The sequence below is a fragment of the Cibotium barometz genome, chromosome 24, assembly GCF_041138505.1.
Source record: "Cibotium barometz isolate CiBa-2024 chromosome 24, ASM4113850v1, whole genome shotgun sequence".
Lineage (NCBI taxonomy): Eukaryota > Viridiplantae > Streptophyta > Polypodiopsida > Cyatheales > Cibotiaceae > Cibotium > Cibotium barometz.
In genome coordinates, this window is record NC_141069.1 from 30,515,698 (window position 1) to 30,587,786 (window position 72,089).

The following is a 72,089-nucleotide window of genomic DNA, read 5'->3' on the forward strand; positions in this document are numbered from 1 at the left end:
AGGTCTTCTAAATCATTTTTAATTAATTTCAATTGCACCTTGGAAAATCTATTTTGATTTTTTGTTTCAGGGAAACATTCTTTTGATATTTGTAGAATTTATTTATCCAAAAATATCCCAATATTGATTTACCACTCTCTAGAAATTTTTATCTCACTAGGCAAAACAAGGAAAAATAATATTTTCTTGTATTCAGAAACATAGAATGATTACAAGGGATTGAAGTAGAGGCTTAATCAATATTCAGACTGAGGAGGAATCTTACAGATCTCAATGGCTGAAAGATGTTAGGTTCAATGAGAATGTCGGCCCACGTAGTCCCTCTATTGTTGTCATGTGTGTCTGACGCAGTCAATTGCTCTTTAATAAGCAAGCACACTTGTTTTTTTTTAAAGATTTTCTCATAGCTCGTTACAGCCTCAGGAAGCCTGGCGTACTCTTCGTTGGGTTAAATGAGTGTCCGTTTGCCCTCTATAGCTTAGGTGCTACATGCACGTGAATGACCTCTTTGAGATATTTTTCGGAAAAGGTGCATGCTAATAACATCACAAATGAAAGAGAAGGTCCTAAAACCTATTTTCCATCACTGTCTCAAGATGGAAAAAAAATTCTAGGAATTTTTTCTCTGTTTCACAACCCCATTTGAAGGTGTTCTAAAAGGAATTTGGAAAAACTCTGTATGAGAGAGTTGTAGTATTTTTGGAGTACTACAACTTTGTCTCTCTTAGTCGTTCATGATTTTATCGTTTAGACCCTCAAAAAGTAGCCCGAATATGATTCGCAATCGTTTTCGCCGCATTGTTTTGGGCGGCTTTTAGTACTTTGACTTTTTTGTCTCAATTTTCGAGTTGAATTTTGAGGCTGCTAGTCGGAAGTCAAAATGAACGATTCTGCCTTCGAACGGTCAAGACCAAGTTCGATGAGCACTAGAGCTCAGAGAGAGAGAGAGAGAGAGAGAGAGAGAGAGAGAGAGAGAGAGAGAGAGAGAGAGAGAGAGAGAGAGAGAGAGAGAGAGAGAGCATTTCTAACCTTGTGAGAACGCAGGGCGGTGGCAATCCCACAATACTTGAAAAAAAAAAACCTATTAAGCACATGAGAGAGAGAGAGAGAGAGAGAGGAACAATCATGCACAGGAGCTAAAGGTTGAGGAGCGAGAGAGAGAGATCGTTCACCAGGTCGAGGTGTTTTGAATCCGACAGATGTTTGGAGGCAAGGCAGCGGCAAGTCGACGTGGGGGCCCTGTGCATGGGCAATGGCAGAGGGTGGTGGGAGGGTGTAACTACCTGGATGGCAGAGGGTGGTGCAGAGGGCGGTGATCGACGACTACAACATTCCAGGGTGGCAGTTTGCAGCACTGGCACAAGAATGCAAATGCAAATGATCCCTCCATGCAGTCGATGGCGATGGAGGAGCTAAAAAACATGCCACGTGGAGGGGAGGTGTTCGCCCCGTTATATATAGTAAGAAGTCTTTAGTTGAGAGTAGCGAGGGAATGTCACACAAGATGCATGCTAATTCCATTAAATAAGTAAAACTTGTAACACTAATAATTATGAAGTGTCATCACAATTCTTGTTATTGTATTTTTTAGTAGGCTCATAACGTGCTTATGGATAAGGAATGCAAGAAAAGGAGGAAAGGGTTAGTGTGAGTGGGCTTGTTTGAACACTTTTAAGGAAGAAGGATGTAGGCTGCCAACCCACATTGGGTGAATTGAAGAGCCCACTCATGACTTTTCGGGCACGGTGCTACGATGCTCGTTAGATGCTAGAAATGGGGGGAAGACTTGACACACAAGTTGCAGACATGTTTATTCATGTGAAACCCCCCATAGGAAGAAATTTATCGAGCTTTAAGCCTACTTCAGGTTACCTTGTTTCCATTGCCCGATGCTACAATGCTTGTTGGATGCTAGAAATGGGGGGAGACTCGGCACACGAGTTGCGCGTGTTTATTCATGTGAAACCCCCCATAGGAAGAAATTTATTGAGCTTTAAGCCTACTTGAGGTTACCTTGTTTCCATTGTTACATACCGGCTTCCCACTAGTTAACTATTAATTTGTCTATTTCTCACAACTCACCATCACACTCTTATAGCCTTCCCAACATTATTGTCTCAAGGATTTTTCTCTCGTATTCTATCGTCTCCTCCATGCTCCCTCTTCACTCATGCTGCCAAGCGTTCATTTTAGCTCCACCGCTTCATCTTTCTTCATACATTGATCGCCATTCTAGCAGCTGGCTTCCATCCATTTGCCTCAACTCAGTCTGAAGGTCAAGGTTTCTTCATTGCCCTCTCCATTGGCAAAAGCTCAATGTGATCCCCGCCCCAGTCTGCCCATCGGGAGGCCCAATTCTCTGGATCAGAAGGCGATCTGCTACATGCGCCCAGATCTGGAGCTTTCTAGAGCAATTTGTGTAATGGACTCTGATGTGGGCAAGCTCTTCATTGGTGGAATTTCTTGGGAGACCACAGAGGAGAAGCTTAAGAGCTACTTCAGAGCTTATGGCGAAGTGGTGGAGGCGGTGATCATGAAAGATAGGGCCACTGGAAGAGCTAGAGGCTTTGGATTTGTGGTCTTTGCAGACCCAGTAGTTGCAGATAGGGTTGTACAAGATAAACACACCATTGATGGAAGACAGGTAAGCTCCTTTTCTTCCTTTATTTTGTGTGTGTACTCTTTTGATTGCTCTGCAGTTGGGTTATATTAAAACTAGAGCAGCTGCTGCTGGATCCTTTCTAGGTGGAAGCTAAAAAGGCAGTACCCCGAGATGAACAGCAAAATGCCACCAGAAGCAACAATGGTGGCCTTGTGCCAATGCATCAGGCCAGGACTAAGAAGATTTTTGTGGGTGGTTTAGCAGCTACTGTTACTGAGCATGATTTCAGAAAGTATTTTGATCAGTTTGGTGCCATAACGGATGTGGTAGTGATGTACGACCACGGTACACAAAGGCCACGTGGCTTCGGCTTCATCACTTATGACTCTGAAGATGCAGTGGACAGGGTCCTCCAGAAATCATTTCATGAATTGAAGGGGAAAATGGTGGAAGTGAAACGTGCAATCCCCAAGGAAATGTCACCTAGCCCTATTCGGAACAATGGGGGCGGATTGGGTGCAGGACTTAGGGGAGGAGGACCTTATGGAGGTGGATATGGGCAGTTTAATTCAAGCCCAGTAGGACCTTTTGGAAGTCGGATGGATAGCAGATATAGTCCTTCTCCTGGGATTAGTTACTCGCCGTATGGAGCAGTAGGTTATGGTAGTAATCGGAGCTTCAGTGCAATGAATGCGGTTTATGATGGTAGTCCTTATGGAGGAGGGAGCGTAAACTTTGGCAGAAGTGGTGGCCATGGAGGTGCTCTCAATGCCAGTGGTATTTTTGGAGGAAGTGGAAGTGGTTATGGGAGCAGTCCTGCAGGTAATGTGTATGATAGTAGCACACTTGGAAGAAATCTATGGAGCAGTGGAGCAGTTGGCTATGGAAGCAATAGCTTGGCTGGTGGTTATGGGTACAGTGGGGGATCTAGCATGAGTAGCTACGGTGGAGTTGGAAATTGGGGTTCAGCTCAAAGTCCAAGCAGCAGTGCTGGGTATGGTAACAGTGGTGCCAGGTATGGTAACAGTGATGGTGCATATGGATCCAGCAATGTGAACTATGGTCGATGTGGTAGTGGTTATGGGAGCTCATTAGGTGGCTATGGTTCAGTAGGCAGTTCAAATTCTGTAAGTGGTGCTCATGAAGGTGGTTACAGAGATCTGTATAGTAATTTGGGAGATCGAGAGACCACACAGAAATCATCACCTGGGGCTGACCCTTTCAACTCAGCCAATATGGGAGGATTAGGATTTGGAGTATATGGTTTAGATGAAAGTAGCGGCGAAGTTGCAGCTGGAGGATATATTGGTGGATATGCCACAGGAAGGCAATCTCATCGAGGTGACTGTTTGCATTTTCATGTAATCTTTGTTATAAGACTCCTACTGATATTGGAAAAACATGTGGTATATAAACTCAAATGTACCTTGGAATGCATCCTTAAGATTAAGGAACGTTAGGGCCTAGACTTCTTGTGCAGGAGAGCGTTATGTCCTGTGTATGTAAAGCTGCCAAATGTCATCCCCGATAATCCTTTTTTTCTTTTGTTTGGTCAATCTAGCAACCTGCAATCATAGACAAGGTTGTAGAATCCAGTAGACATCATCCTGCATGCAGTCAGGGCATTCCAGCAGTTCTACTGTACTTAGCAATCACTTGTGTACGAGGGGATAAGCCAAGACATGGCAAGATCTGTTTGCCCTCTATTGTCCCTTCCAAGTAAAATAATCTACGTGGATCGATGATTAGGTCATAGCATGCATCAACGTGCATCATGTGACATGGATACTAAAACTCTAGAACTTCTGTTACTTCTGACCGCAACGCTTCTATGTACAAGCTTGCCAAAGTAGGCTGACACCAAAATTGCAGAGAATGCTAAGAAATTGCCCAACTGTTAGCCCTTGTCTTTCGAGGACCTCTGTCTGCAGGAGAAAGCTGGCTGATTGAAGGTTGGATCGATCAAATGCTTTCCTGCTGCTGCTTCTGGCCACTCACGATAATTGGGATGATAAGAAAGAGCTATCTGAGATGGGGAATGGAGACAGAGATGGAAGGGGAAACATAAATGAGAGGGGGCAAGGGAGATGCGAAACAAGGTGGATGGGGCTGAAGAAGAGGGAGGGGAGAAATTCCTGGATGTTTCAGAAAATAGGAGAGTGGTGAAAGGGAGAGTAGCCTGTAGGGGATTTTGCAAGGGAAATAGGTATTGTTGGGGGGACAGCTGAAAGACTGAGGGCAAGTTCTCTAGTTCGGATCAAGGTCAGCAATAGTTCCGGATGTGGAACACTTGATGCATGGCCTTTGGAAATATCTTTTGGGGGACTCAAAGAAGCACAGGAAGTTCTTGAAGAAGCATAGTCATTTGTCTCTTGAGGACAAAGCTGCCTCCCCTTGGATCCCGTCCCCATAGGTGATGAGTAGATTCAACTAGCAGCAGCTTAAGTAGATGATGTGCCGGATCACTGTCACATGCACCTTGCACTGGAGTGGTATGTGACACACTAGCTCTACATCAGTGCAACATTTATACAGTAGGAATACCTTTTTAGGAACATTTTGCTGTATGCCATGGCCACATTGTGAGCCCGAGTCCGGGACATGTCAGGCACGAGCTATGTAGGTTAGTCTCCAGAAGCCATAGAGAGTCTGCATGTGTCAGTCCTCTTACCCACTTGGAGAATTCTTCAGATAGGTTTATGTAGAGGTCAACCCTAGCATTAGGCATTGCATAAGCTGGCATTTTAGGGCATATGCACATGGGCTAGCCTATGAGCCAGCTTATAAGGCATCCCATCATGGGGGCTGCCTTGCATGTGGGTCTAAGCATCTTGCCTAGGCATGTCAGCTAGCATAGCTAGCCTAGCTAGCACATTCAACAGGACAACCGTCATCTATGCAAGCAGGGAGAGCAAAGGCAGCCAGTCAGCAGCCTCTAGGGGCCTCCAATCATCAGTCGGCCAGCATCAAGTTTTGCTCAGCAGCAGTTGGGTAGTGTTGCAGTCGGCTAGCATCAAAAGGGCAATATTGATGTTATGCGCAGCATTTAATGCTTGCAAAAAGGCATTTTCTTGTCCCATAAACAGGCTGACAGCAGATGAACCAGCCGACCAGCACCTAAAGTCCATATAAAAGCAAACACTTCATTTACAGCATAAATCATTCTTCATAAATCAGTCTACAAGTAGTCAAAAGCAGTGATGTGTGCCTAGAGCCTCCAGCCTTGCGCATACATTCACTGTACCCTTGTCTTTGCCTTTCTTTTGCCCTCGCGTTCAGTCCCAAACTTGGAACTCTCCTACGTCTCAAGGGGTAGTAGCCATATGTATCACATCAAAGAGATTGCAGGGATGGAGTACATGCACATCCGCATGTAAAGATGCTTTCAAACCATCCACAAAATACACAACTTGCTCTGGTCATCTGAAGGTCCTCTCAAGAGCACAAGTACAAGCTTTCAAAAATGGGCAACAAAGTCGGTTATCGATTCGCCATGTTTCTAGATCAAATCACATTGATATGCCACAAGGACAAGCTGCTTCATGCCTGCCTTGCGGTAATCATTCCACCAAGTGATGAAGTGATGCATGATATGGTCTTCCTACCATGAGAGGGCGGCACCTTTCAATGCCGATCACGCCTCACGCTACTATTCGGTTGTTTGGACCTATGCCACCACTTTGCTGCTAGCTCCGCCGAAGCCCTTGCCAAGTGTGACCCATTTTTGCCCTCTGCTCGGTACTTTTTGCCTCAACAGCTTCGCGTGACCGTTTTCGCCCTCCGCTCGGCGCCTTTCGTCCTCAACAACCCATACCTCAGCGTCCGATTGCTCATCGCCACTGTCTTCCCTAGCTCCGATTGCCTTCCACTCGCCCAACGCCTTCTACTGGTTGCTCCCTTGGTCTTGCCTACTTGCCTATTCACGCCTACTATTGCATCTTCTTGCTCACTTCCCTTCTCTTCGCGCTAGCTACAACATATCTTGCTCACTTCCCTTCTCTTTGTTGATCCAACAAGCCTCTACCATCCGCCTACTCTCCTGTGCCCTCCTCAACACAATGCCCTTCTCACCTCTGTGCAATCTCTCTGCTCCAGTTCTCCGCAGCTCTCTAACTTGCATTTGTAGCTACATCACAAGTTCACTCATCATGGATTTGCCTAGATCAGTCATCACCTTTGAGAAATTCTCTAGAGAAAATTTTCCGACATGGCAAACCAAAGTGAGGCTTATACTCGTGAGAGATGGTTTGTGAAACATAGTAAAAGGGACAAATGAGAGGCCCAAGGGTGCTGCCACCTCTCCAAAAGTCAAAGCATGCGTGGACCGCAATGACAAAGCACTTGCCCATATTGGCCTGGGTCTTGCAGTTAATTTGATATGTCAAACAAGTTGGAAAATCTATTTGGCAATAAAATTAATAACTCCAAAGTATTCTTAAAACAAAAATACTATAAATTAAAAATGAAGGAATATCACTCACTTCAAGAATACTTGAACCCTATTGGTTCTTTATTACACAACCTGGTGCTCTCACACCAACATTGATGAAGACGACAAGAAGACTGTCCTCGCTTCTAGTCTTGAGGACATAGACAAGTTCAAGGAAGTTAGAGTGTCTAGAGAGATGACTTATGACAGCATGATAGCAATAGGAGGTTACAGGAACAAAACACAATGTCCTCGACCTAGAGAAAAGCTTCTTCTCAACACAAAGAAGTAAATTCAAAGGCAAGGCACCTGTCGCCGAAAGTTAGGACATACTGAAGACAAGTTCTTCAAGAAACCAGCCAAGGAATAAGAGAAGAACCTGTCAGAATACGCAGCGGAGATGATGACCAGATTTGGGAACACGAGCAAAAACGCAGGCAGAAAAACAGCACAAGAGAGAGAGAGATGTAGGCGTGTAACTCTGCTCTGATATACACAAGAAGATCCCGAATATGATACAAATATGGTATGGGGGCTGGGGGCCTATTTATATGCCCCCAGATAGGCAGTCGGCCTGCTGAAAAGACCTCCACGACTGTAGCATCAGTCGGCCAGCACTGAATGAAGCCCACGACTGAATATGCCCAGTCGGCCAGCAGCACAGGGGTCCACGACTGCTGTTGGGTTAGTCGGCCAGCTACTCAGTGCTCCTGCCAACTCAGAACTGCCTCCCAAGCCACAGAAAAAATAGGAAAAAATAGGGGAAAAATGCGGGGAGTGAGGAAAAATGATAAAACACCTGATAAGGGCTGGCACACCCACAACAAAGGCCCTGGTGTATAAATCTACACAGGAGATGACTTCTAACACCCCCTCTCAGCTCCTGGCTGTGAAACCAACCACAAGGAGCTGGGGTGCCGCCCGAGCAAATCCTGAGAGAGCGACTTCGTGAAGAGGTCCACCGTACTGTCCTCCATCGAACAGAACTCTAGCAAGATGTCATCAGCAACGATCTGTTCACGAACAAAGTGCCTCTGGATGACCATGGGTTCCTCCAGTGGAAGCCCAAACCTGCAATGTAACCTCCTGTTGCTCCGTAAAACTGCTCCTGGGCCATAAGTGGATCTCCTCGTGTTCGGATCTCCTCCCCAAACCGAGTCACTCCAACCGTGGAGTCGGACTCCATCCAACAATCCCCCTCCTGTGTACAAGAGTCCATGATCCTTCGCATGCCGCAGAAACCACAGGAAACACAATCCTGCCTCCCAAAGAGACATTTGCAACCATGAGCTCAACTGCCTCATCAGGAAGCTCCCGTCCAAACTGGTGTCCTTCAACCAGATCAACGAACCATACAGCTTTTGAGTCACAGAGAACATCACACTGCTCACAAGGATCAGCACCTGTTACGGTGCACAAACAAGTCCTGGAAACCTGATGAAACCTGTCAACCACCCCCTCTGAATCCGGAACCACAAAGCCTGGAGTAACCTTCTCCTTCTGCAAGTAATCAACTGCTACCTGCCTGGCTTTCCGAAAGGTCCCCGTGGAAAGAACATCCTCATCTACTGGAGGTTCTATATCCCGAACACTACGAGACATCAGAGCATAAGTGACCTGTTCAGCTTCCTCTGACTCACGAACACAAGAACCACCAACATCAGTACTGGAAAGTTCTTGCCAACTGCTGCCATCTACTGGCAAGCTATCCACCACCTGGTCTCGGAAAGCCCGCACCTGCAGCGTATCCACACTTAAGTGGCCATTACCAGACTGCCACTCATCACAAACGTGAGGACTTGGGAGAGAGAGTGCTGAAAGCCTGTAAACTCCATTCTCCACTCTGCCTTCCCAAAAACTTGGGCTGTTGCTTTGCCACGAAGAGCAACAAAATGCTCATCAAACTCCACCCGTACGCCAGTCTTGCAAACCTGATGCACTGACAATAGATGAAAACCAAGTGCCGGAACATACAACACCTGGGAGGAGTGCTTCCCCCCTCTGCCATCGGGAACTATCTCCATCCTGCCCTCACTGTGAACTGGGATAGTGGACGTATCACCAGTAAGAATATGACCAGAAAGCCTGCAAAGATCCTGTAAACCGGAACGAGGAGGAGTCATGTGCCTGGAAGCACCACTATCGAGAATCCACTCCCGAGTATCCGCTGCGGAGAGTCCTCCAATCTCCTCCCTGCCTGAAGAAAATGAAACATCGGTGTCCATCACCTCCAGGTGCACAAAAGCCGGAGTATTCATGATTGCTGCTGAGGAATCTTCACCCTTCTCGGTCTTCCGCTTGGGACACTGCCTCCAATAGTGGCCTTTCTTGCCACAATCATTACAGGTCCTCTCTGCCTTCAGTTTCTCGCGGTCAACGTCGGACTTCTTCTCAGAAGACTTCTCCGATGAAGCCTTCCCTTTGCCCGAGTTACGGCCTTTCGACCGTTGGCCAGTAAAGGCCTCCGAACCTCCACCCTGAGGAGGGTTCGTGAATCGTTCCTCCTGGTCCAGGACCATGGGCACAAGCTCCTCCCATGTGATGGTGCTGAGCCTGCCACTGGTAATCAAAGAGGAGTAAAATGCTGAGTACGAAGAGGGCAAGTGCAACAGCAACGTTATGGCCATGTCCTCTGACGATATCTCCTTCCCAGCCTGAAGAACTTCAGGCTGAAGAGCTTGCAGCTTGTTAATATGCTCCCGCATCGTCGACGACTTTGCAGGGCTCATAACCCGCATCTGTACTTCCAAGGAAATCCTCTTCATGGGCGATACCCTGTTGTAAAGTGAGGCCAAATGCTGCCATATACCTCTGGCCAGCGTCATATGCTTTACATGATTGATTACCTGCGGTGTGCAGTTGAGGAAAATAAACGAACGGACCCTGGCGTTGACACGATCCCACATGTGTGTCTGAGCCTCCTATCACCAATTGGCCGACCATTTGGTCCATCTCCAGTTTTTGTGTCTCGTTCACTTGAGGCCAGGCCGGTGTCTCATGTGAAGAGGCCAGTATTTTGTTGACATGGACGGGAGCCAGACTGGTGCCACCCGTGTGTTAGCAGGATGGTGTCGTATGGACGGGAGCCAGATCAGTGCCACCCGTGTATGACCTGGACTGTGTTCGATCCATAGGACTGTCACGCCATGGAAGAGCCAGTATTCGTGCCGTGTTTTGCCTATGGGACTGTCACACCATAGGGAGACTCGTGCCTGGAACTGTGTCTTACCTATGGGACTGTCACTCCATAGGAAGACCAGGTTTTTATGTTTTTATGTCGTGCCAGTTTTGTGCCGACAGATATTTTGTACTTGTTCCATGAACGGGAGATATGTCCATGTTACTATTTGCACATGCACACATATTTTGCATGTTTGAAACTGTTTTCGCATGACATGTATTTGTGTGTTTGCCTGCTTGACGTGTTACTTACTGAGCAGGGACGCCTGCCAGTGAGTCGTGAAGTCTGCCCTGTATTCTGACGAGTTTTGGTGCATGTGAACAGGTGGTAAGTATGTCGCATTTGTTGTTTTAATGTTTTATATTCTAACCCTTTAATTTATAAGGTTGGGTGTTCACATTTATTTAAAAGTGGGCACCCCCTTTGGGCACCCACTTAGGGGCCAAGGTGGGGAGCCCCACTTTTAAGTGAGTGTGGGGGTGGGCATGGTCACCTACCCCCACTAGTTCCCCCACATGCATGCGTGGGTATCACCAAAGTAAAACTCCACATTAATTTATTAAAAAGGACTCCCTCCTTCAAGCGTAAAAAACATCATCGCTTCTATCTGGCGTTGATTCATCAACCGGCGACCATCTCTCCCTCTGGCGCACGTTCTTCATGAAGGCGACTACTGCAGTACCTGCTGCTGTTGGCTGCGACTGCACTACTTCAAGTGGCTGTACTTCCAGCCAGCACTGACTGCAGACGGCTTCTCCCTCAGGCGAAAGTACACCAGCAGGCTGCGCTGCCCTCTACTCTGCGCTGGTGTTACCTGCAGGCTGCAAACTACTCTCTCTTTCCTCTCCAACAGGCGGCTGCCTACCCTGCACAACAGCTGCCACCTTTTGAGGGCTACGCTTCTATTCCTACAGCCAGCCGGCTCTTTGCAGCCAGGCGCTTCCTAGTGGCTGTTTCTCTCATCCTCTCAGGCAGCTGAATCTTCATCAGGTGGTTGCGCCTACCCACAGCAGGCAACTACACATACTTCTCTTTCTGCTGTTGTATTCCTCCCTTGCAAGTGGGCACTCCTACTCTCACAGCAGGTGGCTGTGCCTTTTGCGGTGGTACTTGCCTTGGTGGTTCACCACGAGGCGACTGAGTCTTCATCAAAGGGACTTCGCATCTCCTGGGTGACTTCAGCATACCACAAGTATTGGTTTTCTATCAACCATCTACAAGTAAGTGATTTTCAGATTTGAGTAAAGTATTTTATGTTTAAATCTGATAAAGGATTCATCCCGCTCGGCCAACACCCGTTCGGTGCCGGGTTGTCCAAGCTATATTGGCGAACCTCGGTCCAAAGGTGCTGAGATCGGGAGAGCCAGGCGTTAGTACGAGAGCGCCTGTTTGTGCGTGGTCTCGGAACACCAGTGAGGCGCTCTCCGCGGAGTCCAGTGAAAGCACAGGACCGTAGCGATTGGACCACACTAGTGGTCGTTCTGCTTCGAGCTTCTACATCAAGTTTCGACCTCGAGCCTACTTGTTTGGTACTGTTTTCATATGTACATGGACATTATCTGGTTCTTGGAACCCATGGAGCATTGTATTTATTAAATACTCCCAATAAATATATCATATATTGAGGGGGGGGTTGGCCTGTTCCGGCCCCAGTGCTGGTGTCCATCTTTCCATTTCATTTCATTTAAATTTCAAGTTGTTTTAAGTTGTCCATTTCAAATTTGTGGTTTTAAAGTTGTGCTATTAAGCGTGTGGGTGTCCAACGGAGTCTTTCCCACTTGACGGGATCGGTTTCATTGGTATCAGAGCACGGTTGTTTCCCTCTTCCTAGTGGGGAAACGAACCTGTGTACTGGACATCCCGCTTTTAGCAAACTTAAAACACAATGGACAGCCAAGGCAACCCTTTGGAAGTGCCAAATTCGAGGGGTCCATCTAGTGCTTCTCGTGGGTCTGATGCCCTGCGAGGAAGACACAAGCCCCTTGAAAGGGTTATGGATAGTGAATCAAAGGGTCAACTGTCTCCAGGAAAGACAGTTATGCTTGAACAAGAGCCTAATGCTATGAGGGCTGAAATGGAACATATGAGAAAACTTTTGCAGGCTCAAGAGCAAGAGTTAAAGTTTTCACATGAAGATCCCCATCTACAAAGTGCTATTGAAGCCAGGAAGGCTGATGCTATGGTTGATGTAACTTTTGAATCAATGGCTCGTGAAGTGGGCAAGAAACCAAGGGAGTTGGCACTTGCCTACCTCCTCCGCAAAGGTGATATCAAAGAGGGCGATGACGGAGAGCTGAAATTCAGAAATCCACCTCGTTTGAAGCATGGAGATCCCGCATCCCAAAGGCTGAAATCTTTTATGCAAAAGGAAGAGGTGACTGTCACCTCTCGACATGCATCCTCTCCACAAGGCACAAAGCCTGATAGATATATGTATGCTTGTGCTCATGGAGGGCATGAAAGTCACATGCATGCAAGATATGTATCTCATGGTGACAGGTCTACTTCCAGAAAAATTTTGCCTTCTGAGTTGTCTCATGGAGAGACCATGCCATATGCAGGTAAGTCACATGCATCTGAGTTTCGAGTTCGTGGAGCACATGCCACCGTGCCCCATGAAGCTTCTATGACGGCCCATGGAGCCCATGCAGATAGGGCTACCCTGTTGGATAAGGGGAAAAGGAAAAGAGAAGACCATGAGCCTCATGCCAGGAAGCTCAAGGAATTCAAAGCAGGTGACAAATCTGTCAAATTTGATGCTTTTCATGGTGAACATGATGCTTCTAAGGTGTTAGCGTTTGTGGCACAGTTCGACATTGCTTTTAGCGATGAGGACTTCACAGAAAAATCAAAGGTGCGCCATGCTAGCATGTTTTTGAAAGGGACTGCTGCCCATTGGTGGATCACCGAAAAGATCACCAAGGATCCCATCTCTACTTGGAAGGAATTCAAGGATAGATTTTATGCTCAGTTCTTGCCACCCAATGCAGAGCAAACTCTCACTCAAAAGTGGGACAGGCTGGAACAAAGAGACAATGAAAGTGTGCAACAGTATGTTAACAAATTCTGGAAAGTGTTGCTGGAAGTGACTCCCTTCATGCAAATCACTGAGGATGAAAGAAAAAGGAAGTTTCGTTCTGGATTGCAACCAGCATATAGATCGGGTATTGAATTGCACCCGAAACATACGTTGCAACAACTCACAGCTTCTGCCCTTGCTACGGAGCAATTGGTGCTCAAGATTAAGTAGGATCAAGGAGGTTCCAAAGGGAAGGACAAGGCTGTCCCAAATCAGCAAAAGGGTGGACAGCCACCTAAAAAGAACTTCCGGGAGTCCTACAAGGGTGGTAAAGCTGAAAATAACACATCTAAAGAACAGGGCCCAAGAAAGAACAAATTCGGCTTAACTCCGGAGCAAAGAGAGCAATATGCCAAGGATGGAAAATGCTTTTCTTGTGCTAGCAAAGACCACATGTTTCGGCAATGCCCAGATCGCAAATCAAAGCACGAGGACAAGCACACCAAAGCAAATGTACATGCAGTTCCTGATGTGCAAGGAAATACAGGTCATGATGCAAAAGAGTGAATGGTTTGCAAGGCTTGGGGGCAAATCAAGGATCAGCCCGCACTCTTCATGTTTGATGACTGTGCAACTGACAATTTCATCTCTATGCAAATGGCAGCTGCATTGGGTATTGAGGTTGAAAACATGGGACCTCAGATTAAAGCCGAAGCTGCATTTATTGGTTAAGAGGTGCAGGTTACCCCTTTTGATTGGGAAGTTGCGCATCCATATACAGGGCTACCTTGATAATGAGCATTTCCTAGTTGCTCCACTGAATGGATGTGATGTATTGTTGGGCAAGCCGTGGCACCATAGGCTTGAGCCCTGCAAAGACTACAAGTCCAATATGATTTCTTTTATGCATAAAGGCCGCACGCATTTTATTGATGCTGGCAAAGAAGGGGATTCCATCCCAGTTGTATCACACATCCAAATTAATAAAGCAATGAAAAAGAGTCTTTCAGCGTACTTGGTTTTTGTGCGTGATAGTCTTGTGCCAAATCATCAAAATGTGGATGCTATGTCTAATGATAGACTGAATTTTCTTAATGCATTCAACGACTGTTTTGCTGACTCATTGCCAGGTGAATTACCTCCCCAAAGGCCCGAAGATCACCGCATAGATCTTGTGCCAGGTAGTTCTCCTCCTAACAAACCCGCATACTGAGTGAGTGCTGCACAACAAGAAGAAATCATGAAGCAGGTAAACGAGCTTTTAGAAAAAGGTTTGGTTCAGCCCAGTTCCTCACCTTACTGCTCTCCTGTGCTTCTTGTTCAAAAGAAGGACGGATCATTCCGTATGTGTGTGGACTATAGAGCTTTGAACAATCTTACCATCGAGAACAGATTCCCAATTCCACGTATTGATGATATCTTGGATAAACTTGATGGTTCGGCTTGCTTTAGCAGACTTGATTTGAAGAGTGGTTATCACCAGATACGCGTGGTACCACAAGATGTCCATAAGACTGCATTTAGGACAGCCTTCGGATTATATGAATTCTTGGTAATGCCTTTTGGTCTCACCAATGCTCCTGCTACTTTTAATCGTATGATGGATAGGATATTCCGACCCCATTGCAAGTTTACAGGAGTCTTCTCTGATGATATCTTGGTTTTCTCCAAGAATGAGCAGGAACACAGAACTCATTTGGTCACAGTGTTCGAAGAGTTGCGGAAGCATAAACTTTTCGTCAATGCCAAGAAAAGTGAGTTTTTCCTTTCAGAGATTCATTATCTGGGACATATTGTATCCAAAGATGGAGTTACAATGGATCCTGCAAAGATAGAGACTATTCGGAATTGGCCCGAATTGCAAAACGTACATCAAGTACGTAGTTTTCTGGGATTATGTTCGTATTACAGGCGTTTCATAAGGCATTTCGCCATGATTGCCACTCCTCTACATGATCTCACGAAGAAGAAAACTGCTTTTAAATGGACTTCAAAGGAATAGGATGCTTTCTTGCAGCTCAAGCATGCGATCATATGTGGTCCAGTATTGATTGTTCCTGACTTGCACAAGTCATTCGTGGTTGAATGTGATGCTTGTGGTGATTGCATAGGAGCTGTCCTAAATCAAGAAGGGCATGCAGTTGCATACGAGAGCCGTCGTTTGCATGATGCTGAGCTTCATATGGATATCTATGAGAAAGAGCTCTTGGCTGTAATTCACGCCTTAAAGATTTGGAAACACTACCTTCTTGGGGCTGAATTTGTAGTCAAGACAGATCATCAAAGCTTGAGATACTTTCTATCTCAAACCAAGCTTTCAGAGAAGCAGATGAGAATGGCAAACTTTCTTTCCATGTTTCATTTTCAGATTGTGCATACTCCAGGAAAGAAAAATGTAGTGGCCGATGCACTATCTAGGAGGCCTTATGTTGCTGCAGTCTCAGTGGCCTCTCATGGAGATCTATCTGCTATGAGAGATTTGTATCATTTGGATGCTGATTTTTGCCATATATGGACTGATTTGATGGCTGGTCATTCACATGCCTCTTATGTTATCAACGAGGGTTATCTTATGAAGGATAATTGCCTATGTGTGGTGAAGGATTTGCGTCCAAAGGTTATGGACGAATGTCACGCTCCACCTTATGCTGGTCATAGAGGTATTATGCCTACTACTCGCATGATTCAGAGGTACTTCTTTTGGCCAAGCATGCGTAAAGACATTGAGGCTTATGTACGTGCATGTATCACTTGCCAAAAGGTGAAATTTGACAGGCAAAAGCCTCCAGGTTTGCTTCAGCCATTGCCTATTCCCTCGCAACCTTGGGAAAGTATCACGATGGATTTTATTATGGATTTGACTCGATCCCAGCATGGGTATGATGCTATTTGGACTATTGTGGACAGGTTTAGCAAGCAAGCTCATTTCTTGCCCGTCAAGAAAACCATTAAAGCTGATCATATGGTAAAGCTTTTTCTTGCTAATATTTTCAAGCATCATGGTATGCCCAAATCCATTGTTGGGGATAGAGATCCCAGGACTACAAGCCTATTTTGGAGGGCTTTATTTGATAATATGGGTACTAAGCTTGAGTTTTCATCAGCTTATCATCCCCAAACGGATGGCCAAAGTGAAGCTGCGAATTCAGCCGTGTTGGATTTATTGAAGTGTTATGTGGCCGATCAAAAGAGTGCATGGGAGAAGTATCTTCCACTTGTTGAGTTTGCCTACAACAATACGATCCATGCTTCCACAGGAAAGGCTCCGTTTGAGATTATTTATGGCAGAGTGGTCTTGCCACCCATCCTTCGTACAAAGGATGAGATATTTGCAGCTGATGAATATGTTCGTGACTTGGATGTTGCCTTTGGTCAGGTACGGACAGCCATTGCAAGATCTCAGGATAAGCATAAAATGGCTGCTGACAAGCATAGAAGGGACATGGAAGTCAAAGAAGGTGATTGGGTATTGCTGAAATTTGAGAAGGCTAGGCTTCGGAAGAGGCCAGGACGAGAAGGATCATATCCTAAGCTTTCTCCTCGCTATTATGGACCCTTCAAGGTGATTCACAAAATCAATGAAGTGTCTTACAGGCTTGCTTTACCTAGTCATTGGAAGATTCACAATGCTTTTCATGTGAGTCTATTTCAGAAATATCTGGGGCCAGATCCTGATGAGCCTTGATGGGGAGAAGCAGGATTAGGGTTAGGTTAAATCATGTGTGGGAGACATACACAGAGAAGCAAGGGAGAGAGAGAGAGAGAGAGTTGTGGGGATAAGTCAACTCATGAGGCATGAGTGTGTGACTCCCCTATCACACATGTATATTGCACTAGTACACATAGTGCACTTAGTACATTAAAAGTACTAAGTGTACTATGTACTATAACTTATGGGCTTGTACACACTATAAGGGTGGGCATAATGCCTTTACCCCAACAACCTCCCACTTAAAGGCAAAGTGCCCTTAAGTAAAGGAAAAGAAAAAATCAGCATGTACATGATAATATACAAGGCCATATCAAGGCTGAAACTGGCCTCATCCAATGCCCATCAAGTGTCTGCAATGAGCAAACCGCTCCGGAGGCAAACTCTTTGTCAACAGATCAGCCGGGTTGTCATCCGTGTGAATCTTAACAAGCTGAATTTGCTTGTTCTCTATCACCTCTCTGATGAAGTGATACTTCACATCCACATGCTTCGTCTTTGCATGAAAGACAGGGTTCTTTGCCAACTGGATGGCACTCTGACTGTCACAATGCAACAATGGAATATCCCCTGTATAGCCCAAATCAACCACTAACCGAGATAGCCATAATGCCTCCTTGCAAGCCTCTGTGGCTGCAATATACTCGGCCTCTGTAGTAGATAAGGCTGTGCACTTCTGCATCCTGGATATCCATGACACAGCACCTCCTGTGAATGTAAATACATAACCGGTAGTAGACTTCCGGTTATCTGGATGACCGGCATAATCCGAATCCGTGTAACCATGCACTAATGCATCCTGTTTGCCAAAGCAAATGCACAAATCCTGTGTGCCCTTCAGGTATCTCATGACACCTTTCACTGCTTCCCAATGCTTCTTGCCAGGGTTGGCCATGTATCTAGAAACCACTCCCACTGCAAATGCAATGTCCGGCCTAGTAGCAACCATGGCATACATGAGACTGCCACAAGCTGAAGCATACGGAATCTATTAGCCTTCTTCCCCTCGTCCATATTGAACCTCTGCAAGACTTTTCCAATGTATTCCTTCTGAGACAAATACAACACATGCAGATTTCTGTCCCGAAGTATCCGCATACCCAAGATGTGATTTGCATCACCCAAATCCTTCATATCAAAGGTTTGATGCAGCCTCTGCTTCAAGGCATCCATCTCTTTACGAGATTTCCCGGCAATCAGCATATCATCAACATACAAAATGAGAATCAAGAGACTGCCATCCAAAGCTTTTTTGGTGTACAAGCAGTGATCTATGTCACTTCTCCTGAATTTCTGAGATTTCATGAATGTATCAAATTTATGATACCATTCTCTTGGTGCCTGTTTGAGCCCATAAAGACTCTTTTTCAGCTTGCATACAAGCTTCTCCTTTCCACTTACTGCATAACCCTCTGGCTGCTGCATATATATCTCCTCATGGAGATCACCGTGAAGAAAAGCAGTCTTCACATCCATCTGAATCAAGTCCAGATCATCATGCGCAACCAAAGCCAACACAGCTCTAAGTGTGGTCATTTTGACCACTGGAGAGAAGATCTCATCAAAGTCCACACCATATTCCTGCTTAAAGCCCTTAGCCACTAACCTGGCTTTGTATCTTGGCTTTGCATCTGGTGCAACTTTGAGCCTGTATACCCACTTGCATGGCAAAACCTTCTTGCCTGCAGGCAAATGCACCAACTTCCAAGTTCCATTTTTATGCAGAGAATCCATCTCTGACTTCATGGCACGCTCCCATAGAGCCTTGTCTGCCCTCTGTAAAGCCTCTTTATAACATGAGGGTTCCCCACAGTCAGTAAGCATCAAATAGTCAACCCCTGGAACAAACCTGTCAGGGGCTCTCGAGGGTCTTGTGGACCTCCGTACCCAATGACCATCATTTGCAGGTTGCTGTCCAGCCTGCATATCTCCCATTGGTGGCTCCTGTTCCATGCCATAAGGCTGAAATATCATGCCCGGTATATCCTCCAACTGTGGTATATCCATAGGGATATCTTCTGCCATATCTGGCTGTCCATTTGGACCATTTTCAGCACCATTTAAGGGCTGGTTTTCCTGCTGTAATGGCTGATTTACAGCCCTTTGTTGTTGTCCATGATGTCCATCATCATCAAAGATGACTCTGCCAGGCTCCTGTTGCCTTGCAGGCTCCTTATACATGCATGTTTCATCAAAAATGACATCATTGCTGCGTATGATCTTTCTATTCATGGGATCCCAAAGTCTATACCCCATTTCACCTCTGTCACCATATCCTAGGAATATGCATTTGTGAGACTTAGGATCAAGTTTGGTGCGCATTTCCCTGCGTATGTGCACGTACGCAACGCAACCAAACACTCTCAAGTGCTTGTATGACGGAGGCTTCCCTGTCCATACTTCTTCTGGCACTTTCCCACCAAGCCTCGTGTTAGGTGACCTGTTTATAAGGTGAACGGCTGTCATAACAGCTTCAGTCCAAAAACCATGAGGTAATGCAGCATGTGACAACATAGAACGGACCTTCTCCTGAATGGTCCTGTTCATCCTCTCTGCTGTCCCGTTTTGTGGAGGATCATAAGGAGTAGAGAGCTCCCTCTTGATGCCTTTAGCATCACAAAAGTCCTGAAACTGTTTGGACATATACTCTCCACCATTGTCGGAACGCAAAGCTTTCAGTGTTTTACCAGTTTGATTCTCAACATGAGCAACAAACTTCTGAAACACTGAGAATGTATCACTCTTCAAACGAAGAGGATAGACCCACACCTTGCGTGTGGCATCATCTATAAAAGACACAAAATATTTTGCCCCTCCCAAAGAAAGCTGAGGCATCTCACATACATCTGTATGCACAAGCTCTAACTGAGCATCTTTCTGTCCAAGAGCTTTCTTGTGGGGGCACTGTAGTTGCCTACCATATATACAATGCTCACAAAACTGAAAACTTGAAAACTTGAGAGAAGGCAAGTAACCCAAACGAGACAATTGCTCCATTCCCTTGACACTCATGTGTCCCAACCGGCTATGCCACATAGAAATTTCCGGCAGCTCGGTTGCATTTACATTAGCATGGTGACAAACACCTGCATGCATAAAATAAAGAGTGTCCACTTTAGAGCCTCTGGCAACAACCAGTGAGCCCTTACTAATTTTCCACTTTCCACTACCAAATGTGGTAACATAATCAGCATCATCAAGCTGTCCAGTAGAAAGCAGATTTTTCTTGATCTCAGGCACATGCCTGACATCATGGAGCATAAGCTGTGAGCCATCTGAAAACACAAGCCTCACATCACCTCTGCCAAGAATTTTGCATGCATGGTTATCACCCAAATAAACCACTCCTTCATTGCCAGCAGTGTACCTGACAAACAAGTCTCTGCAACCTGTGACATGAAAGGAGGCACCTGAATCAATGATCCATGAGTGCATACCATGACCACCTGTAAGAAGTGAATGGGCATCAAGTGAAGACGTAAAGAGGACCTCATCCTCACTGCCACCTGCATGTGACACATTGATTTCTTCAATTTTGACTCCACTTTTGCCCTTTGGCTTTACATCTTTGGCTTCATCTTTCTCTTTGTCTTTGCCTTTTCCCTTTTCCTTTTGATCATTTTTCCATTTGTAGCATTGTTTTTTGATGTGTCCCTTCTTGCCACAATAATGGCATTCCAAATCCTTTTTGGAGCGAGACTTGCTCCTTCCCCTTTCTTGGCTTTTCCCCCTTTGCTGGGATCTCCCACGTGCATTCATTGCATTGGACTTTCCAACAGAGTTGTTTTTCCTGTTCATCTCTTCTTGAAGAAGAGCACCCTCAACATCTGCATATGACAGCATAGCATGCGAATTGCTAGTGGCTGTCCTAAATGTGTCCCAACTCTCTGGCAAAGTGCATAACAAAAAAGTGGCTTTGAACTCATCGTCCATTGCCAACTTTTGATTAATGACCTGGCTGACAATACCATTAAACTCATTTAGATGGGCTGTCATAGATGCCCCTTCCTTCATCTGAAGACCTATGAGTTTCTTCAACCAATACACTTTGCTTGAGGCACTTTGTTGGGCATACAAGTCCTGCAATCTCTGCCACATTCCCCAAGCTGTCTTCTCTTCACGAATGCTGAAAAGTAATGAGTCTGACACAGACAACATGATAGTAGATCTTGCCAGCTCATCCATATCTTCCCACTCTTCAGCAGTAAGAGAAGCGGGCATCACACCCCTTTCTTTGATAGGCTTGTGCTGCTTTTTCTGGAGCAACACATTGTAGCACTGGGTTTGCCAAATATCATAATTATGCGAGCCTTCAAGCTTCTTGATGTGAAGCAATGAAGAGCTCTCACCTGTGGTTGCCATAGCAATATGCAACCTTTAATGCCTGACTCCCTGCAAATGTGCAAACACTGCACCCAAGATGTGCAAACACTGCACTCAAAAGCACACAAAGTGCTCACAAATGTTCTCCCAAGCTTTATCTCCCACTGCGGAAGCACAAATGCAACTTTTCTCCCACTCTATGTGATGAAAACACCAAAATCTGGTTGCTGCAGATTTTGGACAGCACCTTAAATGTGCTCTTTTGCCCTTCCAAAGTACTGTACAGCAGTACCAAGTGCTCACCAATGATGTACCAAACCTGTCCCGGCAAGTACAGCAGCTGAAATTGAACCTTTTGGTCACTCAAAACAGTGTACAGCCATGCCAAAACATGCACAAAGCTGTGCCAAATCTGTACCAGCAGGTACGATAGCAATAAATGCTCTCCTGGCTGTCCAAATGAGTGAAAATCAGACTTTTACAGTCCCGAACACTGCATACAACAGTCCCGAACAGAAATTGGGCAAAAGCCCCTTGATTGCAAGCTGATTTTTGAGGATTCAAGGCATAAATGTCTTGCCTGCTGCTTTGCCAAGCTCAACAAGCATGAAAACTTGAAAAGCCCCTTGATTTAAGATCAATTTCTGATCATACATGGTACATTGACGCACATGAAGGCATCCAGAGTGTTCACGATGCTTCCCCTGGCCACATATACATCAAATACATGAAAGCCCCTTGATTTACAGGCACATTGAGTGCTTGTAAGGCATCAACACATTATCCACAGCATCAAATGCGATTGCCTGCATGCAAATCAACCAAATCGGCACAAAAGCCCCTTGATTTGCACTGCAATTTGCTGCAATTTTGCCCAAATGTGCGATTTTTCACATCATACAGCATGTATGAGTGCTTAATTGCACAATTACATCAAAAGCCCCAAATTTCGACATCCAATTTCCTGCAAATTGATCCTGATTTGACCAATTTCCTACAAATTTATCCTGATTGTGACCAATGTCACCCAATTTTGCCAATTTTGCTCAAAAAATTGAGCAATTGGGCACCTGTACCTGCTCAATTGATAATTGTACCTGCTCAATTGCAAGTCCCAAAAAAAATTGAAGCAAAATACCTTTGAAATTTCTGATTTTTCTGAGTTTCTTGACTTGCAGGCTGAGATGGAGGCGGTGGTGGCGGCAACTTCGGTGCTGGGCAGCTTCTGGAGCAGCTGGGCAGCCACACCTGGCTGTGGGCAGCCACGTGTGCTGGTTGGGCAGCCTGGGCAGCACGTGGGCTGGCTATGGTAATGGGCTTTCTTCGTTTCCACACGAGGAAGTGCTGTGTAACGCTACAGGGCGCTGGCGACTAGGCGATGGCGACTAGGCGAAGTCGGTAGCTCTGCCTTCGCTTAACGCCCGCCTGACGTATTCGCCATCACTTCAGTTCGCTGCTCCACGCTCGACTCAAGTATTCGCTTGTTTCTTCGCTTAGCGCTGGCGCCTTCGCCTGCGTGTGATGCAACGCCCGCCACCTAATGGATAGCACTACACGTATTCGCCAAGCCTGCCGTTGACGCCTACTGTTGACGCCTACTGCTGTATTACTCCTTGTAGCGCTTCATGCCGACTGGACATCTTGAAAGCACAGCTTCTTTGCAGGAGCGTGGCAAGCTGCCATGAACACGCTAAGGCTCTCACCAAGGCTATTCGTACTGCAGGAAACCTGCTCCGCCAGCGTGTACACACCCAAGCCAGTCACTTGCTGCTTGCTCTGATACCAGTTGATGGGGAGAAGCAGGATTAGGGTTAGGTTAAATCATGTGTGGGAGACATACACAGAGAAGCAAGGGAGAGAGAGAGTTGTGGGGATAAGTCAACTCATGAGGCATGAGTGTGTGACTCCCCTATCACACATGTATATTGCACTAGTACACATAGTGCACTTAGTACATTAAAAGTACTAAGTGTACTATGTACTATAACTTATGGGCTTGTACACACTATAAGGGTGGGCATAATGCCTTTACCCCAACAAGCCTGTCACAGAAGATCAGCCAGAGATTGAAGAGCTTGAGGAGATCCTCCAGCCAGAACAAATTGTTTTTCACAAGGAGAGAAAGCTACCTGCAGGAAAGCTTTCCAGGAGATACCTTGTGAAGTTTAAGAATTATTTGCCTATTGATGTCAAATGGGTAAATGAGGATTATTTTGTAGATTATCCGCAATTGTTGCAGGCATATCTTGAGGCTTTTCAATTGAGGTTAACTCTTTAGAAGCCCGGGGGGATGTCACCAATTGGCCGACCATTTGGTCCATCTCCAGTTTTTGCGTCTCGTTCACTTGAGGCCAGGCCGGTGTCTCATGTGAAGAGGCCAGTATTTTGCTGACATGGACGGGAGCCAGACTGGTGCCACCCGTGTGTTAGCAGGATGGTGTCGTATGGACGGGAGCCAGATCAGTGCCACCCGTGTATGACCTGGACTGTGTTCGATCCATAGGACTGTCACGCCATGGAAGAGCCAGTATTCGTGCCGTGTTTTGCCTATGGGACTGTCACACCATAGGGAGACTCGTGCCTGGAACTGTGTCTTACCTATGGGACTGTCACTCCATAGGAAGACCAGGTTTTTATGTTTTTATGTCGTGCCAGTTTTGTGCTGACAGATATTTTGTACTTGTTCCATGAACGGGAGATATGTCCATGTTACTATTTGCACATGCACACATATTTTGCATGTTTGAAACTGTTTTCGCATGACATGTATTTGTGTGTTTGCCTGCTTGACGTGTTACTTACTGAGCGGGGACGCCTGCCAGTGAGTCGTGAAGTCTGCCCTGTATTCTGACGAGTTTTGGTGCATGTGAACAGGTGGTAAAGTATGTCGCATTTGTTGTTTTAATGTTTTATATTCTAACCCTTTAATTTATAAGGTCAGGTGTTCACATTTATTTAAAAGTGGGCACCCCCTTTGGGCACCCACTTAGGGGCCAAGGTGGGCTGCCCCACTTTTAAGTGAGTGTGGGGGTGGGCATGGTCACCTACCCCCACTAGTTCCCCCACATGCATGCGTGGGTATCACCAAAGTAAAACTCCACATTAATTTATTAAAAAGGACTCCCTCCTTCAAGCGTAAAAAACATCATCGCTTCTATCTGGCGTTGATTCATCAACCGGCGACCATCTCTCCCTCTGGCACACGTTCTTCATGAAGGCGACTGCTGCAGTACCTGCTGCTGTTGGCTGCGACTGCACTACTTCAAGTGGCTGTACTTCCAGCCAGCACTGACTGCAGACGGCTTCTCCCTCAGGCGAAAGTACACCAGCAGGCTGCGCTGCCCTCTACTCTGCGCTGGTGTTACCTGCAGGCTGCAAACTACTCTCTCTTTCCTCTCCAACAGGCGGCTGCCTACCCTGCACAACAGCTGCCACCTTTTGAGGGCTACGCTTCTATTCCTACAGCCAGCCGGCTCTTTGCAGCCAGGCGCTTCCTAGTGGCTGTTTCTCTCATCCTCTCAGGCAGCTGAATCTTCATCAGGTGGTTGCGCCTACCCACAGCAGGCAACTACACATACTTCTCTTTCTGCTGTTGTATTCCTCCCTTGCAAGTGGGCACTCCTACTCTCACAGCAGGTGGCTGTGCCTTTTGCGGTGGTACTTGCCTTGGTGGTTCACCACGAGGCGACTGAGTCTTCATCAAAGGGACTTCGCATCTCCTGGGTGACTTCAGCATACCACAAGTATTGGTTTTCTATCAACCATCTACAAGTAAGTGATTTTCAGATTTGAGTAAAGTATTTTATGTTTAAATCTGATAAAGGATTCATCCCGCTCGGCCAACACCCGTTCGGTGCCGGGTTGTCCAAGCTATATTGGCGAACCTCGGTCCAAAGGTGCTGAGATCGGGAGAGCCAGGCGTTAGTACGAGAGCGCCTGTTTGTGCGTGGTCTCGGAACACCAGTGAGGCGCTCTCCGCGGAGTCCAGTGAAAGCACAGGACCGTAGCGATTGGACCACACTAGTGGTCGTTTTGCTTCGAGCTTCTACATCAAGTTTCGACCTCGAGCCTACTTGTTTGGTACTGTTTTCATATGTACATGGACATTATCTGGTTCTTGGAACCCATGGAGCATTGTATTTATTAAATACTCCCAATAAATATATCATATATTGAGGGGGGGGTTCGGCCCGTTCCGGCCCCAGTGCTGGTGTCCATCTTTCCATTTCATTTCATTTAAATTTCAAGTTGTTTTAAGTTGTCCATTTCAAATTTGTGGTTTTAAAGTTGTGCTATTAAGCGTGTGGGTGTCCAACGGAGTCTTTCCCACTTGACGAGATCGGTTTCACCTCCCGGTCCTTTTAGGTTGACGGTAACTCCCCTTCCTCTACTTCCGGCCGTGGAACACCGACGACGATGAAATCGGCGAGGTCGTAGGACTCCAGAACGGATTCCATCATCACCTTCCATATGCCGTAGTTGCTCCCGTCCAACTGACGGTGCACCGGGAACGTGGGGAGTGTCGGAATCTTCACATGTCTCTCAGCCATCTCAAACAGATCTGCCATTGCGGGGATGTCCTCCGAAAAGGGTGGGTGGGTGGGAACAAAGAAGAACTAAAACCTGCAAGTGGCTGTCCAGCAAATCAGCCCGCCTTCCTCTTGCTTCTCCTCTTCCCGATCAATCCAAAACAGTCCACCAATCAGACACAAAACAGTCCCTCTCTTGCTCATACAAATCCCAAGACCTATCTAGAGCCTAGGGCTCTGATACCATGTCAGAATACGCAGCGGAGATGATGACTAGATCTGGGAACACAAGAGCAAAAACGCAGGCAGAAAAACAGCACAAGAGAGAGAGAGATGTAGGAGTGTAACTCTGCTCTGATATACACAAGAAGATCCCGAATATGATACAAATATGGTATGGGGGCTGGGGGCCTATTTATATGCCCCCAGATATGCAGTCGGCCTGCTGAAAAAACCACGACTGTAGCATCAGTCGGCCAGCACTGAATGAAGCCCACGACTGAATATGCCCAGTCGGCCAGCAGCACAGGGGTCCACGACTGCTCTTGGGTCGGTCGGCCAGCTACTCAGTGCTCCTGCCAACTCAGAACTGCCTCCCAAGCCAGAGAAAAAATAGGAAAAAATAGGGGAAAAATGCGGGGAGTGAGGAAAAATGATAAAACACCTGATAAGGGCGGGCACACCCACAACAAAGGCCCTGGTGTATAAATTTAGACAGGAGATGACTTCTAACAGAACCATGCAAACTTGGTGGCAAAAGATGCAAATTCAAAAGAGGAAGAACCAGAGAAGTCGGAGACCTCTATAGCAACACCTAATAAAGCCCTTTCTACTGAACTCTCCAATTTATCTCTTATGTGTTTGAGTGAGTTGGATCCTTCGCCCAGGATGTCCCCCGAGAAAGATTTGTAATAAATGTTTTCTGTTTGTACTGCCTTGTGTTATAGAAGCCTCTATAATTTCCTCGTTAATCCTATTTTGAGTCAGGAGATTAGTCTAAAAGGTCTAAGAAATCTTATGTGTGGTCAAACTCCATTTGCAGGCTTGATTGTGATCTCTTGTATCACGTCAGGTATGGCCACTGTGATCTTTTGCATCATGTGGTGCCAGTGAGCCCAAATCGCCATAAGTATGAAGGCCACTTCATAAGACACCACCTTCCCTCGGAATGGCGGGTTTGTTGGTTATTTCGGAGTCTTTTGTGTCCTTTATGTCCACCATGTTTACCTATCAGTACGTGTGTATCCATCTATATGTGTTTGTATAGGTGTAAATGTTAGAATATTGTGCGTCTCAATGTATTGGGACTATGCCTATTTATTAGTGTTTTAACCATTTTCCCTTGATTTATGGACCATGGAACAATCAGCCAGCTCCTTGCATCACTATATAAAGAGCCTCCTCATTATCACTTATTGTATCCAATCCTAGCACATTGTACTGCTCTCTTTGCTAGCTATTGCCATTGTGAAAGTCTCATGCTATAATAAAGGTGATTTTGTCAACAAGTGCTCTCTCTTTCCTTGTCTATGCTTCTGCATGTGCATACTCTAACATGCTATCAGTCGACTAGGTCCTGGCTGCCCTCATCTGCGTTTTGATTCCCTCTCCTCTTGTGTTTCTGGCTTCAGAAGGTGGCTACGTTTTCTTCTTTGCTGGCTGCATTTTCTGCTGAACCTGCGTTTTCTTTCTGGAGGTGCTCCTTCCTGATAAAGTTGCACAATGCGGAAGTAAAACATAGGAGAGAGGGAGAGCAAAGGAGAGAGAAATCAGACAATGAACATCAAGTTATGTAGCAAGAGGCTTTTACAAAGGCAATATGCCAACAAATGGTGTAGAACATGTGCCTGTCAAATAGGTTAGATGAGATAACAAGTGAATATGGGAGGGCCCCTTTTATAGTGATGCTGGGAAGTTGGCCAACTGTCCCTAAGAGCTGGCCGATAGCCCATGACCAACTAAATAGGAAGATAAATAGGATAAAACCCATAAATAGGCATTTCCCCAAATATACTGAGATGCTCAATTTCTAACACCCCCTCTATAGCTCATAGTGTGCAAGAGTTTGAAGAAGATAAGCTGATGAAGATGCAACTATGGACACTCCAATATTGCGTAGTACCAGATACACCTTGGAAAGAGCACCTGCCAACCTGTTTCCTCGAAACAAAATGCCACTACGAACAACAAAGAACTTTGCTTGGCTCCGAATTCCCACACAAGTGTGTAGTGAACTCCAAGAATAAAATGATGAGCTGTTGAACACACCGTGCCCATTACCCCCCAACAGTGGACTGTGAACACATCACGTCCTAGAAAACCTCAAACAATGAACTTGGAACTCATCCAATCCATAATCTCTACTACACCAAGCAATAGACATGGAACACATCTAGTCCATAGCTCCAAAATGAACTTGTCTTACGAGATATTTTTAATGCTTGGAACTCTGACTCACAGATCCCATGCACGAGAAATGGAGCTACTAACAGCCCCCTCTCCCGACCACAAGCCTCCTCTGGCTGGAAGCACATGGGGGAGAACTAGCTATATAACTATAGAAGCTGACCATCCAAGTCCTCGCTGGCTCTGGCAGCCTTGGGGACGCTAGAAGAATCAAAGTCATCATCCTGTATATGATCACTGACCGTCTTTGAAAACTTGGTCCTGGCCTAGACTGTACCTTTGGTCTTGCAATCCTTGGCCAAATGAACCTGCTTTCCAAAAGAGTAGCAGTGACACTGTCCTGTTTGTTGCACTATAGCAAGTGTCTGATCCTGTCTACTAGGAGGGAACCTTACCTACTCTTGAGAAACAAGGATAGATGCCTCCTCTATCCACGGCAATAGCACACCTCTGCAAGCAAGCCTTTGTGCCACTGATGTTCTGAACACTCCACAACCAATCTCCAACAAACTCCAACGCCACGGAAGGAAAGGACCAATTAGCCCCCTCTGAGAACTGAGGTAGAGTGGGACTGGACTGCAGCAAACAAGCCCACAAATCTTGCCAGAAAACACCCACAAAGGAGATAGATCCATCAAAGAAGGGGCAGGCTGAAGATGCCACAAGTTTGGCACTCCACACACGAAGAAGACGGCCACCAACTGTTGTCTAGAGATCTGCTCCAAATGCCAACACCGCGAAAACACAAGACTGACAGCCCCCTCTCTAGTGAAGGCAAGGCTGAAGCACACGGGAAGAAACACCTCCACTGCTGCCCAGGGCTGAAAACACAGCCCACACACCACCACCAACAACGGGTGATGGAGAAGATAGCATAGGGGAGAAAGAGCTGCAGCCACCACAAAAACGCAGCCACCAAAGTTGGAGCACAACACCCAAGAAGAGAAAGGCAGCCTCCAATGTGAAAACGCAGCCTCAAGATGAAAACGCAGCAGCCAGAGGAAAATGCAGCAGCCAAGCGGTGAGGAAAATCGCAGCCACCTGGAAATTTGCACAAAACGCAGCCCTCTGCTGCATATGTAGCAAAAGCACACGCCGCCTTCTGCTCCCAAAACACTGAACTTCTTGCAATAAGGAAACTCACCACCACTACCTTGAAGTGCCGGTCACCTAAGTGACTGATACCATGATAAAGTTGCACAATGCGGAAGCAAAACATAGGAGAGAGGGAGAGCAAAGGAGAGAGAGAGACATCAAACAATGAACATCATGTTATGTAGCAAGAGGCTTTTACAAAGGCAATAGCAGCCAGCAAATGGTGTAGAACATGTGCTTGTCAAATAGGTTAGATGAGATAACAAATTTGGTTGATCTCATATGACGGAGGTGGTTGGGGTGGTGGAGGAACTCAGTCCTTGCTGCACCAGGGTAGGGAGAAGAGACAGCATGTTTGCCTGCATAGCAACTATCAAATGGCGGTTTTGGAGTCACATAGCTTCACGTTCAAGCCTTTATTGGGTTGCTCGTTCTGCCCGTATTTGGTCTTCTTCAACCCTGCATTTGGCGTCCTCAGCCCTTCGTTCATTGTCACGTCGAGCTTCTTTGGCCCGTCGTTCTTCCGCCTTTTTGGCATCTTCTTTTTGCCTTTGTTGATCCATGATGAGGAACAATCTTTCCAATTCTGAGAGCTCTTTCGGCTTTTTCAGCTTCCTCCTTAGCTTTTTTTTCTTTGGCTGCTTCTTCTTCTTTAGCCTCTATCTGTTGCCTTAGCGATTTGTTTTGTTCCAAGAGTAATTTGATGAAGTCTTCATTGTTTTACGGAAGCATTTTTATAGTGGTGGTGTCTTTGTAGATCTCTCCTTCCATATCTTCTTTGTGGCTTTCAAGCGACGTCTCTCCTGACATTGTGGAGACTTGGGTGGTTTTTCTTAACCGTAGTTTTACCATCCGCAGAATGCTCACTTTTAGGTAGCCAAGTTGGGTCACAACCTGCAACTCTGATACCAACGTAGCATGCAATAGGTTGATCGTCATAACACACAACAAAGCCTTCTTTAATCCCATGAGTTTATGAAATTCCACCTTACTTTGAGAGAGAAGAGAAGAGAGAGAGAAGATAAGAGTCAGCATAGTATTGGGTCCCAAATATCCACTGAAGGTCCAGCGCAAGGGCAAAGTAGACCGAATGCAAGGTGAACCATATGCTGTCCAAGCTCCCTTGAATGACCACTATGCAAACCCACAACTGAGGGATGCACGTATGCTGGCTGAATGCTGAAGAAGCTCTTCATGGAACCTTTGGGAGTCCAAGGCCAAGGATGGTAAGGACAAGACAAGACTCAAGTGGGGGACCCTCAATGTCTCGCCTCACCTTGAAGAGCGACGTGCCAAGATGGGTGTCAAGTAGTGCTTTTATTGTGATTCTTTCGTGTATATTGGAAAGGACTATCCAAAGAACATAAAGAAGCATAATGGCAAGGGTAACAAGAAGAACAAGGAGGTGGTCAGGTTGTCTATTGCAAGAGTATTGATGACACCGGCAGTATCTACCTCCCCTCCTACTCCCACTAGTACTAAAATTGCGCTTTACTTGACCTAGTCTGGCAAGATCTCAGTAGTCCTGGGCCGACATGATACGATGATGTGTAGAGGGACGATTCATGGATATATGGTGTCCATATTCTTTGATGGAGGAGCCTCAAAGGACATCATCCGGGACCGTGTGGTTGAGCAGTTGAAGCTGCATATGACGGTGGACACCAGTGGCATAGTCTTAGCTACTGCCATGGCGGAAGAAGTTGAACCAATTTTGGGTTGCTCATTGGAGGATGCCGTGTTGGCTTTTGGAGATTTTCAGTTTGTTGTTCAATCAAAGTGGTGCCTTTTTATTAGGTGGATGTTATTCTAGGCCTTGGTTGTATGATTATGCAAGTGGACCTACCACAAGGGGCACAGGCTGACATTTCAAGATGGCAAGGATTCTGTCGAGGAATCCTTGCCATCTCATTCTGGACGTGTTGCAGTGGTATCCGCTCTTCACATGAAGGTGGCAATATGCAAAGGTGGTGACACATTTATGGTGTATGTTTAGGCCATGAAGTTGGCAGACAAACATCGTATTCTAGACGAGCACGGGTATCTCTTTAGTACCAATTTGACCAAAGAGTTATCTCCATTTGGGGGACCACCATCTTGATCTCATAGAGCCCCTGTACTGTAACATGCGGAAGCTCTGAGAGTCTTCTTTCAGCCCTAAACACCACTTAGAACATGCTAATGCAAAAATGCAGACAGAAGGGAGAGTAGAGAGAGAAAAGAAAGAAAGAAAGAAAGATTTTATTAACGTCTTCCATAAGACCGAACTCGGCCTATGAGACAAATCGGAGTACCTGTATGGGTATCCTCTGTCATCCCAACAAAATGAAAAAGTACTAAATAAAAAAGCTGAATCTGGGTGTGCAGGAGATGGAGCTCTACTACTAGGAGAATGCAAAGCTATATGCATGGAGTATACAATCATGATATGCAACCTAGCTAGCTCCATCCTGTACCATACTGGGGGTATAAAATGGTATACATCAGTGAAGGGGGTGTCCACAGCTCCCTGAAGAACATGCCCGGGTGTGCTCTGAAGCGAGCTAGTCGCTCCGCACCCTCTCTGTGAAACTGAGCTCTGATCTCTGTCATCTCTCTCTGGTATAGGCGTGGTGTCCGAAAGCCAGGTGTCCTCTGTCTCCTGCGGGCTCTAAGTGTCTCTGCTCTCTGGAGAGTAATTCCTTGCCGTGTAGGGGCTGGGAGGGGGATGGATCTCTGAAAAAATGTAGTAATTTGTGTCTGTCGCCCCCCCTCTGGAGCTGTCTGAGCCTGTAATAATGTCTCTCTGTGGCGCTGTATGTCTAGAATGTATCTCCCCAGTATGCGCTGGTCTGCTGCCTCAAAGATCTGGCGTAGGGAATGTGGCTCTCTGAATAAAATGGGATATCTCTCTCTGATGGCTGTATATGCTCTGCATCTGCATACATAATGCTCCTCACTCTCCACCTCCTCTCTGCACAATCTACATACCCTCTCCTCTTGGGGGATCCGTGCTGCTCTACCAGTCTCAATCTCCAATCGGTGTGATGAAACTCTGAGCTGACCAATAGCCACTCGGGAGCCGTGTGGTAAAAAGCCCTCCATGTATCTAGGCCTCTCTATAAATCCATCATCAGTGATACTCATGAAGTGATCTCTGTAGTATAGCATCTTCGGTGGAAGAGGTTGTGTAGGCGATATCCATGTCTCTCGTGTATAGAGCTGCCATAGATCCTGTCTCAATACTCTGTTCCTCTCACTATGAGAGAGACGGATATGTGGTGCATCCCTGTCATACTGGAATGGTGGTAGATGATCCATGTCTAGGCCATGCTGTGAGAACCAATGTGTGACCTGTGCATACCATGATCCTCTGTCTCTTGCCTTAGCCAACTGTCTAGATGCCTCAAAAGCTCTGTATGATAATCTGTCCTGTGGCATCTCTCTGAATCTGTCTAGCAGGCATATAGTCTGAAATATGGCCTCTACCATCATAGGAGGCCATATGGTACGAAAAGGTACCTAGGTTCTACAGCCATAGGCTGCCTTCCATGAAAAGGTGGAAACACCCCAACATAGTCCTAATGCTGGACCCACTCCCTAGTGGAGTGAATGAATTCAACTATGAGCATCTGTGCCTTTATATAGGCCTTTGGACGATAGAAGTGCTAGCCGACTGGGCATGCATTTTCCATAAACGCAGCGCCGACTAGTCTTCATACAGCCGACAGCAATCATCTTGCTCTTCTACGCACGACTGGTTCCCTTGGTGCTTCTCCTAGTCCAACGCTTGCCACATCTGGCACTTTATGCTCCAAATCCTGGTTCTAATCATCTTTTTCTGGCTGCCCCCTTCTGGACTAGCTCTAGAGAATGTCCATGGCAATTCTTGCACATGACATCCCCCTCTGCTAAACTTGATGATGGGATTCCAACTTGTTCTTGGATGATTGTCATCATCCCATTCTGTTCCCTGAGTCCCTCTAACATCCATCCATCTCTGGCAACCCTTTTCACTGAAAACCCGGCTTGGTCTCCAAAACCACTCTGACTCTGAATAAGATCTATGCATCTGTTTCATCCAGTCCCCAATCCGTTCTTGCCCTGTCTCTGAACACCGTCTTGGTCTTCATTCGTGAGAAATGAGTTTGGCACTCTCACTCCACCCCTTGGAGGATCATCCTCCCTTGAGACCGTTGCCCGAAAACCTATCTGGCTCACAGGCTGCCATCCCCTCTGGGCTTTGTGGAACACCACCAACAAACCTCTTGGGAGCTCTTCCCGATCTTGTGTTCCTTGCCTTGGGCTTCGTACCTGTGCACTTTCCTATACCTTGGACCTGTACACCATCGTATGGGACTGAATCAGTGTTTAGCTTTGCTGAGCCTGATGCCCTGATACCCCACGCGGAAGCTCTGAGAGTCTTCTTTCAGCCCTAAACACCACTTAGAACATGCTGATTCAAAAACGCAGACAGAAGGGAGAGAAGAGAGAGAAATAGCTGGAAATTCAGTATATTCATATGGTACAAAAGGTTACCTAGGTTCTATAGCCATAGGCTGCCTTCCATGAAAAGGTGGAAACACCCCAAAATAGTCCTAATGCTGGACCCACTCCCTAGTGGAGTAAATGAATTCAACTATGAGCATCTGTGCCTTTATATAGGCCTTTGGACAGCAGTCGGCCAGCCGATTGGGCATGTATTTTCCATAAACGCAGCGCCAACCAGTCTTCATGCAGCCGACAGCAATCATCTTGCTCTTCTACGCACGACTGGTCCCCTTGGTGCTTCTCCTAGTCCAACTCTTGCCACATCTGCACTTTATGTCCCAAATCTTGGTTCTAATCATCTTTTTCTGGCTGCCCCCTTTTGGACTTGCTCCAGAGAATGACCATGGCAATTCTTGCACATGTGGACCTCTTCACGAAGTCGCTCTCTCAGGACTTGCTCGGGCGGCACCCCAGCTCCCAGTGGTTGGTTTCACAGCCAGGAGCTGAGAGGGGGTGTTAGAAGTCATCTCCTGTCCAGTTTTATACACCAGGGCCTTTGTTGTGGGTGTGCCCGCCCTTATGAGGTGTTTTCCCATTTTTCCCCACTCTTCGTATTTTTCCCCTATTTTTTCCTATTTTTTATGTGGCTTGGGAGGCAGTTCTGAGTTGGTAGGAGCACTGAGTAGCTGGCCGACTGACCCAACAGCAGTCGTGGACCCCTGTGCATTGGGCATATACAGTCGTGGGCTTCATTCAGTGCTGGCCGACTGATGCTACAGTCGTGGAGGTCTTTTCAGCAGGCCGACTGCCTATCTGGGGGCATATAAATAGGCCCCCAGCCCCCATACCACACTTGTATCATATTCGGGATCTTCTTGTGTATATCAGAGCAGAGTTACACGCCTACTTCTCTCTCTCTCTCTTGTGCTGTTTTTCTGCATGCGTTTTTTGCTCGTGTTCCCAGATCTGGTCATCATCTCCGCTGCGTATTCTGACAGCCCTGGCCATGTGTCAGTCCTCTACAGGCAAACAACATGTGAATAGGCCAACCAATCTTGCATACCGTTATTGCGCTGATCAAGGTGGAATCTATGGCAGGGTATTGGGCTGAGATTTGTGATCAGCATTTTCAATCACATTCAATACTTGGAAATTCAGTTGTCAACATTTGCTTTGCACATAATACAATACAGTAGATTTAGGGCTATTGTGTGTGCTGTGTGTTTGAGTTCTGCTGCTCTCTTTGCCCTTTATTCTGAAAACCCTTGCACATAGGCACAAGAGCTCTACACTGTCACTGGCCTACGCAAGAAAAGTTGTGACCTTTTAGAGTCCATCATTTTGAACTCTTGATGGAAGAACTTCCCTTGTGGCCTTGTCCCGTACTCCCCTGGTGTGCTCAAACTCCACCTTGGTCCCTCGGTAATGGCATTGACAAATAAAAGATGTTTATGGAGTTCAGAAACGAACAGAGCGTCTTTTATCTACCTCTTCTCACCTCTGCGATCGAACATGGGAACCTTGCCCCCTTTTCTGGCACCTTAGAATTATCCCCAATTCTCACATTCTGGAATATACATGGAGCAAGGCCCAAACCAATGTTGCCTTTGACTCAGGTGTTCAATTGCCTGGCTGTTCATGTTCCTTTGATCTCTTGCTCTAGAGACTAACGCTGAATCCCCATGGTCTTCCTCAATGCTAAGGAAGAGATCTTGCTCCTGTGTCACTGTGTCACTGCAACATTGATAGCCTTTATTTTGGTGTCTTGGGCCTTCTACTTCTCCTCCTCCCCCTCTCTTGAAACAATCTTCTGCGAAATGACCTTTCTTATCACAAAAGAAACATACCTTGTCTTTTTCTTGTCGAAAGAGCTCCTGCTGGACTCTCCCTTTTCTCTGCACGTGCTCTCATCTCTCTCCTCAATTCGCTTCTAGCATGCTTCCTACTGAAGCATCAAGCTTCTCAACTCTTTGCAGGCATTCGAGATGGTTGAATGTAAAGCCCATTTCATCACCCATGGATCTTGGACAAAAGCTGTCAGCTCAGGATGCGTCTTCATTGGTTGATTCCATGTTATAAAGGAGGTTGGTTGGCTCATTGGTCCATTCGGCCAATCCAGATATCAGTTCTGCTCAGCAATGCAGTGGGAGTTTTGACTCAGTTTTCCTCTCGATCCTGGGAGTCATGAGAGAGCTGGTCTTTGAGTTCTCAAGTATGTGCAAGGTACAACTTATGGCATTATCTACAGGAGAGGAGCCCTTCATGAAGGTTAAACTGATTCAGGTACTGCAACTGATCCAAACACAAGACACTCAACAACAAGGGCTCATTTTCTGGACAAGCAAGAAGGGACCAACAGTGGCTTAGTACGAGGCTGCATGCGCAGCTAGTCTTCTTGGTGATGGTGGATGACACTAATTGCAATTGTGTATGTTTTCAGTTTTAAAGGCCCTTTTGTTGTGACAAATGTGTGTGGCCGGAGCTTTCTTAGAGTTTCTTGGCCTAAGTTGATTGCCTGGTTTGACTCAAATGTGTCCTCACAGTGCAGTTTCTTGCTTTTTGCAGGTGTGCCAGCCTAGGAGTGTGCTTTTACCCCCTTCTGCTTGACAGGGGAGGTGTGGGAACAGGTGTGTGATTTAAGGTGCTGAGTGGTTTAGAAAACTGAAGTTTTGGTAATGATAAGAACACCATACATTTTGGAAGAATGTCAGAGATAGCATCCAGACAACACATGCTGGAGAACAAGTGATCCCCCCCCCCCTTAGTGGAGTCCAAGAATGGATTCTGCAAAGCCATTTAAGAGAACCCAGGTTTCCATCCGGATATAATCAAGTGTAACTCTAGCTTTTCTTTTTTGCAACTATACATGGCACTTGGAAAGCATTATACAAGATCAGTGGTGGGCATACCAGCTGTAGGTTTCTAGTCTATTGAATTCTTTCTAGTGTAAACAGTGGATTTAGTCCTAGCCCCCTTTTTTTTTTTCCCGTTGTGGGAAGCCTTCCCAAGTTGGAATCAGGAAATTGTTGTTTCCAATAAATAATTAGTGGAGCTTTTACTGGTTATTCAGCATGACCTTTAACTCCCAGGTTGATCATATAGTGCACTCCACTTTCTACACATTGCAACATGCACCTTTTGAGCACACCTCTCCTCTTCCTCAAATACTCCTCTCTTTTCCTCCCACCTCCCTCACTTATCTTCCAATACCCCTCCCCTTGCAAGAAGGTCTACAAACAATGCTCAAAATCTAGCTAAAAAGGATCAAATCAAATCACTTAATCCATGATTAAGGTTTAACACAATGATAAGCTAATGAGCAAGGATTATCTAAAAACATCAAGACTAATTACACTAGGTTTCTCTTTACTAATGAGAGCTAGAGAGTATATCGATTTATCGCCTAAGAGAAGATCTCATGTATAATCATTCCTAGCATGCAATCTTTACTTGCCCATGTGACTATCTGGGGACGTCTTGCAAAAATCACAGAAAGATTAGCTCTCTTAATTTACATGATCATTGGTAGCTGTAATTGACATAATATGCTTTTAGAGGGGAATCTTGATGCTGAACTAAAAAAATAGTTGAAACATATAGTCCTTTGTTCCTTATCTTTGAAGAGGAGGTTTTATTTGTTAATATGTGAAGTACTGGGATAGTGATCCATAGTTGCAAAGCATCAACCAAACTCATGGATATAATTCATTAATCCCCTAGTCAGGCGATACGAAAAGAAATGCAAGGCCCATTATATTCAGCTGCATAAACTCAAGGCAAGAGATTTCCTTACAAAGGAGATAACACAGGGTTAGAAACAAACCATTGTAATTTGTAGGCCAGGTGATAAGGTGCCCGCCCATCTACTAGTAGACATATGAAAGAGTTCACATTAGATAGTCAGGGTTGCCTTTTGATGGGCACCTTTGTCCATCAAATTTGACAGGAAAGGGATGAGACTTGCAAGTTTCTCATCATTGGTTACATTAGACAATCAGGGTTGCCTTTTGATAGGCACCCTTGTCTGTCCAATTTGACGGGAAAGGAATGAACTTGCTAGAAGTTATCTTTTGTTGACCTTTGGGGTTTATCCCAAAGGTAGGGTTCAAATCTACCACAAAGTGAAGGCATGTTATATCGGCACCCTCCCTCGCATTTGAAAAAAAAGTAGTTTTTTGTTTTTCTCATTAAAAAATTCAAAGAAGTGTGCCCCCCCCCTCCCCCCCTTATTCTTTCTCTCTGTTGTATTGTATTACTCTTTGGTCTCATAGCACTTGGTGTCTTTTGGGGACATATGTTAATATAAACTGTGTGTGTGTGTGTGTGTGGGTGCGACTATCACTACTAGATAGATTTTCACTTACACATAGAGTTTGAAGATCATAATGTAATGTTGTTTGATCTCATGGGTTCTTTATGTAGATTGATATCATCATCATCGCTCTTCTTTTTTCCGTAATAGACGATATATTACCAAAAATTACTTTACAAATTATGATGATGACGGTGATATCATCATCATCTCTCTCTCTCTCTCTCTCACTCAAAATATCAAATTGATTTTAAAATTCAAGGCAATCTTCTTTAAGAGTTCGTTTTCTTGTATAAAATTTGGCTTTTATTTATTGGGTTGTTTTTATTTCTTCAAAGAAGAGACTTCTATTAAGCATGAAAAAATATACAAAAAAAGAGATTTCAAACCAAACAAAGGGGAAATCTCAACCAATCAAGTGCCTTGTGCTGCCAACAAGGTCCCATACGAGTGGTAGTGAAAAAGATGTCATGATTGCAATCTCATAAACTTGCCGTCCTTTCTCTTCGTAGCCCTTGAAGATCCTTGGATCCTTAGATGTTGGCCCAAGTGGCCATAAGGGTGTGGATGATGTCACTCCAAATCCTACAAATGGTGGGATAAATTTCTTGACAAGCTAAGTCCTCCTTATAGGGTATTAAGCTAAACATACAACCTTGGACACAAGAGATGGAAAGAAGAAGAGAAACAACCATGCAAGGGTCAAGATTAGCACTTAGCCAACCCTAATGAGGGTTAACTCCCCTTTGTGAGGCCGCAAGGGGCTCACTCCACCACCACTTGTGTCACCAAAGTGGAGATTTACAAGCTAGGTGAAGAGCAAAGAAGGAGGGAGCTATGGAAAGCTCAACCTTCACTCCATGCCAACATGCATGCAAGAGGGATCTTGGTAGAGAGACAAGAGAGGGGAGAGGAGAGGAGAAGCTAGATTAACACCATTCCTAACATGCACACACAACAACAATCAAGCATGCAAGCATCTACAACACAACCAAGCATCCACAAGCTCAAGCTCAAGCTCAAGCGAGAGAGAGAGAGAGAGAGAGAGAGAGAGAGAGAGAGAGAGAGAGAGAGCAAAACTCAATTGAGACTAATGGGATTGTTCCTTTTCATATTCCATAAAATGTATTATATACAAGAGCTAGGAAGCTAGTTTTGGGGCGCTCCCAAATTGTAAATGGGGGGGTGGTCATTGTAAAATGAGAGCTCAATGTCATGCAATTGTAGCGGCAGCTCGTTGACGAGACGGAGGACAGCTTTGGATCACCACCTAGCCATAGAGGGAATGAAGATAGGGATCCTCACCGTCGGCGGACATATGTACATAGTGGCCTTCTTTCCCACACATGCTTGGTCACCCCACCTCGATGCCCTTGAACCCTAGCTCACTTTCCGCCCACACTCTCGTGGATGGTCTCGGAGGCCGATTGATCTGCCTGTAGCTATGAGCTACATAACATTACTCCCTCCTTAAGAAGAGTTTTCATCTGCAAAAAAGAACTCTGGAAAGTTCTTGGTTAGTATACTCAAGCACCTCATTCTTGCGTTCTTTCCACTTAACAAGTGCCTCTCAGTCACAGTGTGCCTCATGTTTCGATCTCTAAATATGAGAATCCTCTCAAGCTCATGTGGAATAGATGGTGGTTCTATCAAATCCACCAATATAGATGGTGGTTCTATCAAATCCACCAATATAGTTGGAGAAACTATGTTGTCCTTATGGTCAACAGTTTTTTGTAGTCTACTGTCATGAAAAACAGGATTAACTTGAGATCTCTCCGGTAACTCAAGTTTGAATGCTAATCCACCAACCTTCTTAAGGATATAAGGACTGCAGTATCTAGGTGAAATTTTTTCACACTTTCTCATCTTTAAAGTCTCCAACTTCGTAGGGAATTTTCAATATATAAAGTCACCTTCTTCCAAGGCTACTTCTCTGCGAGCCTTGTTTGCATACATCTTCGCATGATCTTGTGCGCTACGCATGCTATCTTTTGTTGCCTATACAATATATCTTGCATGTCTTCAAGGAACTCCTTAATCAACTGCAACTTCTCCTTCAGTAGCCCTACAACTATAGGAGATCCCGTCTGCTAGAAGCCACACATCAACGTAAATGGACTAAATCCAATTGCGAAGTGTTTCGAACTATTATAAGAAAACTCTAAATGTGGCAAATACTCCTCCTAATTAGATTGATTTTTACCAACATACGCTCAAAGAATGTCCTCTAACACTTGGTTGACTCTTTATATCTGACCATCAGACTACAGATGATCAATCGTACTCATACTCAAAGTATTTTTGAAGACTTTCCTTCAAAAGTGACTATCAAACTTCCTATCTCTATCAGAGACTATATCTACAGGCAGGCCATATAGCTTGTAGAGATGTTCGATCAAAAACCGTTTTTTTAGTAGGTACATACTTGACCATCTTGGTCAATCAGTCAACTACTACCCAAATCGAATCATTACCTTGATTCGTTCTTGGTAAACTAGTGATGAAATACATGGAAATACTTTCCCATTTCTCTTTGGGAATATCCAATGGATGAAGCAAACCTCCAACCTTGAGGTGCTCATGCTTATTGACCTAACACTTCTTGCATTTCAGCACGAAGTCCTGGACGTCCTTAAGTAAACTAGGCCAATAAATTATCTTTTGACTAGTGCATAGGTCTTTTGTATCCCAGGATGACCAGCACTAGGACTATCGTAATTTTCTATAAGAATTTGGACCGAAAATCATCAATAGCTAGTACGTAAACTCTACCTTATAGAGCAGGCTAGATTCTCTTTTGAGAGAAAGATATGGCTTTTAGAGAAAGGTGATGGGGAGAGAGAAAGAGGCTTTTTTGCATGGCAAGTGGACTTATGCAGGCACTGAAAAATAGGCAACCATTGTGGCAAGTGGGCTCATGCAGGTATCAAAAAATAGGCAACCGTCGTGGGCACGGCCAAGTGGGTGACGTGCTCGTAGTAGCCAAATATTTGCTTCAATGTTGGCCCTTTGTTGATGTCAAAGGCTAAGCCTTGAGTGCCTTCATGATAATGGTTCCATTCGGGAAACGTTTCCAACAACGTGATGATCAGATTGAAGAATCTAATGGTGGCGATCATTGAGGGAACTGGTGCCTAGTTATATCTTCTGATGAATTCATGGATGTGCTTTAACATGTCTTCAGTGCATGGGTGTGCTTTAACATGTCTTCAGTGCATGGGTGCTGGGGCGTCGGAGGAGCAAACCATGGGAAGTTGAAGAGAAGTTTTGGGTTCTTTGTTTGCTCCTCGTGGAAAAGATTCTAGGCCCATCTTCGTCACATCAACAACAGGTATTCAGGGTTTATCCGGAGTGGACGTGGTGCCTTGCAGTATTGGTCCCATGTGTACGGCTTCAACAAGAAAGGTCGTCGGCTAGGTTGGCTACTCGTCCATGAGATCGAACGGGATCTAGCCGATGTGGAGGAGGGTAATTATGTAAGGGCGTTGCGGAGGCCTAAGTTCAGTGTTAAGGTTAGAGGTGAGGGGGGGGTGTTGGTGAGGGAGGTGGAGTGGGGAGATGGATGGGTGTAGAGGATTGTGAGGGGAAGAGTGGGAGTTTTGTGGTGCCAGGGGGGTGGGGGTGTTTGTGTGCTTGTGCTTGGGTGAGAGGAGTTGGAGGGTGGGGGTTGATGGGGGCGAGATGAGGATGGTGGTGGTTGAGGGGGTTGGGCTCCTGGGGCTCCATCGCCTCCGTCGTCGTCTTCTTTGTCTGAGTATTCGGGGCCATGGGCTCGGAAGGAGACTTTGGCCTCCGCAGCTTATTCGGGGGTAAACTCCATGGGAAATGCCACATGTGAGTCATCAAATTGCATGATGCCCATGGCTTGCATGACCTCCATTTGGATATGACATCTACGATAAAGAATGAGGAGGTCAACTATGGAGTATGGCGGGAGCTCATCACACTGGAGAGACCGATAAGCTACGTGGACGATCTCCCATCCTTTGCGGTGGAGCTAACGGAGGGCATTGGCTGTCCATTGGGATGGGTATGGGTAAGGATAGAGCCCGCGTCTGGGATGGAGAGGTCGATGAAATCATTTGAGTCTTTGGGCATCCCAAAGCGTAGGAGGTGGGACCAGCTCATGAGGGAGGGTGGGTAGGAAGGTCGAAGAAGATGTGGGGGTGGGTGAAGGAAATGAGGCCCTGGAAGAAGAACTGAGCCAGGAGGGTGATGCTATGGAGTGGGAGCTTGGTGTGGATATATGCGTTTGTGGTGCGGGAGAGGGGTTCGTCGATGAAGATGTCGTGTTGAAGCAAGTTGAAGAGGCGGACGGTCCTGTAATGGAGGTCAAGGAGTTGGTAGGGGTTCTGGGGAGGGATTGCAAACAAGGAGAGGGAGTTCAGTTGCGGTGTCCATTACGGCGTTGACCTTCTTCTCGATGGCACTGGGGAGGAGGGGCCAGAGGGTGTTGGTAGGGGCTGGGGCTACGGCTTGGGTGAGAGATAGGTCGTGGTTAGCCCCCTATGTTGACTCTTATGCTGCTTGGAGCTGGTGCTAGAGTTTTGAAATAGAGGAGAGGACATTGACCAAGTGTTGCTCCTTTTCATCAAGGACCTATTGGAGAAGAATGTTATTGAGGGTGGATGTGTATAGATCCTCTGGATTTTGTCGCTCCTCTCTTGGGTGAGAGATAGGTCGTGGTTAGCCCCCTATGTTGACTCTTGTGCTGCTTGGAACTGGTGCTAGAGTTTTGAAATAGAGGAGAGGACATTGACCAAGTGTTGCTCCTTTTCATCAAGGACCTATTAGAGAAGAATGTTATTGAGGGTGGATGTGTATAGGTCCTCTGGATTTTGTCGCTCCTCTCTTGAGCCTTTGCAAGCAACATTTGATGTTGTGCCAATGAAGCAATCTCCTGTTGGCGATAGATGCATTCCGTCATCTGCATGATGAGCTCGTGAACCTTGTATGAGAAGCCCTGGGAAAAGTTTGGTACTTTCCCACGTGATGCACAAAACGCTCTCTACATAAGCTTCGCTGGATTTGAAGCTACCAGTGTGTGCCCGGCGGAGGGTTTCCACGGTATTGATGTGGGATAATTGAGGACAGGAGGTTCCCGCTTCTGAGTGATAAGGGGGGTAAGGAGAAGATCCTGTAGTAAGGGGGTGGGGTTTCCAAACGGTTATGTTCCAAAAATGCATGCCTTTGTGCCTCCTCCTCAGCGGCCTTGCGTTTGGCTTCTACAGCTTCCTGTTCATTTGGGGTGGGGCCCTGGTTGGGGGCCCTGGTTGGATTGGGAGGGAATGGGCTCTTTCCCTTTGGGGTCCAAGTGATGGCACTTTGGCGATGGTGAGTTGGGAGAGATTGGGGTGGAGGTAGAGAGAGGGGACTGCATCTGGTACGGTGAGCTACACTGCCCTGGGAAGCTCCTCCCATCCCCAGTGGTGTGGTAGATGACTTTTGTGAGGAGGGTGAAGGCTGTGAGCTTGCCTTGGGGGTTAGAATAAACTGCATGCAGATCCTTATGCAAATATTCAGCCCAGTTGTTGACGGGCGTTCCCTGGTGGACTCTGGCGGTAGCTTGATCTACATGACCATTACTAGGCCAGACTTGAGTTATGATGTTGGACTTGTGAGCCAATTTATGCAGGCCCCTAGGAAGCCACACTTGGATGTAGCTAGATGGATTATCAACAAGTACATAAAGTCCATAGTTGATTATGGACTTTTCTATGAGGCTGTAATAGAGATATAGCTACATGGGTACACAAATGTTTATTGGGCTAGTAGTGTTGCAAACAAAAGAGATCTACTAGTGGTTTTATGTTCTCATTTGGGAGTGTTGTTGTGAGTTGGAGAGCAGTAAGCAGCAGCCAATAGTTGCCTTGTCGAGTACAGAGGTAGAGTACGAGGGTGCTGCAGCTTGTGAGGTAGCTTGATTTCAGAAGCTACTTGGTGATATGGGTGAGCCCATGGATAGGGCAGTTGTCATTTATTGTGACAACATGGGTAGCATACAGTTGGCCAGTAATCCAGTATACCATGCTAGAACAACGAAGCACATTGAGATGCACTATCACTTTGTGAGGATAGCAAGTGATGTAGATCTGGTATATGTCAACACAGAGGATCAAGTGGCTGACATCTTCACAAAGGAATTGGGCACAGAGAAGCTCCACAGGTTAGGAGCTTACTTGGATTGCAGTGTGCGGAGTTGAGCTTAAGAGGGAGTGTTGAGATATCGAGCTCAACTAGTGCTACGGTGGACATTGATGACCCGCATGGGTGATAGCTTTCACACTTATGTCACTGGCATGGTTGGTGAGATTATGGTTGATACGCCGCCAATGGATGATAGGCTATGTGATAGCCACTTTGGAGTACTAGAGTTATGGCATAGTTATAGAGCCAGCTCATATAGTCGGGTTCACACTATAGACCGACTACTTTGTATGTTGTTGTTGTAGGAGAGTACTTTCCCTTTATGTATGTACTCTTATCTTTTAGTTATATGGTTGTAGAGAAGAAAAGAAGATAGAAGAAAATTCAACCATCCATCTCTCTCTTGTGTGTGTGTGTGTGTGTGTGTGTGTTTCTTGTAACAAGAAACTCAAGCTCAAGGAACTCAAGTTCTCTCTCTCCCCCACATTCTCTTTACAATATACATTAGAGATGACCTCTCTGCCGAGGAAGAGACTGAGCTCATCACTCTACTCACAGAATTCTAGGATTGCTTTGCTTGGAAGTACACGGATGTTAAAACCCTAAAGATCTCTCTAGCTAATCACTATGCATAAATATGCATAAGGCATATACTCATCCACCGAGCCCAAGGGTGCACACATAAATACAATGAAGTACCACATACCTTACCTTGGTGTCCCATACCACCGAGAGATATGACTTCATTCCAGCAACACATAGCTCTAGCATGAAATGGTAAGAGAGTAGATACAATGTTTTACACAAGAGAACATCCCTTGAGAGTGCCCCATGCCCCTATTATATAGGAGGGCCTTCAAGTGACTCTTGACTCTCCATTTCCATGTGTGACCCTTGGTTGCCTGACCCTCAATTGGACACGCAATTAGTACAAAACCCGCAATGGGGTGTTGGCAACATAGCCCACGGGTAGAAAACCTATTTGCAAGGTACCTACAAAAAACAAAATCTATTTGTCACGGCCATACCATTATCCTCTACCTTTTCCATGGCCGGACCATTCATAACTTCAGGGTTGCATAGCCATACCAACCTCCACTTGAAATGCCACGGCCATTCCATTCTCCTTCCCCTTTTCCACGGCCATACCATTCTCCTTCAACGTTGCCACAGCCATTCCATCATCAGCTCCAACTTCCACACACGTTCCAACCTCAACACTCAAAAAAGGATACGGCCATTCCAAATAGATGGCACGCCCATACCAAACAAATCCATGCTCGTTCCAACCTTAGATCCAATGGTATGCCTGTACCATTGAGAAGAATACACTCGTTTCCTGGCAATGCCACATCCAAGCGTACACTTGTTTCCTGGCAATGCCATTCCCGTACCATGCGCTTGCCAGGACCGTGTCCCTCTGAAAACTATATATATGGGCCCACCCCTCTCATTTCCTCACTTTCTGCTTTTAGCCTATCCGAACTCTTGCCAAAATTTTTCTCAAGCTTTCCCTTTCTGACCACCCTCCCTCACCCATGGTTGAAACATCTAACTCCTCTCTGGAGGTCCTTAAGAACCCCACCCTCAGGAAGAAGTGCCCGACGGGGGGATGCTTCGAGGAGTATGGCCACCACTCGACCCAATTATCACACCTACTAGGAGACTGATGAAGCAAGTTAACGATCACACAGTCCACTCCTTTATGAAGAACAATCATAAAGTGGAGCATAAGCTATTGTATTACACCAGACCATGCTACAGGGCCATTGCTGCTAATCCAGTTGTTTTTTGCAACCTGCCTGAAGCAGCTTGGGCTCGGCGAGCTGCCCACTATGGAGCCTTGGGGACCTGACCTATACAACTGCATGTACTTTATAGAGTCATACGATGCCAACTAGGCCATAGGTCAAGTGTTGGATAATGAAGGACAGGTGCAAACAATACATCTCAGTGTCGACTTGATCCGAGAAGCCCTCCACCTACCCAAATTGGACCAACTGTTACGTGTGGCTCACCAACGCCCCACGGTTAACTTTTAGGGGAAGCACCACTAAAGGCGGAGTGGAGTGGAGAAATATCACTTAGGAGGAGCTTATGAAGTGAAACACATCCGGTATTATGCTTGTAAACTTCTATTCAGGTGTCATACCATGAATAGCTACAGCGGGTGTCGTGTTCATAATGTACAATTGCTATTGCTTCTGCTCAAAACTAATATGGCATATTATTTTCAGCCATCAAGGCATGTGCTACTTCTGCAATGTGCATGTTTTTTCTTTCTGCAACACCATTTTGTTGCGGAGTGTACCTGCATGTAAACCGTCTCTTGATTCCATATTTCCTCAGGAAATTGCTGAACTCATTGGAGAAATATTCTCCCCCACCATCTGATCTCAGGCATTTTATTTGCATGCCTTTTTCCTTCTCGACCAAGGCTTTAAATCTCTGAAAGTGAGCAGACAGCTCACTTTTCTTATTTTTGTAAAGTGTGATATGCTTTAAACCCAAGCCTCAATTTATGGACACTCTATTTTTGAAGATAAGAGAGTGTCGTGCAAGAAAAACACCTTTTTGTATTTTTGGAGGCTATGGCCTAAATTGGAATAAAGTATCTCATAAATACTCATGTGTGGGGGAAATAGGCCATACACACATGAGGGGGGATGATTGCACCCAATCTTGGAGTTATGATTTGTGAGTTAAGTTTTTTTATTTATTTTTCTCTCAGTTATTGAATATGTTGAGCATGTGGTGTTTGATGAATTATTTTAATTAAATCAATTCTTGCAAGTTTCTTTAAATTCTATCTCCCCAGAAAATTAGATCCGTGAAAGTTTTTGAGTGATAGGTGGTGCTAGGAGTCACTTTGGTTTCCATGAGCTCAAATAGTGTTCTTCAAAATTAACCCATGAACTTGGCATCATGATCACTTACAATTTATTGAGGCATACCATTCAATTTAAACACAAACTCCACAAATTGCCTTGTAACCATAGATGCCGTAATAAGTGACCTTGGTAGGAATGAAGTGTGCCATTTTTGTTAACCGACCACACTACATATGAGCTATCCCAACCCTTCTTTATGTGAGGAAGTCCCATACAAAATCCATAGATATATGTGTCCACTTCCCCTCGAGAATAGGTGAGGGCTGAAAAAATCTTCCAGCTTATGTGTTGGATCTTTGTTTAATTGACATGGTAAATACTTTGTGACATATGCATACACATCTCTCCACAACCCCTTCCAAAAGAAACTCTTCCTTATTTTGTCAAAGGTTTTGTAGAGACCCAAATGACCTACCATAGGGGTTGCATGCATTTCCTCCATCACTTTGGCCTTGTATGATGAACTAGGTACAAGATAGACCTTGTCCCTACAGTACAAGAGACCATTTTTGAGCTCATATAATGAGGTAAATCTTCATGGGTAGCTTCTTGTAATTTCTCCACCATTTGTGACACTTCTTCATCCAAGAGATATTCCTCTTAAATGTCCATGACCCAATATTTGTGTATCTCTGAGATTACATTCAAGGAATAAGCCCACATCCCTGAAAGAGCATCGACCACTACATTGTCCTTCCCTTTTGTGTAAGTGATTTCAAAATCATAGTTTTGCAAAGTGGCCACCCATCTTCTTTGCTTTGGAGAGATATTTGGTTGAGATATGAAATATTTGAGTACCCTATGATCACTTCTCAGATAGAAATGACTCCCATAGAGATAGTGGTGCCACTTCTTGATTGCATGTAAGATGGTAATAGTTTCTTAATCATAGACATGCAATTCTATCTCCTTGTCATTCAATTTGCGGCTCTCAAATGCAAGTACCCCATGATATTGATATAATATGGCACCAATGCCTCTGAGTCCACATGCATCTGCCCTTATAATGAATGGCTTTGAAAATCAAAATAGGGACTGATGTAAGCATCCTCTTGAGCTCTTCAAAGCTCTTATTTGCAATTGCATCCTAAAATAATGCTTCCCTCTTGAGCTTGTTCATCAAAGGTGTAGTTATCTGTGTTAACACACAAAATATAAGTTACTGATATGTAAAAATGCAATGTGCACATATAAAAAAAAAGTTATGAAAAACGTGGCATGGTACTCATGATGTGGCGATGGTGATGTGGCACTAATACATGGCAGGATAGCAACGTAAGGCCACCTTGCAAGCTTGGAATGATGTGACTAGATTTTGGAAAGAAAAAAATGAAGAGCTTTTTAAATACTAAAAAGAGAAGATATTTTATTATTAAAAAGATGCTTTTTGGACTATAAGTGAGTTTTAAAGTGCTTTTCTCAATTGCTTTTGGGTAAGAACTATAAATTTATCTATTCTCTCATTGTTGAGACATGAAAACACATAGATTACCATGATTTGAATAAGGCTACCATCAAGAATAGATACCCCATACCTTGCATCGATGATCTTCTTGATGAGCTTAAAGGGGCCAAGTTATTCACCAAGATTGACTTGAGATCGGGATATCATCAAATAAGAATGGAGGAGGGTGATGAAGAGAAGACGGCATTTAGGATGACTGAAAGGGGATTATTTCATTTTATGGTCATGCCTTTTGGTCTTACGAATGCCCCAGCCACTTTCCAAGCACTCATGAGAATCGGGTGTTGGCTCCTTTCTTGTTCAAATTTGTGCTTGTGTTCTTTGACGACATATTGATCTATAGCAAGAGCAGAGAGGAACATTTGGCACATGTGAAGCAAGCATTTGAAGTCATGAGGGAGCATAGATTGCTTGCAAAGGAGACTAAATGTACTTTCATGTGAGTGAGGTTGAATACCTTGGACATTTGGTGGGGGGGGAATGGAATTAGAGTGGACCCAAAGAAGGTGGCATGTGTCAAAGAATGGCTAATTCCCAGCAATGCAACTCAATTGAGAGGATTTTTTGGGCTATCTTCTTTCTATAGAAGATTTATGGAGCATTATGCATCTATTGTGGCACCTCTTACCGATCTACTCAAGAGGGAAGCTTTCTTTTGGGATGCCATTGCCGCCAACAAGAGTTTTAATGAGCTCAAAGCCTTGCTTACATCAATTCTCATTCTTGTTTGTCCGGACTTTACAAAGACATTCTATGTGAGAGCGGATGCAAGTGGAAAAGGTCTTGGAAAACAGTTTTATATCAAGAGCATGGTGTCATTGCATTTGAGAGTAAGAAGCTTTCCGAGAAGGAGATGGAATTGCATGTTTATGAGCAAGAAATGTTGGCTATACTTCATGCAATCAAGAAATGGAATCACTATCTTTATGGTGCTTATTTCAAGGTGAGAAGTGATCATAGGGTGCTGAAATTTTTCCTCTCCCAACCCAATCTTTCTCCCAAACAAAAGAGGTGGTTGGCTACTCTCCAAGGATATGACTTTGAGATATCCTACACTCTGGGAAAGGACAATGTAGTAGCGGATGCATTGTCTAGAATGTGGGCTTGCACTATGACATCAATTATGGAAGTGTATAGTGAATGGATCAAAGGGATTCAAGACGAGTATCTTGTCAATGAGAATGCTGCCCATATTTACAAAAAATTACAGCAAGGAGAGGGTAAAGAATTTCCTCATTATAAGCTTCGGAATGGTATCTTATGGCACAAGGATAAGGTGTATTTGGTTCCTACCTCATCTTACATTCCCAAGGTGCTTCATGAGATGCATTCTTCACCGCTTTCGGGTTATCTTGGTGTACTCGAGACATTTGATAAAGTGAGCAAAAGCTTCTATTGGAAAGGCATGTGGAGAGATGTAAAGAAGTTTGTTTTGGAATGTGTGTCATGCCAAAGGAATAAAGATAGTCACCAATTGCCAAGTGGTTTACTCCATTCTTTGCCTATTCTGGATGGGAAATGGATTCACATTTCTATGGACTTCATCATGGGTCTACCAAAGACAAAGCATGGATGGGATCAAGTCTTTGTGGTGGTGGATAGACTCACCAAATCAGCCCATTTCATTGCTTCCAAGACTACATATGGAGTCTCTCACATTGCCAAGCAATTTATGGAGCATATATTCAAGATACATGGAGCCACTCAATATAGTTTGTGATCGAGATACCAAGTTTATGGGCACTTTTAGGAGGACATTGTATGAGAACTTGGGTACTCAAATCACTCCCTCTATAGCTTATCACCCTCAAACGGATTGGCAAACGGAGTGCACAAACAAATGGCTTGAAGTGTACTTAAGGCACTATATCTCATGACATGCAAGCATCATGGGATGAATGGCTTTGCTGAATTTTGCCATAATTTTAGCAAGCATTTGAGTATTGGGATGTCACCTTTAAAGCTCTTTATGGCTATCAAGTGCATGTGCCATCCATTGCCTTTCATGAGAATAAAATGGTTAGTCCTTTAGCCAAGGATGAGTTGGAAAGGATGAGACAACTTCTTCGATTATGTAAGAACAACATGAAGAAGGCTCAAGAAGTCATGAAGGCAAATGCGGATGAGCATAGACGTGAAGTAGAGTTCAAGGAAGGTGATTATGTGTTACTCAAGCTTCCTAAGAGCCGTCACAATATCCTCAAAGGTTCTTCTAACCCAAAGTTAGCTCATCGATATTATGGACCATATTTGATAGTCAAGAGAGTAGGTGAATTGGCTTACAAACTTGACTTACCTCCTTCCACAAGAATCCATAATGTGTTCCATGTTTCTAACTTCAAGAGGTTTGTGGGTTCTCTTCCTCAAGAGCTTGAATAACTACCACCAATGGATGAAGAAGGAGAGATAATATATGAACCGGAGAGGATTGTAGACAACAGGACAAGAGCATTGAGGAACGGGGATATTGAAGAATTTCTTGTTAAATGGAAGCATTTGTCCATGGATGAGGCTACTTGGCAATCAATGGAGTATGTACAACAACATGGTTTGCTTGATGAAAGTATTCCTTGACCAAGTGGCATGTTTAGCATGTGGAGAATGGGCATTACATGAGGATTACATATGCTGTAATTTTTGGACAGATTTGCTGTAATTTTTGGACAGCTTTGGTTGAATCCATTGTTGGGGCCATCATTCTACTCCAACACACTTGTAAGATCATTATGATATAAGGCAAAGATGTGGGACTCATTTGGTTGAGGTTATGTATCAATTGTTGCAACCCATTTTTATGGAGATTTCATGAAGTATTTTCAAGGATCTTCACCAACAACAAGGCTGCCATAATAGTCTCATATGATTGCATTGGAGAAAGAGCTTATGGGCTTCATTACATTTGGACTTCTTCTTCCAAATGTACTTCAAGAGCATTTTTGGGAACCTCTTTACTTCTCAAAGATTCCAATTGCGGCCACACTTGAAGTGTAAATATCTTGTATGATTTTGAGGAAAAAATATTTGGGAAGGGATGGTTTGAACCTATGCAATACATGTAAATGGGCCCATGGGTAAAACACTATAAATAGGGCCTTGGGCACATGGATAGAACCTTTTTGTCATTTTACTAATCTTGTACATTCCATTGTACCTTTGGCTCTCCTACTATGGAGATGGCCATCTATGGTCAAGGCTCATGGCTAGCTTTCAAGCCATCCTCTTGGTGAGAGGTTAACACACTTAGGCCATTGTGTATCTTTCTCTTTGCTACATACACATATGGATTCTCTCTCTCGTTCATCTTTGGCTATGATGCTTGGAAATGCTAATTTCATGTGTAATGGATGGTAGAATTCATCTTTCATGTGTTTGATTTCATCTTTAACTCTAGATCCATTCCATCCTTCACTATGAAACTCCTAATGCTAGGCCTACAACAAGCCATCATATAGATTGTCCAAAGTGGAGAAAGATGAGGTGGTGAAACAAGTGTAAGAATTAATGAATGTGGGATGAGTGGAGCTAAGTAAATCTCCTTTTGTATATGTGGTGCTTCTTGTAAAAAAGAAGGATAGGAACTTTTGGATGTTTATGGATTACAGTGATTTGATCAAAGCTTCTATTAAGAATAGGTATTCTATACCTCACATTAATTATCTTTTGGATGAAGGGTTCCCGTGTCTTCACCAAAATTGACTTTAGGGATGTTTTTTGCTATTTATAGGGCACTCAGTATTTCATATTATTTTATCCAAAGGGGGTGAGTCACAGTTGCATGCTTTCAATGATTCAAATTGGGCTGGATGTTATGACACACGAGTGTCCACTAGTGGGTTTTGCTTTCGCCTTGGTGATTCATGCATATCATGGCTCAGTAAGAAGAAGCCTACAGCAGTGGCCACTTCCAGCTATGAAGCTAAGTACAAGGCAGCTTTTACAGCTACAGTTGAGTTTCTATGGCTCAGACGTCTTATGGCTGATTTGGGTGTTAGACAGTCGTCTAGCATTATGATTTTCACTGATATAGCCAGAGCACATTAGCAGTTGCGAGGAACCCAATATTTCATGCTCGCACTTAGCACATTGAGGTGCATTACCACTATGTCAGGGAAAGACTCTCTGCACAGCAAAGATCAACTTAGTCTATGTGCCTACACATGACAACATGGCAGATTTATTCATAAAGGCTCTTCCTCATGAAAAGTTCAAAGCTTTTCGTCGTAAAGCTTTGGGCTTACTGTCTTCTCAAGATTGATCGGCCATACCCTGTACATGTTAACATCATCACTTCAGGGGGGATTTGTAGCATTATATGGTAGTGATGTGTGTGAATATACTTAGGACCACCGGGGCACTTTTTCCCTCACTCTAGGAGGTTTTTCCCCCCGTGCGTATGTACATCCTCTTATCTACTCATTTTGGGGTGTGTACTTATCTTTTATATCTGGCACACATTTGTTTATTCTAATCTAGTGAGTTTGTGTGCTCTCAAGCTTCTCTATCTTGTGTGTGTGCATTGTTGAAACCTTAACCCTAATTCCAACACGCACTACTACCAATTACGACCAAGGGCATCATAGTAATGGGAGTCTTAGATGGTGGTGTGGGAGTGAGCATAATCACCAAGAAATGCTGGGAGAAGATGGCCAAGCCATGTCTAGAAGTCTCGGACATCATTGTCAAGATGACTGATGGGACTATCACCAAACCTATTGGGATACTACGAGATTTAAAGATCAAGGTTCTCAAACATCGAGTTAAATATACCTTCATTGTTATGGACTTTTCCAAACAACAAGAACCGTATGAAATGATCTTAGGATACCCGTTCATGAGAGAAGTAAAGATGGTACATGACAGTCTAAGAACCATGTCTATCACCAATTTGATGATTCCATCATCAAGGTTGATCTTGTGACTAGCATACATGGGTAGTGGGGGAGGACTTTTTGAAAACCGTTCAGACACCACCACTCATTCAACCCCATTGCAATATTGCTATACTTGTTGAGAAGAGACTGAGGCAGGAAGGATCCAACCCACAAGGATTCTAAAAAACAAGCTACTGAGCCTGAAGATGATCTAAACTGGATACATATGATGGCTACAATTGATAGTTAGGAATCTAGAGGATCTACATTGGTTACACTTGATATTGAGGAGCTCCCTAAGGTTGTGCCCCTATGGATGATTTGTGCTCTACCTTCTCACACCGAGGGGATAGGTTATAGTGAACTTGGTTCCACATGGGATGACTCAAGCTCAAGCACAAATAGTGATGAGGGGTCTGAAATAGAGACTGAAAGCAACACCAACTCCTAAGTCACCACCACAAGAAAAACAGAGCTCACAACATCCAAAGAAACTTTAGGGAGTAACTTCGAATCTAATACGGATTCCCAATCTGAAGAAAGGGATGAAGTTCATCAAGATGCCAAGGAGCATCTCCAAAGATGGTGGAGACGTAAACGCTATGCAATGAATCATCATAAAAGGCTGTAAGAAAGAACCACTACCGCCCAATGGCTCCAATACATGGGTGCAGTTGACTTACATTGAAAGTTCATAGACGATTGGGGAGAAGAGTTATAAAAGGTCTAGTATTATAGCCCACCCCTAATTGATATAGCTAAGGTGATGAACCAAAACCAAGTCACTCTGCTAGAAGGAAACAAAATCGTGAAATTGCATAGAAATAATGAGAGGCTAAGGCTACAGCTAAAGGCTACAGCTAAAGCAGTTGATGAAGGAAAGGAAAATGAGCCTGATTTACGCCCATAGGGGAATGCAAGTTAGTGTTTGATAATGCTAAATGTAACCCCACAAGTAAAAGTGGAGGATCTATGTGACGGGCCTACAGAGGTCAAGGATGCAGACTTGGTTGAAACCAAGAGAAGATCCTAAGCCTATCTACATAGCCAAGGACTTAAATAAGGCCAGGGAGACTGAACTTATAGCTCTCCTCAAGGAGTATATAGGGATTTCTTCACGTGGACATACCATGATATGAAAGGAGTTCCCACATAAGTGGTATAACACACCATCCCCATGGTACCCGAAGTTAAACCAGTCCAACAACAACCCTATCCAATGAATCCCAAATATGCAAGCATTATCATGGAAGAGATTGATGAAATCATTGAGTATGGATTCATCTATAAGATTGAACACTCAGAATGGGTTTCACCCATTGTGATTGTGCCACCCAAGAAGAATGGAAAACTTAGAGTGTGTGTTAATCTCAAGAAAGTGAATGCTGCCACGTGCAGGGATCCCTACGCCTTGCCATATTCAGAACATATGCTCGAACGAGTTGCAGGCAAGGAGGCTTATAGCTTTTTGGATGGATACTTTGGTTATAATCAAATTTCAATTGCACCTAAGGACCAAGCCAAAATAGCCTTTGTCACTGAGCATGGTGTATATGCTTACAGATTTATGCCATTCAGTCTAACCAATGCACCAACCACGTTCCAAAGACATAAATACTGCTTTTAAGAACTTCTTAAGAAAGTTTCTCAAAGCTTTCTTAGATGATTTGTGCATTCATTTGTCTTGGAAAAAGCACCTAGCGTGCCTAAAAAAGGTAAACCCTTACAAGTGCCAGTTTTGGGTGAAGTACGGAGTTATTCTTGGGCATATAGTGTCCAAAAATGGGATTTCCACTAATGAGAGTAAAATCAAGGTCATCTTGGAATTACCCCCACCAACAAACAATAAGGGAGTCCAAAGATTCATGGGCCAGGTTGGCTACTACCGTTGGTTTATTCTTTTCTATGCAGAAATAGTTTGTCCTTTATACAACCTATTGATTGTATTTATATGGACCGAGGAGTGTCAAAAGCTTATGATTTGTTGAAGCAAGCCTTGGCTAGTGCCTCAATCTTGCAAACACCTAACTGGGATCTCATCTTTCATGTGCACATTGATGCCTCTAATTTTGCAATTGGATGTTGAGATCCCTGACCCCACCATGCAACGAATTTAGGGGTGCTAGCACCGGAAGTAGAACTTCTTGCGTGGGGCAGGGTCCCACACTCAGGGCCTCGCCCACACCACGGATATCCGGACAAGAGACTAATCCATCGGTTCTTCCAAATCCGAATCTGGAAAAACTTCCCTTGCCCCCGGAAAGCACGGACGATTCCTCCAAGATAACTTTTCTCTAACGTAGTCAAAAGCCTGAACTAACTGAACTGATCTGACCGAGCCCGTAAGTCCCATAGTCAGATCAGGGAAAAGATTGTACTTGGATCATAGAGACCAATGCTTTTTTCCTCATTGAGAGGCACAGCCGTTGATTCTTTTCCATAGAACAATTTTTATCTAGGATTTACCTCATCTATCGTACTATATAGAAATTGAGTCTCGTTTTACGGATCCATCAGTCTAGCCTGACCCCATCCAGCAGACCCATGGGTTAGCCAACCATCCAACCACTGTAGTGATGGGATCCAATTAGGAATTTGGTTAGGTTTTATCTTGAGTACCAGGGAAAAGAGTTCCGAGGCCCCCTAGCCGGATATTCATGCAAACATAAAACTAGTCACACCACTTACACACCCAATATGAACTTACCTTTTTCACAGATTCAACAATCTTTAAAACAATCATTTAATGAAACCATAGTCACTGATCATAATCCTTTAATTATCTAGTTGAATCCTTATTTCCAAACATTCCTTCATCGGTGTATCTATTGATAGAATTTCGTGGTGCTCATGCTAGATCAATATGTGGAGGAGAGAGACTCACAATATAAAAGAAAATATCTTGCTTATTAAGTTGCTCAAAATACAACTAAGCTTCATGCTTCATACAAATGCCTTTGGCATGTGCCTTTAAATAGGCTTGCTAGTGGCCTAGGGTTAGGTGGCTCCCTTAGGACCATTCACACCCACACACCTTCTACATCCTTGTTCACTAAGGCTCCAAGGCCTATATCTTAATACCCCCCCTCAATACCAGCCATGAAAAAATGTGCTTGGAATGGGTGGTATTGGACATATGAAAAAAAAATGTGCCTTTATAACATTAGGCTTACAAGAATGTTCATGGTGGTGTGGTTATCTAGGACTTACAACTATTTTCTAGAGCCTTAGAGGCTAATGCAATGATGCCATCTAAGTCTTTATTTGATGTCGATGAAGATGTACACCTTAATGATGGTGCACCCCACTCTTTGTGCTTGCTTGACCTCTTGTAGTTGACATGCTTTAGACATACATGCCATTGCTTCCACATGCTTTCCACCTTGACCATTCTCACATAATGATCAAAACAAGGCTGCCACCCTTGCTTAAGTGGTTTGCACATAGATGTTCCTTCAACATGCTTGATGCTTTTCTATATACCATACCTCCTCTATGGGCAATGAGGGAATTCCTTAGAGTAATGGTTATGAGGTAGATTTATATGGGAAAGGGAAAGGGAGGGTCTTACCACTTGCCTTATAGATTGGTCAAGGGCAGTGTCTACTCCTTGATTACAACAAATGCTTTTGTGCATGTTGGTTACATGATACCCATTAGGGTTTGAAGGTACAAGCTTAATGAAAGTGAGTAAGTGGTTGAGGTAAATGCTCAAACCAATAAGGTACATCATTCTTGGCTTAAGAAGGTGAGGACATGGCTCATAATGTTGCCTATGCCTCTTACAAAGGCAATGCCAAGAGATGCTTAAAAACATGACAAACAACAAGGTAGAGCACTTAGCGATGCTATGTGTTGGAATTAGGGTTGCAGGAATGCACACACAACTTCAAGAAGATGAGGAAGCTTGAGCACAACACAGTAGTGTATTATGAGTGCCAAAAATGAAAGATACCAAGCCCTAGAAGATAATGGGCGTATATACAATGCACGGGGGAAAAAACCTCCTAGTGAGGGAAAAAGTGCCCCGGCGGTCCTAAGTGTGTTCACACACATCACTACTATAATATGGTAACAAATCCCCCCTGGAGTGATGTGGTGAACAAGAGCTAGCACTCATGTATAGGGAAGTGTCTAGCTATGTGGACGAATCCACAAAAGGGAGTAAGCCCAAAGCTTTGCGAAAAGCTTTGAACTTCTCACGAGGCAGAGCCTTTGTGAAAAGGTCTGCAAGGTTATCCTGTGTTGGCACATAAGCCAAACTGATCTCTCCTGCAGAGAGTCTCTCCCTGACATAATGGTAGTGCACCTCAATGTGCTTCGTACGAGCATGGAACACTGGGTTCCGCGCAACTGCCAATGTGCTCTGACTGTCAGTGAAGATGGTGGTGGCAGATGGCTGCCCAACACCCAAATCAGCCATAAGGCGTCTGAGCCACACACACTCAACCGTAGCTGTGAAAGCTGCCCTGTACTCAGCTTCACAACTAGAAGTGGCCACAGTAGGCTGCTTCTTGCTCAACCATGATATGCATGAGCTTCCAAGCATGAAGCAAAAACCACTCGTGGACACGCGTGTGTCATAACAACCAGCCCAGTCAGAATCTGAAAAAACATGTAAATCTGGCGGCAATGATCCCCCCTTGGGATAAAACAACCCAAGATGCCGAGTACCACTCAAATAGCGAAAGATACGCTTCACTGCCTGCCAATGCTTAATGCCTGGGCTATGCATAAATCTGCTCACCTGTGAGACTGCAAACTGAATGTCTGGCCTCGTAATGCATACATAAATGAGGCAACCAACAGCTGTCTGATAGAGTGTGACATCAAAGTGATCTCCAGCATCATGAAGACTCAACTTCAAACCTGTCTCCATTGGAGTAGCAATAGGCTTGCAGTCTTCAAGGCCAAATCTCTGCAACAATGTTTCAATATACTTTGTCTGACACAAAGCAATACCTCCATCACACTGCTTAAATTGTATCCCCAAATAATGATGCAAATGCCCCAAATCTGACATCTCAAAAGAGGCATTCAAATCAGCCTTAAAATCAGCAATATGACTCTCATTTGGTCCTGTGAGCAGCATGTCATCGACATAGAGAGCAATGATTAGATGTACACCATCCACACGTTTAACATACAAAGTGCTTTCTGTTGGACTATTCTGAAACCCATGTGTAGTCAAATATGCATGTATTTTTTCATACCAAGCTCGTGGAGCTTGCTTTAAACCATATAAAGCCTTTTTTAACCTGCACACTTTGTTTTCCTGCCCTCTTTGAACAAAACCACGAGGCTGCGATACATACACCTCCTCATGCAAATCTCCATTTAAGAACGCAGTCTTTATGTCCAGCTGATGTACATTCCAACCATTATGAGCTGCTAATGCACAGATGCTACGAACAGTGGTCATACGACATGTGGGAGCAAAAGTCTCATCAAAATCAATGCCCTTCTCTTGAGCATAACCTTTTGCAACAAGCCTAGCCTTATGGCGATCCACTGTGCCATCAGGCTTACGCTTCAATTTGTATACCCACTTAGTGCCAATGGCCTTCTTGCCAGGGGGCAAGTCACATAAAGACCATGTACCATTCTTCATAATAGCATCATATTCTGCTTGCATAGCAGCCATCCAATTTTCTGAACTTTGTGCCTCATCAAATGAAACAGGCTCACTTTCATCGCACATACTAGAAACAGCCAATGCATAACAATCTGACGCATAAGAGGCACCATGAGAGCCAGAACGAGTGCGACTAGACAAAGGGGCATCCAACTTGCTGTCACGCAAAGTCTGCACCAGCCATCTAGGCATATTCCTAGAGCCCTCAATCTCTTGTCTCTCATCCTCAAGTGCATCATGCACATCTGCATCAGATATAGGCTGATCTGTGCCATCATTTAAAACCTGCATAGGCTGAAAAACTGCCTCATGAGGTATTGCACTTGACTGTGCACCACTGAAAAGAGGCAACAATGTATCATAGACATCACGTGAGCTGATATCTGTCTCCTTAGTACATGAAACCAAGGGCTGAACTGCATCTTCCACAAATACAACATCACGGCTAACCAAAATGCGCTTTGTCTGTGGATGATACAAACGATAGCCTTTGCTCTCAGCACTATATCCAACAAAAATACATTTGACAGCTTTGTCATCCAATTTTCTGCGATGTTGCACAGGCACTAATGCATATGCCAGGCAACCAAAAACACGTAAATGGCCAACAGATGGCTTGCGGCTATGCCAAGCCTCATATGGAGTGACAACCTGTAATGCTTTGGTGGGACACCTGTTTAGTACATAAGTGGCACACATGACAGCCTCAAGCCAAAAACCATGTGGTAGACTTTGACTCTTAACCATACATCTTGCCATTTCCATGAGAGACCTGTTTTTTCTCTCAGCCACACCATTTTGCTGTGGTGTATACGGCACTGTACATTGGTGTTTTATCCCACGCTCAGCCAGAAATGCATTAAATTCTGAAGACATATACTCCCCCCCTCGATCTGAACGGAGGGTGCCCATCTTACTTTCTGACACATTTTCAGCCATAACCAAAAACTGTTTGAAGCACAAAAACACTTCGGACTTTGCCTTCAAAGGATATACCCATGCATGCCTGGTAAAATCATCAATGAAAGTCACGAAGTAAAGGTAGTTTCCAAATGATGGAGTTTGCATGGGACCACAAACATCACTGTGAACAAGCTGCAATCTGCGTTCAGCTCTCACTGATCCATCTTTGGGAAAGGAAGCACGCTGCATTTTACCCAATATGCAGCCCTCACAAACATGCTTGACAGGTGCCTCAAGCTTAGGCAAAGAAGACACCATTTCAGATTTCTGCAGGCGCAGCAAACTTGCAAAATTCAGATGACCAAAACGTGCATGCCACAGTTTTGCATTTGAAATAGCCTGCGTATCCATAATAGCACATGCTGAATCCTCTACACATTTGCCATCCATATTGAGCTTATACAGCCCTCGACATAGTGAACCAGATGCTACAATGATGTCACCACAAGAGAGATCATGAACAGTACATCTGTCATCCACAAATTTTACAACCAAACCTGTTTTGGCAAATGCGGAGACTGACAGCAAATTCTTTTTGATCCCTGGCACATACAATGCATCAAAAAGTGTAAAGGTGTTGCCATTTGCAACATTCAGCACAATCTGTCCAACTCCTTCAACGGGATAAGAGGAGTTATTGGCACAAGTGACAGTATTCCCTTTGGGAGCAGACTCAAGGAAAGTGAATAAACTGCGCTGCGAGGTGATATGCTTAGTGGCACCACTGTCAAAGTACCATACATCTGAATCTACTGCAGACATACATGTGTCATGCAAAGATGGGTCATAACTGCACTGCGCATTGAATGCCCATTCTGTATCTAGCACAACATTAGCAGATTCATTGTTAGAAGGAGAGGCATCTGCAACAGCCATACCAGCCTCTTTCTTCTTAGCCTCTTTCGCAGCCAGCTTAGGACACGCTTTGATGACATGATCATTTCCTTTACAGTACTTGCAAAATGTCTTCTGTTTGTCACCCTTCTTCTCATCTTTGTCTTCCTTCTTTGGTTGCGCAGCATTTGCAGATTTCTGCTTACTAGAAGAAAAGCCAGCTTTACCTTTCCCGCTTCTCTGACTAGCAACGAAAGCTTGATCTGCGACACGCATAATATTCCTGTTTTGCCTTGACTGGTCTTCTTGCAGCAAAACAGAAACTAACTCCTCAAATGATAAGGCATTGGGATTGCCTTTCATCATCAAGCGAAGAGTGGAAGCAAAACCCTGATAAGAATCTGGTAGACCATTCAAAACAGTCTGCACAAGTGAACTGTCTGACAGGATTTCATCTGCAGAAATGAGCTGCTCTTTGAAATCCTTGATCTTTGTCAAAAAGCTATCCATAGAATCACCTTCGTTCATATGCTCACTCTCCAACTGTTTTCGGAGATAAGCAACACGAGCCTCATTTCTTGCCTGATACAATGTGGCAAGTACATCCCAAGCATCCTTAGAAGTCCTGCAGGAGCGAATATGTGGGATAATGGTACGTTTGACAGACAGCGCAATCAAGGCATGAGCCTGCGCATCTCTACCATCCCAACGAATCTGCTCTGCTGAAAGTGGTGGTTCTCGAACAGCTGCTACAGCACTTGTGCCTGCACCATCATCAACAGTACCTGTTTCTGATGTGTTTGCAGCATTCCCAGCCACAATAGGACGTGCATCAATACCCTGCACAATGTTCCATAACCCCTTTGCTACCAATACATGTCGCATCATATATGCCCACAATGGATAGTTGGTGCCATCCAACTTATCCTCAGCAGCCAACATGCGGAACACATCATTGTTGTCAGCCATGGCCAATGACTGTACTACTAGATGTAAATGCTGTCTGTAAGAGGTAAACCTGTATAAAATCGACCTGTGCTATGCAGCACAGCCCAAAACAGACGAATGGGCACCTGTCCTGCAGATTTTAATCTTGACAGAAAATCTGCACAGTAGGACGATTTTGCCTGCGCAGTACTTGGAATGCAAAAACGGAGGGCGAAATGACCTCAGATCAAAATTCTGAAATGACCGAGCCCTACGGGCTCACCCACGGCATATACTAACCTGCAGTCGCTCGTGAAACCTCGTCGCAATCGGAGGAGATGAAGCGGCAGGTGCTGGTGATGCTGCCCGGGAGGAGGAAGCCTGCTCTGATACCAATTGTTGGAATTAGGGTTGCAGGAATGCACACACAACTTCAAGAAGATGAGGAAGCTTGAGCACAACACAGTAGTGTATTATGAGTGCCAAAAATGAAAGATACCAAGCCCTAGAAGATAATGGGCGTATATACAATGCACGGGGGAAAAAACCTCCTAGTGAGGGAAAAAGTGCCCCGGCGGTCCTAAGTGTGTTCACACACATCACTACTATAATATGGTAACACTATGCTCAACCTTACAACTCATCTTAGAAGATGAAAATGTTGAATATGCAGCGGAATAACATGCCTTGGGAAATGAGAGCATATGGCTTATAACATGCCTATGCCTCTTACAAACAAGAGCCTCAAGGGTGATACACAAAACCATTAAAGGTGAGCACTTAGTGTACATGTGCCCAACTTTAAACCACTCAAGGAACTAAGTTTGTTGATAAAAAACTAGAAAACTTCAACCTCTTTGGCTTATAGGATGAAGGCAATGGTTTATGGTTGCACCATTTCTCCTTGGAAGCTTGCCAAGGTAAGCATAGAAGCGGGTTGATGATGAAGATTTACAATGTGGCACTTATGGTGTGTGCCCGGCCTCCAATATTGATGAAGAAGACCTCCTCCTTAGTGTTAAAGACCTCCTCCTTTAATGGTTATAACCACTATTAGTGTTAAGCAACACTATTAGTGCTTGTAACCACTATTAGTGTTAAGCAACACTATTAGTGCTTATAAGCACACTTTGAGAAGCTTTGTGCACTTGAAGATGTTGTTGATGGAGCTTGATGAAGAATGAGGCTCATGAATACCTCATGGTGTATGGCCACCGCTTCAAACTCAAAAATAGGATCAGCAACAACAAGCCCTCACAAGAGCACTTAGGTGATTAGAGCAAAGAAGAGGAGATTAGTGAAAGAGAATCACTATTAATAACAAGCTTGAACAAGCTTTCATGGAGAAGTGAAACAGTAGGCGCCTAGTTTTTCTCTTATTGTGAGAACATGGAGCTACCATTAGGGCTAAAAATGAAGCTACAGACTCCTGAGGCTATGGGCTTCAAAAGCCCTAAGCCCACGCAGCCTATTATGCGCTGCAGACGTCGAATTCCTGTACGACATTGACAGCAGCCAGCAACTGTTCCGGCTTGCACAGGCAGCAATGTCGTGACAGAGAAGGCGATTTGGCTGGTCAGCTGTACGAAAATGTCCACCCGGATGTCCTCTTCACTTTCTTAGTTGAGAGCTCCCCAAGATTTTTCCTCCACGAGCTGCCAGAGCTCCTCCACTGGCAGGAGGTTCAGCTCCACACAAGAAAAAGTGATAAATTTAACCTATTCTACACCACAAAAAAAGGCCTAATCAACCAAAGCTCTAGATACCATGTTAGAATTCATGGTGCTCATGCTAGATCAACTATGTGGAGGAGAGAGACTCACAATATAAAAGAAAATATCTTGCTTATTAAGTTGCTCAAAATATAACTAAGCTTCATGCTTCATACAAATGCCTTTGGCATGTGCCTTTAAATAGGCTTGCTAGTGGCCTAGGGTTAGGTGGCTCCCTTAGGACCATTCACACCCACACACCTTCTACACCCTTGTTCACTAAGGCTCCAAGGCCTATATCTTAATACCTATGGCATCATTGGTAACCAAAACGCTCACCACCTGTTCACTCATCAGGGGCCTTTTTGATAGTTCCTAACTCATAGTAACCGGCAATATATTCACATATCAAAATGGAATCTCCCTTGAAGATCAGCAAGATCAACTAACGGATCCATATAAAAGAGCCATGGACTCATCCGTTGGAGGACCAGCAAGGTCAACCAACCAGATCCATGCCCGAATTCACAAAACAACTCTTACTCCTTGTTCCAAAATCTTCCCCGACGTACGTGTGGGTATCTTCGGCGACCCAGAGCCCGAGCACCGTATGGTCAGCACCCTCTAGGATCCTTCACAGGTCACCTAGCGCTTCACTCATAGGCCGCTTCCTTGGTCCCTCATCCACTGTACCGGAAGCTCACCATTTAAATCAAACCGAGGCTGGTCACTCTCACGACCTCGGCCGAGACCTTGCTACACGAGGCGTCCTCCGATGACTCTCCGTCAGGCAGTTGCAACTTTAACAGATAGGTCTCCACGACCTCATTCACAAGACGGTCAAAACGCTTCCCCAGCATTGTTGACATAAAAGAGTCATTTAAAAATAGATTTCACATACAGATACAATTCCAACAATATTTCCATCTTTTCTCATTACTCCACATCCTTTCACATTAGTCCCCATCTTTTCTCATCTTCCCACAATTTTATTTTCTTCATCGATCCCTATTACATCACATCATTCCCACATCAAATCACATCCAATCGCATCATCCACTCATCAGTCCACATCATCCATACATCCATCCACATCACCCACATCAATCCACATAATCCATACATCCATCTACATCAATCCACATTATCCACACATCAATCCACATCATCCATACATCCATCTACATCAATCCACATTATCCACTCATCAATCCACATCATCCATATATCTATCTACATCAATCCACATTATCCACTCATCAATCCACATCAATCCACATTATTCACACATCAATCCACATCATCCATACATCCATCTACATCAATCCACATTATCCATACATCGATCCACACCATCCATACATCCATCTACATCAATCCACATTATCCACACATCGATCCACATCATCCATGCATCCATCTACATCAATCCACATTATCCACACATCGATCCACATCATCCATGCATCCATCTACATCAATCCACATTATCCACACATCGATCCACATCATCCATGCATCCATCTACATCAATCCACATTATCCACACATCGATCCACATCATCCATGCATCCATCTACATCAATCCACATTATCCACACATCGATCCACATCATCCATGCATCCATCTACATCAATCCACATTATCCACACATCGATCCACATCATCCATGCATCCATCTACATCAATCCACATTATCCACACATCGATCCACATCATCCATACATCCATCTACATCAATCCACATTATCCACACATCGATCCACATCATCCATACATCCATCTACATCAATTCACATTATCCATACATCAATCCACATCATCCACATCATCCATCTACATCAATCCACATTATCCACACATCAATCCACATTCATTTCATAAGTATTCTCATTCTCTTCTAATCACATCTTTGTCTATCTCATCACTTATTTCCTCATTTATCCTCATCAAATCTCATCCACTTGCATCTACCCATATATCTCATCACTTCACATACATTAACATCTATCCAGTTTACATCGCATCTTATCACATTCATTTCACATCACATCTCATTCATTCACATCTCATACATTAACATCTATCCAGTTTACATCGCATCTTATCACATTCATTTCACATCTCATTCATTCACATCCCGATTCACAAGCTAACATATTCATTTACGTCCCTTATCGTTCATTCACATCCCGATTCACATCACATCACATCACATCACATCACATCTATTCACATCCCTTATCATTCATTCACATCCCGATTCATATGCTATCACATTCATTCACATCCTATATCATTCATTCACATCCCGATTCACATGCTAACACATTCATTCACATCCTATATCATTCATTCACATCCCGATTCACATGCTAACACATTCATTCACATCCTATATCATTCATTCACATTTATATGATTCACATCACATCTATATACCTCTCATCCTCTATTCATTCCCATCTATCTGATTCACATCTCATCTCATCACACCTATTTACCTCTCACATCTCATCACACCTATTTACCTCTCATTCTCATCACACCTATTTACCTCTCATTCTCATCACTTCTATTCTCATCACATCCATTCTCTATTCATTCTCATCTATCTGATTCATATCACATATCATCACATCTATCTACCTCTCATTCTCATTACTTCTATTCTCATCACATCCATTTATAGAATGTAAGAGAATTCTTATTTTTGATATAAAGATTCTTTACACATCTATTTATGCATACGAACAACTTCAATGGAAAATAACACTTTTATAAAAATCCGTTTATGCATCTAATTATGCATAAATTCAATTTTAAGGAGAATAACACTTTCGAAATAAAAATGAATCTTTTATGCATCTTTCTATGCATAAAATCAAAATTGATGAGAATAACTCTTTTGAAATAAAAATAAATTTCTTTATGCCTCTTTCTATGCATAAAATCAAAATTGATGAGAATAACTCTTTTGAAATAAAATAAAATTTCCTTATGCCTCTTTCTATGCATAAAATCAAAATTGATGAGAATAACTCTTTTGAAATAAAAATAAATTTCTTTATGCATCTTTCTATGCATAAAATCAAAATTGATGAGAATAACTCTTTTGAAATAAAAATAAATTTCTTTATGCATCTTTCTGTGCATAAAACCAAAATTGATGAGAATAACTCTTTTGAAATAAAAATAAATTTCTTTATACATCTTTCTATGCATAAAATCAAAATTTGATGAAAGTAACGCTTTTATAATTAAAAAATTTCTTTTATGCATCTATTTATGCATAAATTTAATTTTAATGAAAGTAACACTTTTATAATTAAAAAAAATCTTTCAAGCATCTATTTATGCATAAAAATCTATTTTGATGAAAGTAACACTTTTATAATTTAAATATTCCCAATATGCATCGTTCTATGCATAGAAATTAATTTTAATGGAAATAACACTTTTATAATTAAAAATATTTCTACTATGCATATTTCTATGCCTAGAATGAAAATAACACTTTTAGAATACACAAACGGTGGGGATTTCTCTTTTTGAATAATAATAGATAAAACTTATTTCACAAAATTTAAGAAACTTTTGCCATAACCTCCTTTGTATGGCTGACCATTTTTCAATTTTCCCTATCCTTAAGTTACTTAAAAATTATCTCCAAATGGTTTAAAGCATTCTAAACTAATCAGATTCCACTTTTAAAAGAGAAATAATATGAAAAGTTTAATTCCAACAATTAGATTACTTATCTAGGATAAAGAAAGGCTGAATTTAAGAAATAAGAGAGGGGAAAAGCCTTTCCAACAAGGCATAGCATCATTTTACATTTTAAACAAAACAAAAATTAGAAAACCATTAAAAGGAATAAGAAAAAGTAGGATTTCTAGCTTACATGAATTTCTGGGAGCTTTCCTTTGGCTTGATGATTTGAGGGATCTACTCTTGTTTGCAACAAGAGTGGCCACCAATTCTTTAAAAGAGGAAATGGTCAAAAACTAATGAATTATTAATAAATTCACAGTTTTTGGCTCTGGGGAGGAGTAGAGTAACAGTGCATAAAACACTATTAACCATTTGCAAAGGGGGAGGCTTCATTTATAGGAAAAAGTGAGCCTCTAACCAAGCAAACTGATTCTAGAATTTTTCAGATCAATTTGGTCAATTTTTGACCATTTTTAGGTCAGTTTAGCTTACTTTTTGGATCTAGTTGAAGGAAGAGAGAGGAGAGATGAAAATATCTCATTATTTGTGAGTTTAAAACTCAACCACACATGTGAAATAGATGCCTCCTTCATGAGGGAAATTCCCCCACACTGAGGTGTCAAAAATGCATCATTTCTCTAAATATCTCTTCTTTTTTAACTAATATCCTTGTCCTTGTCCTTAGTCAACTCTTCATCTTATGTGAGTATTTACTCATTTTTGGGGGGGATTTTCTTTATTTCTTCAATTTATCTCCTCCCTACATTTGGATGAATCTAATTGGCCCCTCCGAAACTTAATTTAAAATTTTTCAAAAATCTGGAGCCTTAGGCTAAGGCCTTTTGAACAGATTATAATTGATTTCTAATGCACCTTCTGAAAATCTTTTTGAACTTCTGTTTCGGGAAAATTTATTTTAATAAGAAGAGATATTTTTCCATCCAAAAATATCTAAAAATTAAATAACCTCTCTCTAGAATATTTTCTCTCTCTAGGTCAAAACATGGTAAAACAGGATCTTTCTTTTATTTTCTCTCTCTAGGTCAAAACATGGTAAAACAGGATCTTTCTTTTATTTCAGAGAGGGGAATAATTATAAGATCAGAAGGGGAGGTTCTTACACCTGCACACCTCAAAAGCCGGAGGGAGGAATCTTACATCCTACCCCACTTAAAAAATGCGAGATGTCCTCATCTCGCAAAACTAGAGGAGAACTCTTTTCCTTAAGATCCAACTGATTCTGGGATTCCTTATAGTCTGGTGAACCCAACAGAATCCTGGGATAAAGATCCCTTATATAAAATTCATCATCAGATAATAATTCACTCAGATCGTAACATTCAAATCCTTATCACAATAATGGTCCATTAGACCGAAATTTCTATTTGAACAGTCCTTCATGGAAATTTTTAATTTTACAGATTTTTAATTTGACACCCCTTAACTTGATCCACTGGGTCAAGTGTCAACAACAGCAATCTGCCAGTACAATCCACTAACCTCATAGTGATTTACTGAAGTCATTAACGTCATTCCAGCTACGAACATTATCACAGGGACTCGTCCCATTCATCCTCATTGTGGTTTTGCTTAGTTTATTACATTTCAACCAAAATTTAGGAATCTTCATTTTTCAATCAGAATTCAAATCAACTCATCAGTTCTCAACCAAAATTTAAAATCATATCAACCACATTCGAATTCATCATCTGGATAGTATTAATGCTTATAATTTCAAGTCTTAGATTTACTCGTATATACTGCCAACAGTAAAGAGCTGCAGTTATACCCTTGATATATATGGGTAGTCATTATGGTCCTTGGAACTATAAGGTAAATACCATCATGTCTAGGCCTCAAGCAAGTCAGGGATTCCATAAAATTGTGGTAATTCCATCTGAAGACCCAATTACCAATTTACAAATTTCAGTTTGAATATCAATTTGTATGAATTTTATCACACAATTACAACCTTTTACTGCTTCTTCATAAATTTTTGACATTTTTGGCTTCTCGGTTGATCCACATTAGCCAATTTGCTCTGATACTAGCTGTGAGGTCCCTGTCCCCACCGCACAACGAATTCAGGGGTGCTAGCAGCGAAAGTAGCACTTCTTGCGCGGGCCAGGGTCCCACACTCGGGGCCTCACCCACGGATATCCGAACAAGAGACTAATCCATCGGTTTCTTCCAAATCCGAATCTGGAAAAACTTCCCTTGCCTGGAAAGCACGGGCGATTCCTCCAGGATAACTTTTCTCTAACGTAGTCAAAAGCCTGAACTAACTGAACTGATCTAACCGAACCCGTAAGTCCCATAGTCAAATTAGAGAAAAGATTGTACTTGGATCATAGAGACCAACGCTTTTTTCCTCATTGAGAGGCACAGCCGTTGATTCTTTTCCACAGAATAATTTTTATCCAGGATTTACCTCATCTATCGTACTATATAGAAATTGAGTCTTGTTTTACGGATCCATCAGTCCAGCCTAACCCCATCCAGAGTCCCATGGGTTAGCCAACCGCCCAACCACTGTAGTGATGGAATCCAATTAGGAATTTGGTTAGGTTTGTCTCAGGTACCAGGGAAAAGAGTTCCGAGGCCCCCTAGCTGGATATTCATGCAAACATAAAACTAGTCACACCACATACACACCCAATATGAACTTGCCTTTTTCACAAATTCCACAATCTTTAAGACAATCATTTAATGCAACCATAGTGTCACTGATCATAATCCTTCAAATATCTAGTTGAATTCTTATTTCCAAACATTCCTTCATCGATGTACTTATGGCATCATTGGCAACCAGAACGCTCACCACTTGTTCACTCAGGGGCCTTTTTGATAGTTCCTAGCTCATAGTAACCGGCAATATATTCACATATCAAAATGGAATCTCCGTTGAAGATCAGCAAGATCAACTAATGGATCCATATAAAAGAGCCATGGACTCATCCGTTGAGGACCAGCAAGGTTAACCAACCAGATCCATGCCCGAATTCACAAAACAACTCTTACTCCTTGTTCCAAAATCTTCCCCGACGTACGTGTGGGTATCTTTGGCGACCCAGAGCCCGAGCACCGTATGGTCAGCACCCTCTAGGATCCTTCACAGGTCACCTAGCGCTTCACTCATAGGCCGCTTCCTTGGTCCCTCATCCACTGTACCGGAAGCTCACCATTTAAATCAAACCGAGGCTGGTCAAGACCTCGGCCGAGACCTTGCTACACGAGGCGTCCTCCGTCAGCAGTTGCAACTTTAACAGATAGGTCTCCACGACCTCATTCACAAGACGGTCAAAACGCTTTCCTAGCATTGTTGACATAAAACAGTCATTTAAAACAGATTTCACATACAAATATAATTCCAACAATATTTCCATCTTTTCTCATTACTCCACATCCTTTCACATTAGTCCCCATCTTTTCTCATCTTCCCACAATTTTATTTTCTTCATCGATCCCTATTACATCACATCATTCCCACATCAAATCACATCCAATCGCATCATCCACGCATCAGTCCACATCATCCATACATCCATCCACATCATCCACATCAATTCACATCATCCATACATCCACCATCCACATCAATCCACATCATCCATACATCCATCTACATCAATCTACATTATCCATACATCCATCTACATCAATCCACATTATCCACTCATCAATCCTAATTATCCACTCATCAATCTACATTATCCATACATCCATCTACATCAATCCACATTATCCACTCATCAATCCACATCATCCATACATCCATCTACATCAATCCACATTATCCACACATCGATCCACATCATCCATACATCCATCTACATCAATCCACATTATCCACACATCGATCCACATCATCCATACATCCATCTACATCAATCCACAGTATCCACACATCGATCCACATCATCCATCTACATCATCCATACATCGATCTACATCAATCCACAGTATCCACACATCGATCCACATCATCCATACATCCATCTACATCAATCCACATTATCCACACATCGATCCATTCTCATCACATCCATTCTCTATTCATTCCCATCTATTTGATTCTCATCACATCCATCTACATCAATCCACATTATCCACACATTGATCCATTCTCATCACATCCATTCTCTATTCATTCCCATCTATCTGATTCACATCCCATCTCATCACACCTATTCACCTCTCATTCTCATCACTTCTATTCCCATCACAATCATTCTCTATTCATTCTCATCTATCTAATTCATATCACATATCATCACATCTATCTACCTCTCATTCTCATTACTTTTATTCTCATCACATTCATTTATAGAATGTAAGAGAATTCTTATTTTTGATATAAAGATTCTTCACACATCTATTTATGCATAAGAACAGCTTCAGTGGTGGGAAATAAGAACAACTTCAGTGGGAAATAAGAACAACTTTAGTGGGAAATAACACTTTTATAAAAATCCATTTATGCATCTAATTATGCATAAATTCAATTTTAAGGAGAATAACACTTTCGAAATAAAAATAAATCTTTTATGCATCTTTCTATGCATAAAATCAATTTTAATGAGAATAACTCTTTTGAAATAAAAATAAATTCTTTTATGCATCTTTCTATGCATAAAATCAAAATTGATGAGAATAACTCTTTTGAAATAAAAAATAAATTTCTTTATGCATCTTTCTATGCATAAAATCAAAAATGATGAGAATAACTCTTTTGAAATAAAAATAAATTTCTTTATGCCTCTTTCTATGCATAAAATCAAAATTGATGAGAATAACTCTTTTGAAATAAAAATAAATTTCTTTATGCCTCTTTCTATGCATAAAATCAAA

The 72,089-nt window shown here is 43.7% G+C and overlaps 1 protein-coding gene across 2 annotated transcripts; it reads left to right on the plus strand.

Moving 5' to 3' along the window:
• Positions 1 to 2,105: 2,105 nt before the first annotated feature.
• On the plus strand, positions 2,106 to 36,826 carry LOC147625168 (heterogeneous nuclear ribonucleoprotein 1-like). Of its 2 annotated transcripts, XR_015268932.1 has the most exons (4): positions 2,106 to 2,644; positions 2,746 to 3,943; positions 35,740 to 36,191; positions 36,329 to 36,826. XR_015268932.1 is itself a non-coding variant. In XM_086818416.1 (3 exons), exons 1-3 carry the CDS (start codon positions 2,384 to 2,386, stop codon positions 36,340 to 36,342), a joined length of 1,473 nt encoding a protein of 490 aa, XP_086674542.1. In that variant the 5' UTR covers positions 2,107 to 2,383; the 3' UTR covers positions 36,343 to 36,826. The 2 variants fall into 2 exon arrangements, 1 of the variants encoding a protein (XP_086674542.1); XM_086818416.1 differs by lacking the exon at positions 35,740 to 36,191 and having other exon boundaries at positions 2,107 to 2,644.
• Positions 36,827 to 72,089: the final 35,263 nt, after the last annotated feature.

What these genes read in the sequence shown, in the direction of transcription:
- LOC147625168 (XM_086818416.1), top strand. Translation starts at nt 2,384, where the DNA reads ATGCGCCCAGATCTGGAGCTTTCTAGAGCAATTTGTGTAATGGACTCT. An exon ending in ACACCATTGATGGAAGACAG is followed by an intron (nt 2,645 to 2,745) that starts GTAAGCTCCTTT and finishes GATCCTTTCTAG; the next exon opens with GTGGAAGCTAAAAAGGCAGT.